Source organism: Nuphar pumila, chromosome 7 (assembly GCF_984573655.1).
Source record: "Nuphar pumila chromosome 7, dmNupPumi1.hap1.1, whole genome shotgun sequence".
Lineage (NCBI taxonomy): Eukaryota > Viridiplantae > Streptophyta > Magnoliopsida > Nymphaeales > Nymphaeaceae > Nuphar > Nuphar pumila.
In genome coordinates, this window is record NC_143255.1 from 23779200 (window position 1) to 23831068 (window position 51869).

Sequence of the window (51869 nt, forward strand, 5' to 3'; positions counted from 1 at the left end):
ATTGAGGCTCTATAGTGGGATCTGAAGTTTCATGGGTTGGTACTTCAGGAACTGAATCATGTAACAGATGTGACATGATAATGGTTCCTTGATTTTCGGTATGATCTATGGGCTTAGGCAACATGGTTACATCCTCCTTTTCTTCAATGGATTTATAAGGAAATATTTTTTCATGAAAAATCACATCTCTACTTGAAAAACTTTGATGATTTTCTAAATCGTATACCTTATATGCCTTTTATACTTCTGAACAACCAAGAAAAACAAAACGTCGAGCTCTCGAATCAAATTTGCTTTTATTTTGGTCGGTGTCAGTTACATAACACAATGAACTAAAGACACGTAAATGTTTATAACTGGGTTTTTTATTATATAGTTTTTCAAAAGGTGTTTTTCCCTCAAGTTTGAGTGTTGGTGTTCTATTAATAAGATAGACTACGGCTAGAACACACTCACCCCAAAAACGTATTGGTAAATCCGATTGAAAGTGGAGAGCCCGAGCTACTTTAAAAAGATGACAATGTTTACGTTCAACTACCCCATTCTATTGGGGAGTGTAAACACAGCTATGTTAATGTATCACACCATTATCTTTGAAGAAGTCTTGGATCTCATGAGAAAAGAATTTTGACCCATTATCAATACGGATGGTCTTGATCTGTTTAAGGAATTGAGTTTTCACAAGTTTAAAAAAATCTTTTATATGAGAAAAAGTTTCATACTTGTGTCTCATAAGAAAAACCCAGGTTGTTCTTGTAAGATCATCTACAATGCTTAAAAAATAATGTGCACCGAAAAAAGTGGACTTCAAATAGGGTCCTCATATATCATAATGAATCATATCAAAAGCATTTTTTGTTTTAATCTCACTCTAAGGAAACTTTAATCTAGTTTGTTTGGCTTTATGACAGGTATCACAATAAAGAGATTCATCAAAATCAAAGGCTAAATTCAACTGTGATTTTACTAACTTCATTCTTGAAGATGAAGGATGTCTGAATCGCCTATGTCATAATGTATGATCGGTTTTTGTAGTGAGACAGGCTTGGATATTCTCGTTTGGTCATAGGAAGTACAACCCATTTCTTTCTTCACCTTGTCCAATCATCTTCTTTGACTTCATGTCCTAAATAACACAAGAATTGGGATAAAACATTATTGAGCAATTCAGAGATTTAGTCAATTAACTTACTGATAGAAATTCATTTTGAAGGAAGGAATACAAAGAACGTGATACATACTAAACTGAGGAAGAGAAATTGAACCTTGATATGACACAGGAATATGTTTACCGTTGGGTAACGAAACAGATATATTGCATGGAACTAGATTATGAAAATCCAAAGTTTTGGTTCCCATATGTTGACTGGCACCAAAGTCAATTACTCAAACATGATTAGAGGAAAGTGTGAGTGGAGAAGTCATACCTGCAAAGTTGACTGATACAGGCTGATTTTTTATAAATGAGAGGATTTTATGATACTCGTCCATAGTGAATGCATGAGCAATATTACTTAACCCATCACCCTTAACAGTAACATCATGCATATTTGTTGAAGTGACCTGGAGATCATTGCAAAAAGATGTAGCAGCAATGCTGAGTTTAAAATTTGGGTCATATATCCAATGGCCTGGAGGATAGCCTACCATCTTGAAACACTTTTCTTTGAGGTGACCGACACCATTGCAATAACTACACACGGGTCAATTTTTCTGGCTACCTCTAAATTTATAAAATCGGGCTGTCGGTTCTCGTATGACCACATTTGATGGTTCTCAACTAAAGTTATTTCTGTAGGGTACGGCTAAGGCTCTACTAGTCTATTCATTGATCGACATCGTGAACCTAGCTTCACGTTATTTTTCTTCTTGAAGCACCAGTGCATATACCTTAATCACATTGGGCAAGGGTTCGAGTAAGAGGATCTACCCTCTTATTGTATTATATGAATCATTTAGTCTCATCAGAAAATATTTTCATTGAGCCACATTTGCACATTGGCACTTGGGAGTACGAACTCAGTTCATCTCATAAAGATTTTATTTTGGTGAAATAAGTAGCAACTGACATGGTTTCTTGTTGCAGGCGACAAATAGAGCTTTGGATCTGATAGATCAATGGTACCAAACTTTGAGTGTACCTTTCCTGTATCTCTTTCCACACCTCATGAGCCATGGTGGAGTAGATTACACTATTGGCAATCTCTTTACTTACCAAATTCAAAATCCAGAATAATATCATGTTATTACAGCGGACCCAAGATGGGTGATCAATTATTCCTTCTTTAGGTTAAATGATAGAGCCATCAATAAAACCAAGTTTATTTTTTACACTAAGAGCCATCATCATGGCTCTACTCCAAGTGCTATAGTTATCCCCAGTCAACTGTTGGGAGACAAGAACGTTGTTGGGGTTATCAGAGTGATGAATGAAGAAATGACTAGAAGCATTCTGACCTAATTCTGTCTTGGAAAATATATTTTTCAAACTTCCTTCTTCTAGCGCCATTGACATAAACCCGGTGGGCTTGGATGATGACTCAGAAGGCGGCCAACAGACTGAGCAAGTGTTCAAAGGCGTTAATGGTGATTAAGAAATTGCCTGCTGAAACAAATGAGCACTTGGAGGCTATTGAAGGAAAAGATCCAACCAGAAAGCTTTCCATGAAAGTTGTTTTCCGGCAAGTGATAGCATCAAGGGGCCTGTCCACTTGAGGAAGGCATCTAAAAATTCACCAGTGAGTGCGTTCTGGCCAAGATCGATGATCTCAAGCTACTTGTATCCAGTGAGCGGCAGCGAGATCTCGCCAGAGATCTGATTATTGCTCAGATCAAGGATCCTGAGGCTCGAGAGTGAGTCAAGCTCAGGATGGAGTGATCCAGAGAGGTTGTCGGCCTTCAGCTTCAACTCGATCAATTGGAAGCATCCGATGAGGCTCAGAGGGATTGATATGCTTAGTGAATTGAAGGAGAGGTCCATAACCTTAAAAATTGCAGCTAGAATCCCACCAGAGAATCAGTTGAAGGAGAGATCCAGAAACGCTAACCCCGATGAATTGCTAAAATCTAACACTTTCAATGGGATCCGACCAGAGAGACTGTTCGAGTGGAGGTCAAGGATCATGAACTCACGCGAGAAGCTGAGGAAAGGCAACTGAACTCGATTTGCATAAGCAAAAAAAAATCCAAGTCGATCAGGGGATTGAGCGCTATGATGCCATGAGAAAACCAACATATAGAGGAAATAAATAACTTAAGGGAAAGTTAGGTTTCCATTGATGATTATACACACGATAGATACATGTATTTATATAAGAGAAAATTTAAAATGTCTACACACATGACTCTATTCTGAGATGATGATAACGATTATCGATCCTATCTTCTAGAACTTTATCTTCTGGAACTCTATTTTAGAACTCTAATATGACTAGAGTTCTTAACATCTATTCTGAAACTCTAATATGACTAGAGTTCTTAACACATGTTTTCTCAACCTGTTATTCCAACCTAGTTTCCTTTTGATGGAACTAAATCCTAACATGTCCTAGATCTCTAGGTACAAACAACAAAAGCGAATTGAGAGAGCACTAATCCCTTTGATTAATCTTTAGCCTTAGGGACCCCAAATCCAAACACCGGCATAGAATTATAGTTTTCATGTTTAAGGACCAAACAAGAATTTCCCTCCAATATGAGAGAGGATCAGGTGCAATGTGAGTGATTGCACACTTTTAGTGTGCTACTGCACCTCGTCCCCCACAACATGTATCCCAAAGGTGGTGGGTGATAACTAAAAATGTGCAATCACATTGCACCTCTCTCTCTCTCTAACATAACTCAACTTGCACGTCTTCATGACAGAGAGCTCGGAATGGCTGATCTTTATCCTCCTCAAGCAACCAGCAACTCCCATCATGCAATCAATAGGAGAAATGGGATTCTGCACCTCAATCCCCATCGTTGTTGTCTCTCCATTCTTTTCTTCTCTCTCTACTCTTGATCCACTTAGCTCATCATTTCATCTCTGCGATTCCTCCTTCTCTTCAACTCTTTCAATTGCTGAGCTGCCACTATAAGTATTGACGAACTTATCATTCTACAAAACTAATAGAAAAAATAGCACCAATATTATCATGTAATAACTGGTTCTAACTGCATAAGCCTTGAGTAGGCATAAATATAGCTAGCGTATATAACCAAAGGCATCCCCCGAAGGGTAGGATAAGCCCTTGAAGTTTTAGGCTATCAGAACAAGCATAAGTTTAAGCAGAGCCAACACAATTAGATCTACATTCCTATAGTGGTTTCTTTGAGTATATATGACCAAAGGCAACATCAAGTCTCTATTTGGGAAGACCCCAAGGAGTTCTCCACATGGCCTCAGGGTTGTAGATAGGGAGCTTTCTTCCTACCTCAAGTTCCAATCCCCATGTGGTCACTCCCCTCAACATAACAAACTAAAAATTACAAGATTTTTTTTTTTTTAGGAAACCTTAGATCTTTGGGGGCAGCAATGAGTGCAGGATCTTGAACTTTTCTTTGAAGTTATCCCTCCTTTGCCTCTCATTGATCATGTGTCGGTAGCTCAAAATGCGCTCGAGATCACGAACATTGGTGGCAACTATTTGGATCCTACAAAGCATCTTTATGACTTGTTTCGCCATAAAAAATCATACTTTTATTGGTGCTGAATTAGCATCAATAAAAGTCTGCTAGTAAAGACCTTTACTAGTGCTAACGTAGCATCGGTAGTTTCACCAGTAAAAGTATTATCAGTTATACATTTACTGGCGCTAATGCATAACATCAACAAATGGGTTTTTACTAACCCTAAAATAGCACCCAAAAATATCTTTTCTAGCGCAAAAATAGCCTATGCAATAGTTTTTTTTCTTAATTAAACTTTTTTTTTGTGTAAAATTTATTCATACATTCATTCAATAATAAACCTAATAATGCATACATTCATTCATTGAAAAATGAATATGTCTATATGTATATTCATTTAAAGATGAATCAATTCATACATTTATTTATTTTATTCATTCTAAATGAACTAGTTCAGTTATTTCATTCATTCTAAAATGAACCAACTCTTGCATACATTGATATTTTTCATTCAATATAAACAAACTCTTACAATATTTCATTCATTCATCATCAAACACTCCATAACTCAACCATTCATAACTCTAATATTCACATATGAAATCCTACAAAAAAAACAACATATGCACATACATAAATACAAAAGTATCTTCAGTCAACACATCATAACTCAAACCTCTCATAACTCTAACATTCACATATATACATAAATAACTCCAACTTTTCATAACTTCATCATGTTCATACATATATTTATTCATTTATTCCAAACCGAACATACTCATGCATACATTCAATCATTCATTCAAAAATAAATATGCTCACATGTAGATTCATTTATTCATTCATTCATTTAAAAATGAACCAATTCATATATTTATAAATTTCATTCATTCTAAATGATCTTCCTTATTTATGTCATTCATTCTAAAATGAACCTGATACATTTATTTTTTACATTCGATATAAACCAACTCTTACCATCATTCATTCATTCATCACCAAATAAACATACTTGTACATATATTTATTCAATAATGAACTTGCTTATACATACATTCTTTCATTCATTAAAAATGAGCATGCCCATACACATATTCATTCATTCATTTATCTTGAAGTAGTTAATATATTCATTCATTTCATTCATTCTAAATCATACTTCTCATTCATTTCATTCATTTAATAATAAACTTTCATAACTCCAATATTCACATTTGAAGTCTTGCAATAAACACAACATTTAAAGCATATATACACACATAATTATATATATTTTTTCTTTCAACTCTCAATAATTTCAACTTCAACATTCACATTTGAACTTAAAAACTTAAAATATTAGAGAAAAATTATGAATTAGCATGTTAGTCAATGTCAGCTAATAACAAAAAAGTTTTGTTTCAAATATGCAAAAAATATTTTATAGTTCATGAAATAAGAAAATGATGATATCTCATAACCTAAAGTTTTATAGTTCAAAATAACACTTTAGACTTTTTTATTAATGAGACTGGATTTAAGGTGGATGTGTTGCCAGACATTCATCGAGAGAACTATGTTGCTTGAAGATCTTTCTAAGCTCATACTTGAAGTTTCTCCAAGTTTTACATATTCCTTCAACACCCATGATTTCATCATCTAACGAATGTCAAACTTTTTCTACAATAACAATGTATGCATATTACCTATAATTTAATAAAGAAATACTAAATTTTTTTAAAAAAATACTATATATATAAAAGAAATATACATACTAGCACAGAAGTCCAAGAATCCTTCTTGTAAGAATTTGGTAATGCATGACAAAAAAAAATTATAAAGGTGTGTGGTAAGGTTCTCATGTGATTTTTCATATGAAGATACTTAAATATTTTGCTTCTCACCATATGGGTTGGCCTTACGTATTAATGTCAACCTTATGCTTATGTCCTTGCATTGATGTTTCTAATAATATGCGTTTAAGAAGCATCTATTAAAAATTTAATAATAAGTTAACAAAATTTATGACAAAATAAGCATTCAAAATAAGCATGCATTCAATCAATATATTATAAAAATATGAATTATAATGTAAAACCCCTGAAATTTAAATCATACATGAGAAAATAAATCAGATTTAACATGCATTTACTAAAGAAATTGCAAACATATGGATTAATATGTAAACCCTAAAATTTAAATCATACTTAAAAAATATGATTTAGGATGCATTCAATAAATATATTACAAAAATATAAATATCACAACAAAGTACAAACATATCACCAAATACATAAAAACATATCACTATCATGTGAACATTCTTCTATAGGTGTGTTAATTGGGCTTTTAATGTTTATTCTAGAGATATCTGTCCTGACCCAATTTATATCAACATCGTCATTTATACTTTGAACAATTTCAATAGCATATGGTTCACTAACCCAATATGGTTTTGGCTTATCATCATTTATGTTATACAATTCATTTACCTGTTTTTTGCATATATCAAATATATTCTAAGGTTTTGTCCTAGTAACAACCTGCCAATCTGCAACAGTAGGATCTTGCACATAAAAGACTTGTTCTACTTGAGATACAAATACATAGGGTTTGTCCTCTATGTAATGCAAGCTCATATTGACAAGTGTGAAACCAAATTCATTTTTTTTATTCTCTTTTCACGAAGATTGAGAATATCATATCATTCACACTTGAATAGAACAAATCACATATCGCCATAATATTTAACTTTAAGGATGTCAGTAATGTATCAATAATAGATGGCATCACCAAGTATCAGGTTTCTATCTCTTGCTCTTAAATAACTTGAAGTTTGGGCACTGACAATGACACTAATATTTTGAGACTTCTTTCCTTTTTCGTGTCATTTCGTATGAAACTGAAAATCATTTATGACAAAACTCGTGTATCTCCTTGATAATATATGAAATGCATTATAAAATTAACATAATATGCATGTCATTATCTATTTTTTTAGAGTTAAAACCCATGTTTATGTTGATTCTAGTCATAAGAAGCTACGTTTCAAATTTTGTCCAATTTTGACTTAAATTGGCGAAGTTATGAGCTTTTTTGTAAAAGGGAGCGAGTTTCGGTGGGATCCAGATCCAGACCCATATTAGAAAAATGATTTTTGGATCTTGGATCAAGGTTGGATCACATTGAAGTAACCCAAGATCCATCCATGTTTTCTAAAAGGGGCACCCAGTAATTTCTGAGAAAATTTCGAGTGTTTTCAAAATTACTCATTCATAAGAGTGTTTTTGAATTTGTTAAAATTATTAGACAAAGGGGGGGGGGGGGGTCCTATTTTGATTTTTTGTCCAGAATTTGAGAGCTTTCCATCACAGCCCAACCACCTCCATCTCCTACCTTCCACCTGCATTTTATCACACCGTGGAGTTTTTCGGGTGTTGCGCCGTCGAGGAGATTTTCGGGCGTCTCCCACCTCTTGCCTTTCTATCTCTTTTTGTGCTAAATTTTTTTATTTTGTGTCTAGTTTCATCTAAAGGTCTGATTTTTGTGTGCATCCATTACAACAACCATTGGAGGAACTGATCTTCGCATCGAGGAGATTTTCGGGTGCTTTTTGGTTGAGGAGATTTCTAGGCCCTCATGCAAGCCGAGGAGTTTTATAGGCTAGCGTTTCGTTCCCACCTACCATCCTTCAAACCACCGCCACTGTTCTGCCATCAAGCTACCAAAATTTGCAGACTTAATCAAAGATTTAGAAGAAGCCATGGGAGGCCTCAGATCTGGTACCGAACGTGGATCGTCCGGTAAGATCTCGTTCATTTCTTCTTTTCAAGATATTTTAGTTGTTTTGCAAAAATCAGCTAACTTAGAGCTAGCCATTTTTTATCTTTCAACCATTTTGTATTTTGCATTTTTTTCAACATTTAAGAAATTAAAAAATCATGTTTTTCTATCATAAGATCGAGTCTGATATCATGTTGTAAATATCATTTTATTTCACTAGGTTTATCTTGCTAATTAGTGAAAACCAATCAGATTATGTCTAGCCATGTTTGAGGTTTTAGAATATTTGTGTTATGATTTTTTTTCGCTGACTACAGTAGGTTGAAAGTTTTGTTTTTAATTTTCTAGGGTCGAGTTTAGTTGTGGTTTAAAGTAAGTAAAATTAACTTTTGATTTGCTATAATATTTTTATTGAAAATCGTTTTCCTTGAGATAGTGTAAAATCGTATTGTTTTTATTTTTTATTTTTTTAGAGGTTGTTGTCTTCTCCAAGAAGACATCAGCCATTGTTAGTTCGGTCAAGGTCTGGGTGTTTTAGTAAGTTTTAATTAGGTTTAGTATTTCTTAATTTGATACTTAATGTATTTAAGGCATAGATTTTTATTGAGTAGCAATTAGTCAAGTTAGTATAGTTAGTATTTTTAATCACTATCAGCATTCATGTTTTTTCCCTTTTGCTTAATTCAATTGTTACTCTTGCATTTTATTTAGATAACATATAGAATTTAGTATATAAGCAGTAATTTAGTCATTCATGCACTATTGTGAGGGCAAAACAAATAGTTCACTAACCAATTAATTTTCTACAGTTTTTCATAGTTTTTTGCATATTTCGTAGTTAGATTTTAGAGCTTAGCATAATTTGTTTAGATTAAATAAATTACTTTTATTATAATTCATATTTTAGTTTAGTTTTATTTTAATTACAAAGTAGTAATAGTTGTTATTTTTTTAGAATTAGTTCTAGTGTAATTTTTGAATTAATTGTCATAATTTTGTTTATTGACTTAGTATTTTTATTTTTATCCTAGTTCGTCCCCGTGTCCTTGTGACATATATGATACATCCCATGTAAGAATCTCACTAAAGGCATAATTATTAGACCACACACATAAGGATGATAGTTGTATTATTGGTTTTCCATTAATTGAAGCATCGTGTAGCTTTATATCCCCACATGGAGGTCTTTGGTCCAAGACCTTGCACAATTGCACTACATGTGTAGTCAATCATATGGACCAACAACCATGCAAAAATTGACATATCAGGTCAAAATTGCTGGTCCTATGAGAAAAGCAAGAAACCCATGTTATTGTTATCATAATTTCTGAAGGGGATGGCCTAGATCCCATCCATGCCTAAATTCAAGGATCAATATGGCCCATGTAATCATTCCTTAAAGGAGAGGCCAAAAGTGACATGAAGTGATATGCTAAAATCATAAGACTATAGATAAATACGAATCACCTAGAACACTGGCTACTTTACTTAAGAGATTCCTAATTATGCTTAAATTCATCAGCTTTGAACTTAAGAGTACTGAAATCGAAGTGCTCAAATTTTATTAAAATGACAACTAGAAAAACATTGGTTTAAATATTTTTTGTAGTCCTCTAATGCTAACTCATTAGCTTAAATTCATCAGCTTTGGATCATTTATTTTAAAAAAAATTATTTAAAAACTTCCAAGATTTTAATTTTAGGATCATGGAATGCAAGTATTAAAAACTTTAGATTGCTGAACCTACAATTTGAGAAAAACAAGGATTTGCATTGCCATTTCATTTAACAAAACTAATGAGATGGTAAAGGAAAAAGAGAAAAAGGCACCAAATGGGGTTAGCCAACCTCATGATTCCTACAACTGAAAACCAAGTGATCAAGAGAGAGAGAGAGAGAGAGAGAACATTTATCATTCAACATTACCAAAATACATCCAACCGAATATTGGACGAGAGAGGAACATAAGAGTAAGACAGCCACCATCTAGATGGTGACTGTGCATAGTTCAGAGTACAAGTAGATCCAAACCCCTGTCTCTACTATGTAATTTAAGAGTCAGATACACATCAAACATAACCCGCTGACGTAGCCTTGCAAAATTGAATTTGATGCCCCTGAAAAAGATATTGTTTATTTCAGTCCATATCACCCACCATGCTGAAAACAACCATACCCGCCACAATAATCTACCTTTTTTTTTGTTTCGTAAACTCATGGGACCAAACAAGAGGTCTCGAATAACAGAACTCGAACCCGTTTGAATCAGCGGTACACCCCAAGTTTGAAAGAATAGGTCTAAAACTACCGATCAAAACCAAAATAGGTGATTCGTGTCCTCTACCACCTTTTCGCAAAGAACACACATGCTTGGAAATTGAAGCCCCTGTTTTCTGACATTCATCTGGGTTTGAACACGATCCAGAGCCACTAACCACGCCAACACTTTTGCCCTTGGAGCGGGCCCCTTACCCCATATACAATCAATGGAAAACCAATCCATCCCGGATGGCAACAAGGAATAATAAACTTGTTTAATGGAGAACCTATCTCCGCTCGCCATGGCCCAGTGAAGCCACGAGCGGCCATGGCCCGGCCTAAGATCCCTGTCACTGAAGGAGCGAAGTGTTTTCCGCCACTCCAACCAGAGGGATGAATGGCACACTGAACTGGGCGTCGAAAGAAGGGAGTTAGGTAAACTACCATATTTTTCCCTAACAAACATAGCCCAAGAAGATGGCGATGTGGAAGCGACCCAAGCCCACTTCAAGACTAAAACGATGCTCCTCTTTCTTATAGCCGGAATCTCCAAGCCGCCTCGCTGCCTCGAGAGAATGATCTGCTGCCAAGAAACAAACAGGTACTTTTTTTGAGACGCATTCCCAGACCAAAGAAAGTGCGAAAGTAAACGGTTAATCGTTTGTTCTACTGTCGTCGGTATAATGGACATGCTCATACGAAAATCTGGTAATCTAGCCAAAACATGGCGAATGAGCGTCAATCGTCTCGCAAAAGATAAATATCGGGCCTTCCAAGACTGCAATCTCCCTTGCACCCGCTCTATAGTAGACGTCCAAGACGAAGTTCTCGACGGCCGCAGTGAGTGCAATGATAGACCCAAGAAATTAACAGGAAGGTCGAATATCGGGCAGTTGAAAATCCTTGCAGCAGCCGATTGGAGGAGAGGGTCAGCATTGAGTAAGACCAGAGCGCACTTACTCTCGTTCAGGCGAAGGCCAGAAATTGCAGCAAATATTTTAATAATGAAGCACAACCTAGACATTTGATTAACATTCGCATGACCAAATATTAAAGTATCATCTGCATATTGAATTGTGTGACCAACAAAACCAGGAATGCCCAACGAATTCAAGAATCATGTTTGTTCTGCTCTTTTCATGAGAATAGGTTAAACCCTCTACCGCGATATTAAAGAGGATGGGGGCGAGGGGACAACCCTGTCGCATGCCTCTACCCAACTTGAATTTTTTCCCTCTCAGTCCGTTGATGCACACCGACGACACTGATTTTGTGATCAGCTCCTTAACTCATTCAATAAACCGGTTGCCGAACCCCCATATTTGTTAGAGATTCAAACAAAAAATCCCATGCCAGACTATCATAAGCCTTGTGAAAATCAAATTTTAACAAGAAGTATGATGCTCCAGTCGACTGTAAAGAGTGAAGAAGCTCAGTTGCACAAATAAATGACCCTTGCACACTTCGACCTGGAATAAAAGCCCCCTGATTCAGAGAGACAAGTTGATCAATGACAGCGTGCAACCGGTTAGCCAACACCTTAGATATAATGCGATACAGAGCACCCATCACCGAAATCGGCCTGAAGTTGGATATGTCTGACACCCCTTGCCTTTTGGGAATCAAAGAAATGACTGTCACATGGTATGGTTTAGGCAGCCTGGCATTACGATAGAATTCATCGAACAAGTAGAGCATGTCAGCTTTAACAATTGGCCAAAAAGCTTTAAAGAAGTCTACGTGAAAACCATCAATGCCTGGGGCCTTCCATCCTGATAGGCTGCTAATAACATCAGAAATCTCAACTTCGGTGAATCTAGCCCACAGAGGAACAAATTGGTTTGCAGTCAACCGCTTATAACCCATATCGCCGATGAGCCCCCCAATGCCTACGTCAGTCAAATACAGCCTGGAGAAATAAGAAGTAATAGCTGACAGACAATTATGCTGATCAAACTGGCATTTATCGATCTCGATCGAGAGGAACCAGTTCTTTCTATACTTATTTGATGCGTTCATATAAAAAAATTGTGTATTATCATCGCCATTTGCCAACCATGCAACTCTGACCCTCAATTTCCATCTAAGCTCATATCGCGCTCTCCATTCTGCAACGAGGGCAGAGAGGACAACGATACGCTCCTGCAATTGAAGCACTTGACCCTCTGGCACACCAACAAGATCGACCTGACGTTGGGCCAAGGAGGAGAGCTCAGCTTCCGACTGACCGATGAACCTAAACTTGTTCAGGTTGTTAACGTTGAGTCATTCCTTAATACGATGTCGAAGACGAAGAAGCTTTGCATGGATGCGGATGACTACCCAAGATCCTGAAACCGGTTGAGCCCACGATTGACCAACCAGCTGCTGAAAGTCTGGCACACGAACCCACCATTCCTCAAAGGAGAACCTGCGACACGCTTTAAAGCCTGCGCCCCAAGAAACAATTAGTTGTCCATGATCGGACATGGTCCGCGGCATCAGGCAAGCAGTGACATCCGGGACTGCGTGAAATAGATCTGGCGAGAGGAATACACGATCTAGTATCCGCAAGCAAGGGCGAGACCTCATATTTGACCACGAGAATTGCTCTCCCACATGAGGTACCGAGTACAACTAGTTCCGCTGAACAAACTCCTGAAACCCCCTAATAGAGGAGTTGAGAAGAACCAGTAGACTAGAATCATGCGTAGACAATAGGCAATTGAAATCTCCTCCTAAGCACTGAAGAGCTCCAAAGGTAACCAAAACTCGGTCCAAGTCAGCCCAGAAAGTTGGTCGCGAGGACGACACAACAGAACCGTACACAAAGGTGAAGACGACATCTTGTAGCGACGACAACAAGTTTGCAAAAAGAGAGATGGAATAGAGACCAGGATTTCCAGAGAGAGAGAGACTAGGATTTCCAACTTTTAGAAGGTCCTTCTCTCATAGGCTTAGCGTACATTACATGCCACTTTGCCCCCCTTAAAAAAAGCCTGGCCTTCTTTTTTTAACTTTTATTTTTCTACTTTGTTTTTATAACTTTTAAAGTTTTTTAACATAGCAATTTGCATAAGACGACAGTGGAACAAAAGCCGCCTTAACTTCTGGGGGTTCGAACCATGAACCTCCCACTGACAGAACACAGTATGAGGAATCTCACATTGCTTTTGCTTGTTTTCCTTGAGTGAGGGGCACCGTGCACGGTGGGGCACCACCAGCCGCGACTTTCTATTTCTCACGCCACCTTCTGCAATGTGGTTTACATGATCTCTCTCTCTCTCTCTCTCTCTCTCTCTCTCTCTCTCTCTCTCTCTCTCTCTCTCTCTCTCTCTCTCAGGGATCACAGTCTAGGGAGAATGCGACCGTAGGCTATGGTTGACTAGCGCCACTGTCTCAGTCACAGAGAGAGACATGCATGCCATCGTAGGCGCATTTATGCTGAGAGTGTAAATGCATATGTGGTGAAAAAATGAAAATGCCCTTTCAGACTTGAAGGAGTGTTTGAGCAGCGTACTTTAGATTTTTATAATTTCTTTAGTTAATTCATATTTAGTGTAACTTGTAGTTGTAGATATTTTTTTTCAATATTAATAAAGTAAAATATTTAGATTTAATTAGAATATTATCTTGTTTCCTATGTATTCGACCCGTACTCACCACAAAAGTGGAAAGTCGATTTTCCAAAGTTTTTATTGAAAAATATATTTTAAAAATACCATTGCAAAAGTACAACCACTTCTTGCAACTTTTTAAGAATACTGAAAAGCTATATTATCTCATTCTAAAGTTTATCGTTGGTACCTCCATCACGTAGTTGACGAATTTACTACATTTAAAATATGATTAAACATATTATTTCATGAATGTAATAAAATATGTGCATGAGAGGGCAAGGTAGTAGTTTATTATATGATCTTGAAACCAATATTCAAATTTGGTTTTACTAATGAGCTCAAGTTTATGTTGACCCCTTGAGTGATGACTCTAAAACGATATTAAGGGTTGCCTATAAGTCTAAAATTTGGCCCAAACGTTATAAAGTTAAAAAATTGCAAATAACAATTGAATGTAAAAGCAATTGCAATCCCCTTACCATGGCATGTACCATCAAGGCTAGAGCAAATCCCCCTACCATAAGTTGACCAAGAAGACTCGTACTTCTGATGACTTTGACTCAGCTCCACCAACTTATGGATATCCAAAGTAGGCTATAGTTGACCATGGTGTCAACTAGGTCCTACTCGCCCAAATGCGTGGACCCCAAGTCACCATTATATAAGATCCATTCCCTTTCATTCAGACCCTCCTAAGAAAAGGGATGAGTAGATGGATTTCCTTGTGCCATTTCTAGAAGCATATCCAGAGGTTCAATCACCAGACCTCCCTCTTGCCCTGCCAGGTGCTTTCATAGCTTACAAGAGGCCAACCATGGTAGGTCCAAACCCAAACCCAAACCCAAACCCAAACCTGAACATCAAGAGTTTAAACACTTATTTTTGTGGATGTCCCAAAAACATGTAAACCTTCTTTAATTAAAGACTTTTGATGTTACCATATTCCTGAATGGTCGTATACCAGGAGTGTTTAGTTAAAAGGAGATTCACACATTTTGGGGATATTCACAATAATGATATGAGAAGGTCTTATCATATTTGTGAAGGTAGTACGTTTGGGAGTGTTTAGTTAATGGAGGTTTGCACATTTTTTTGGATATTCACAAAAATTATCGTGTTTCTAACTTGATATTCATGATAAAAAACACTTTATTATTTTATATATTATGTTCATTTAAAAAATATATATTTTATGTATATTTTTAAATTTTATATAAACTGATTTTTTCAAAGATTTTCTCGAGAAAAACTTGCCTTTTCAAAATATTATGAGATTTTTCTTAGAATGAAATTTCTGACTATAATCACCACTTACTTTTCTCATCGGTTGTCAGGTAGCCTTTGTATTAGGGATGGACATCGGGCCAGTCCAATCTAAGGCCCATTAAAGCTCAACAGATATGATGCAGACCCAAGCACACAAAAGCTCGACCCGATTCTTCTTGACTACTAAACTGGACCGGTTGGGCCAAACTCAACTGAGAGATCATTTCACCATTGCTTGAACCCGACCCATTTACTAATCTGTACCCACATTTATCTGGCTTCAGACTGCAACATGACCGAATGGACCAACCCATACCCAACTACCCCGTCTGGTACCCAACCTGATTTTTTTTATGACGAGGAACCCTTACCAAAGCTGGCAAAATCCCCGGGTGGGGCCCCACGACCACCCTGCCTTACGTGGTATATGAACAATGCAAATGTGACTTTGTATCTACCATTAAGATATTTGGTGGGTGGGACCAAGTTGACATTGGAGTTAATAGTGTTTCCAACTTACAAGGTAATAGGGCCTGAATCTAGCCCGGACCGTTTACAACCCTGAGGGTCGCTTGGTAATTTCCTTGACAAGTCAAAATTCGCAAAGCATTTTAATTAAAACTGCGTGGAGGAAGGACAAGGCGTCTCTCTCTCTCTCTCTCTCTCTCTTGCAGGAATCAAGAGTTTTTTGACCGTCTGATTCAACCTCGTTGAGAAATCCATCACCATCAGCAGACCATCATCTTCAATGGGCCTCCTCATGCACTTTCTTCAACTACAAACTCAAACTCAGTATCATCGGAGGAGGAGGAGGAAAGAGAAATTGGGGAGCTTGGTGGTGAAACCATGGACGTCTCAAGCGTTTCCGGCGCGGGGAAGGGGACTTGGAAGCACGCCGCTTTCCATCTCGCCACGACGATCGCGACGCCGGCGGCGTACGCACCCCTGCCCTTCGCCCTCGCCTCCTTGGGTTGGCCTCTTGGTAAGAAGCATACCCCTTGATTATTAGCCATGAATCACAAGCACCAACTTGATGTTTTGCCTTTTTGTGGGAATTAGGAGTTTTTAGCTTGGTGAGTGCGACTCTGGTGACGTGGTACTCAAGCATCTTGATTGCCTCGTTGTGGGGATGGAATGGGGAGAAGCAAACGAGCTACCGGAAGCTCGCGTCCAGTATTTTCGGTTGGTAATTCTTGCTTTTTCTTGCAAATTGATTGTTTCTTGACACAATTTTTTCTGCTTCAAATTCAGAATCGGATCGAATGTGTTGACCTTTTGCGTGTTTTTAGAAGTAACCGTTGTTTCTCATACATTTTTATGGATGAGTTGTGTGTAACTTCTTTTGTTGGTGCACTTTGATCGTGTTTCTTTAGAGTTGTTGTGTACAGGGCCCTTTTTTTTCATGTAGTTTTAGTCGGAAATTGCTGAGCTGCCATCCCTTTCTCTTCCTTTCTCATCACAGAGGAAACAAATATCCCAGCATCATTGCCGAAAAGTGCCATGCTGGTACAAGTGGGCCCTAGTTTTTTCCACCACCTTCCTCTTTTCACGTGTAAATCTAAAGGCAAGTTTGAAAGCTAGAAGGATGTAGGAAAAGTGATGCAAACTGGAAATCATTGTTGAAAAGTGTCATGCTTGTACTAGTTTTTTCCACCACATTTCTCTTTTCAAGTGTAAATTTAGGGGCACTTTTGGAAGAAAAAAGAGATAGGAAAAGTGATGCAAAGTGGAAAATCTGAGAGTTTTTTTAAAAAGTACATGTTTTATAAGAAACATTAATCTGGGTGGAGAAATGTTTCCTACAATAGAAAATGGTGATTTACACTCTCCACCACCCTTCTCACAGCACCTCACCACATCTCAGCACTGTCACCACTGCCCACCATCTCACCTCCACCACCACCACCATCCATCTCACCACCACCACCACTTACCACCCATCAGCAATCCGGAATTTTTTTTCTCATGCTACACAAACAAGAGAAAACTTTTCATTTAAAAAAGTTATCGTATCAAAACTTTTCATAGGCAAAACTTTCTTTTCCTATCAGAGTTTTTCTCGCTTCCAAAGGTGCCCTAGGTCTGGGAAACGAGATGAGCAGCTCGTCTTTTGGCTAGGCTTGAAAATTTAGTTTGGCGAGCCGAGATACAAGTCAACTCATTTAGGTAAATGAGTAGAGCATGAGCATGGCAAGCTCAGCTGAGTCCCTTCATACCCCCCCTGTATGAAAGAACTTTTGTGGGAAAGATGAGCTGGGATGAGCTTTTAGAAATCTGTGCCCTTTCTCACGAAAGACCATTCCCTTGATAATGAAATAAATGGGCCCTTTCTCTGTGAAATTTTGATGTGCCAGAGTGCACTTTTCAAAAATATTTGGTGGTGATACTTATTTTATATAGCAGAGTTTTGTTAGCCATCTCTCTAAAGATTGACACAATTTTGTTGACTCCATTGTCTTTTTTATTAGGTTTTAGGCATGAAAGTTTTGGTTTTTATAGTGGATTGCTTCTTTTGTCAAGGGCGCTGGGGATATTGGGCTGTGGCTTTCTTTCAGCAGGTGGCTTCCTTGGGCAATAACATTGCTATACATATAGCTGCTGGCAGTAGCCTGAAGGTTAGTAATAATAAGTTTTGATGTTGAAGCAAAGGATGATTTCATCTTCATGTGATGTGAAGAAAGACATTGAATGTTTGAACTACTGCAAATAAAACAACCCCTTATGACCCAACAATTGATAACAAGTAGATAGATCCTTGTTGCTGTTATGGCGAAGTCAGGCTGGTGTTTAGGATTTTTCCCCTGTAGTTGTTCAAATAGATCCGGGAAGTTATTTTGTGTGTGTGTGTGTGATGGATTGCATCCAACTAAGAAAAATTGAATTGGAAGCAATCTGAAAGGAGTTGTGATATCACCACATCTGTTGTATTTGTGCAGGCAGTTTACAAGTATTATCACAAGAATGGCACCCTGACGTTGCAGGATTTCATCATATTTTTCGGTGCCTTTGAGCTACTTCTATCACAACTACCTGATATCCATTCATTGCGGTTGGTTAATGCAGTTTGCACGTTCAGTACCATTGGCTTTGCTGCTACAACCATTGGCGTGACTATATATAATGGTGAGCTACTGTTACTTTATCCTCATTGGTAGGTCTCTTTATGACTTCTAAGTTTAATACGTACACAGCTGCAGCCATTTGAATTGCAGATTTAGGTGGTTAAGAACCATCATGATCGTTACAGTTTGTTAATTTCATATTATACAGTTAATGAGCATGCTTAAGCTATAGCTGATAAAAACAATCTTGGCATTAGATTGAGATGAAAACACAACACCTTCATGGTTATGAATTGGATACTTATTTGTAGGAACAAAGATAGAACGTAGCTCAGTTAGCCACCAGTTACAAGGGGATACATCAAACAAGATATTTAGGGCCTTTAATGCCTTGGGGGCAATTGCTTTTTCATTTGGAGATGCAATGCTTCCAGAAATACAGGTTTGATTAACTTCTTGATTTCAACTTTATTACTTTTCTTCTCATATGTTTCTCTTAATCAACTGATAGTAATAAATATGCATGAACTATATAAAAAATTGAAACTGAAGAATTTGTTTGTATTCACAGTTCATACTGTTCATTAACTTCGTTCTCTTATCAGAGTACCTTACGGGAACCTGTGAAGATGAATATGTATAAAAGTGTATTGCTTGCTTATGGAGTTATCATCTTATCTTATTGGCAAGTAGCTTTTACTGGTTATTGGGCGTTTGGATCTGGAGTTCAGCCTTATATTTTAGCTTCACTTACAACTCCAGAATGGACAGTTGTAATGGCAAATATATTTGCTGTCATACAAATATCAGGATGCTTCCAGGTATACTAGCATGTGTTGGATCATGTCTTATTACTAAGTTGTTGTTTGTGTGACCTTTGTTTAGTTCGATTTCATTAAATAGTGATAAGTAAATATTGATCACCTTGTGCATTCGATATTGAAACTTTTTGGAAGTGTAGAATTTGTGTTTCTATGTTTTTCTTCTCATCCTTGCTGCCACATTTTAAATTCTCAGCTTCTGTTCTTGTGAATAAGCTTCACCACTTCAGTGATTCTGCATTGTAAAATCATTCCCTGTTCTACATCTATTCCTGTTACAGATATATTGCAGACCAACATATGCCTACTTTGAGGAAAAAATGCAACATGAAAACATATACAGCAAGCCCAATTGGCGAAAACATGTGGTGCGGCTTGTTTTCACCTCAATTTACATGGTTCTGATTACTACTATTTCAGCTGCAATGCCGTTCTTTGGGGACTTTGTAGCAATCTGCGGTGCTGTTGGGTTCACTCCATTAGACTTTGTATTCCCTGCTTTGCTTTTCATAAAAGCTGCAAAGGTGCCAAAGAATGTGGTGTTTGTCCATTTGCTCCGATTCTTCAATTATTCCATTGCTATCTTGTTTTCTGCTGTTGCAATACTGGGTTGCATTGGTGCAACAAGATCTATTGTCAAAGATGTCAAGACTTATAAGTTCTTCTATGACATGTAAAAGGCTTTGCAATTTATACTGAAGAGGACATTGATGATCTGTTGGACTATCAAGTTTATCTTGCTAATGCTAAATCTCATTCTTTTAAATTGGTATATGCTACAAATCAAACCTATTAGAAGTTGACAGATGATATCCTTTGTCACACAGACACGCTATTTTTGGCCATGTATTGTGACACGGCACGACACATGAAACTCCCATGATACGCACAGTAAATAATTTATTAACATATGGTAAATTTTATTAGTTATTTATAATAGCTTCAATTTATATATAAAAATATCAAAAAATAATAATCAAGTAAATAATGAAAAATTCTGTGTCCGCGTAGTTAATATCACTTCTTTAGATTGCATAATTTAGGCTCCCATTTTGGGAGCCGGTGTTGGAACTGAGATAAGATATATGGTGAGTGAAAAAAAGGGGTGATGAGAGTAGAGTCATCAACTATATCCTTTTTTTAAGATGTTTTTGAAATGGGGGTATGGGAGGCCATCTTCACTCCCATCTCCAAAACTGGTACTACAAAATAGAGGTGGCAAAATCTGACCCGACCCGCCAACCCGCTTCTTAGCCGGGTTAGGGTTTAGCTTAAATGGGTTCGTGTCGTAAACGGGTCGACCCGCCTAACCCATTTATTAAACGGGTCGTGTTCGTGTTAGGGGTATGTCAACCCGCCAACCCATTTGACCTGTTTAATAAACGGGTTAGGCGGGCGGGTCAACCCGTTTACACGAACCCATCAACCCGCAACCCATATATATATATATATATATATATATATATATATATATATATATATATATATATATATATATATAAACTTATCTATGTCTATGTTATCGGGTCGACCCGTTTAATAAACGGGGTCGACGTGTTGTGTCGGGTTACCCGTTTAATAAATGGGTCGTGTTCGTGTTTGCCACATCCGACCCGTTTAATAAACGGGTCGTGTTCATGTTGAGGTATTCTGACCCGCCGACCCAACCCGATTGCCACCCCTACTACCAAACAGCAAGGGGTAGGGGATTCAGTGAATCCTCATGTCTCTTCCCATCTCCATCTCAAATACAGGTCCCAAACAGAGCCTTAGTCATTCTCAGCATCATCCGTGGCTGTTAGGCAGGACCAGGCCTGCAGCAGTAGAACCATGTAAACCACACTTTTCTGTTGTGCACTGGGTTAGTGGCTAGGGCTGCAACTTATAGGATATAATCGGATATCTAATATGAATCCCATACATTATTTTTTTATTTTAGATCTTTACAATAAGATCTGAATGTGGATTCAAGTCAGATTTGAGTCAGTATTTTAGGTCAGATCTAAGTCAGATACAAGATCTGGTCAAGTTTCAATTTTAACATGTAAATGACCTTGTTTTTATTGCTTTTTACCTGGTCCAGCAATTAGCACATATATTACCGATCTGGAGTCAACTCTACCATATCGGATCAAAGTGAGATCCTGATCTACACCATACATTTCTTACTTGGATTTGGATCTAATAAAATCTGATCCATTTTTGGGAAAATGCCTGCAGCAAACCATGAATGTTTTTCTGATATTTACACGGAGAAACCACCCCCAGGTTCAGAGATCTAGCTGTGCTGACTCTGTCTGCCGTACTTAAGATCACTCCTGACAGCGTAAAACTTCATGAGCTTACCCTTTGCCCACAAGGAGATCACGCTTCGGCTTGCACATCTCTCTCTCTCTCGGCCTGTGGCAACGATGCTTCTTGGTAAATTTCCAAATCCAGAACCATGTAACGCGTGTGCTCAATAACTGACACAATGAAACATATGACACCGGGAATGAATAATTCCCTAGTCACGTAGCTACAAAAATCTTGGGTAATTTACACATAGGGCCCAACCACATTGCAAATTTACGTTTAGTCACCTCAATCTTCATAAGATAAATCCCTACCTTTTTAAGAAATTGCTCAGATGACTGCATGAGTTACCAGTTATGTTACCTAACTCTGATTAACTCTTTAAAATAATACTTCTAACCTTTCTCTCTTTTTTAATTATTAATGTCACTTGTTTAGCCCCCATTTTTGCAGCTACAGTTATGGTAAATAAGTAACTTCAAAGGGTGAAAGTAACACAGGAAGCCAACCGAGGAACTTTTGAAAAAGTGAATCAATTTCTTTAAATATTTGAAACGTGCAGTGTGCAAACATAAATTCACCATACATTAGGCACTTATTTAAATTATACTAAAATCTTGTAAAAATATTTGACAAAAAATAACAATTACAACAACAAACAAAAGGGTGCGTAAATATTGCAATATTGCAACTAACTGGAGAAACAAACGTTGGCCTGCATTTTACATCTTTGCAAGTTGCAGAAGACATGTATACATGGTTACATGGAGATGAGTACTACACAAAACCCAGATTCCTGCACATCCGGCAGCTGCGGGACAAATATGCCAGATACACATTATATGCTGTCTTGGTTGAACCAACACAAACGTGGTATTTCTTCCCATGAAATAACATGATTGAGGTATGATTTCTTCATGAACAAGGACCTGATCCTTCATAGCCAGCAGACGACAGGCTTAGCCCCTTAGAACTACAGTTCCTCACATAGGACTGATTCCATGGAAAAATAGTAGTTAAAACTAGGAAGATTTACCATTAGTAAAGGTGGAAATGTGAGAAGATAGAATGAAAAGTAGCATAAAGGGCAGAGGAAATAGAAGCCTGAATCATACCAAGAGACACAAATTTGGGCTTGCCCATATTGCTAAGTACGGATGCAAGACACTTGATTTTCCCATGTGAGCGCTAATGTCATGGAAGCAAGTCATTGGCAGAAAGGAACATTATTGACAAATATGCCCCAGTACCTTGTCAAAAAACATTCAACAATGAGTGTAAATTTGCACAAAACTGGGAGGAAAAGTCATTTTCATGTAGGAATCGAAAGATGGAAAAGGAATTTGTCAAAAGATTTAAGAAACATTGGAAATTAAGATAAAATGGGTTTGTTAAATGTTAAAATTTGTGTCATCGAATTCTTCGTTTGCAATATTTTGACTTAAAAAGGTAGATAACTCTATCAAACCAGAAAGGATTTGGTATAACGCCACTTCACGCCTACGAGTCCACAAGAGACGGCCATCTAAGCATTGTTCTTGTTCTTTATGCTTAAAAGTAATAAAAGCATAACAGATATGGACAAGAAACAACTCTGACCTGCAATTTCTTCTCAATCATGCAATTTTGTTTCTCCCCCTTCTGCAATCTCAGAAGATTGTTCATCATGTTCCATAAAGGAATTAATGTCGGATTCCTTAAGGTTGTCAAGTGCATCTAGATCTTCATCAATCTGATGGGTCTCAAGATATGCTTCCTCTCCTTCATCCTTTCAAAAGAGAAGGGAGATTTATGGATGGTTATATTTCCATGGAACCTGCAACTGGTCAGTTTCTGTTTCTTAAGAGACACATTACCTCTGTATCTTCATCATTTGAAGAATATGATGTATCAATCCTTGCATATAGCTCCTCATCTCCATGTTCCTTGATATTTTCCATTTGATCCTGAAATAGGATAGCACACAGGTGAATGAATCACATCAGGCTTAGTTCTTACACTTAGGGCGTCATTGTTATGTTTTCTTTCTATGATTGCATCCTTGAAAACAAAAATGGAGCACATACTAGCTCAGACTGTAATGTCTCCACCCTTTTCTGCAGATTCGAAATATGAGTTTGGATTGCCTGTCGGGAGAAAACCAACATAAACAGAATCAGCTCATGACATAATATAGCATTTATACAAAGCAATTACTTGGCTGTATATGGCTAAGACAAGACTAAATATGAGTGCTTGTTTTCATGCAATGGTGACGGCACCTGCTGTCTCTGAAGCTCTATTGAGCGAGCTAAAGCCTTGCGCTTTGTCAAAAGATTCTTAGGCCTCAAAGTAGGAGGCCTTTTATAATCCTTTCCTCGGTAAACAATTATAGCATATCCTTTGGATATCTTATCCACAGACACTAATATGCCTCCACTTTCTGCCTCAAGAGACAATGCTATGTTCTTCACTTCTCCAAAATTCTTTGCTTTGACAATTATTTTAACTAGCTCCCTATATTTCCAGTGCAGGTGCATGTTTTCAACTGTGCCATCAAAAACTCCCCGCCTGCCTGCAAATTAAACCACAATCATGTCAAAACTTCCTATTCAAGTCATAAACAACAAGGGAAGGGATGCTTTCCAAGTGAGTAGATGATTGACCCAGTAATAGGAAAGCTTTCATTCTGAGGCCAAGTTTTCGAAACATGAACCGCTCCTCATCTGTGATGCTTTCGGGATCAGCCGAAACCTCTGCCGGTTTCAAAAATTCTTCTACTTTAGCTAATGCCTTCTCTGCTTTCAGTAGTTTACGCTGGGCCTGTTTTTCAAGAGCAAGAGACATTCACAGTACAATTTTCATCAAGATGCTCATATATGTAATCAAAAGCATTAGGCAATGTCTACTAATTGGGCCTCACACAGCCACCTGGAACAGTAATGCAGTGAAAATTTGCAAAAAACAAAAGAAAAAATGAGAATAAGAAAATGCCTCGGAGGTCACATGGCTTGCCTTGGTCACCTACTTTGCATGGCAACTAGAACAGCATCATAGTTGCCAGCCAATGCCTATGTTTCTTAGGTTCACTGAGCAAGTCCTAGTTGTGCCTTCACTACATAAATGCTAATCAGTTTCATAGATAGCACTGAAGTACCACAAAACTAAATCAATAGCACACCATTTAATTAGCTTTTCCACATGAAGCTGTTTACTTCATTCCTTGTATTATTTTGCATATACCTGTGAGACCATACAGGCAATTCATTTACAGGAATAAAAGTATATGAACTTTTTCTAGATTTCTACAAGAAGTAAAAAAAAGGAAAACTGAAAGAAAACAAGGTACTTTATAATGTTTATTTGGAAGAACCAAAAGTACAGAAGACATAATATAAACACAAGGGGTGACTGCAGTTCCTTTGCCAGATCAAAAGAAGGTACAACTAAGCTTTGATCCATCAAAAGAGGATCACGGTAATGCATGCAAGGTCATGCTAGAGGAATTTACAGGCTGACAGAGGGAGTCGGACTGCTCAACAGTAATTTTTGCAGACAACCTGAAGCTGAATTTAGTTAATCATGTGCATTTAGGTTGGCATGAGCAACCAATAAGATCATGATTGTCCGTCGCAAGATGACAAAAGAAGTTCATCTTCTAGCTTCTTTCCTCAATCATCCATGAACCATTCATGATAGATCTGAAGATAATTTGTGGTTAACCAGAAAATTTTCAATAGAGTTGGTTCAAAATCTTGACTAAGCAAGAAGTTATTAGTTCAACTGAAGCCTAGAGGGAGTAAATATGGCAGTCAAAAATGTTCAAACCAGTTAAGTTGACAAAAAAGCAATCCACATGTCAAGCCCCATCAGTTTTTCAAAGTGTTGGCAAAGAAACTCAAGAGAGGTTCTGCTACTTTTACAAAAGCTACATACTTTCTCATCTCTCAGCACATTTTGGTAGTTAGCAGAAGATAATTAGCATCAGGTCTTGATTCTAAGGGTGTTTCATTAATTTTGGAAAGTGATAGTTGGACCTTCAGGCAAAATCATGAAGGTTGACTCAACCAGGTGAAGAACAGTCTGGAGAAAGCCATGGTAGTTTGATAAATGGCAGTAGGAGCACTTAGTTCACACAATCAAAGTGGATACTCTTAAACTTACCAAAGCCATTTTGATCTCAAGTTTCCTCATTAAATCAGCATGCCTTGCCTTTTCTGCATCCCTCAGCATCATATCTCTGTGTTTTTCATCCAGTTTCTTTCCCCAACGAGCATTGGCTTCAAGTGTTTCGCTCAGCGTACCAGCAGTATGAGGCTCTCCATTTGGCTGTACATCTGAGACAACTGAGAGGGAAGTTTTTGACCGTGCCTTTTCCTCTTCATCTTGTAGGGCCTTTGCCAATCTTTCCCTCTCCAATAACGCTTCTGTTACTTCAGCAGACAAAAAGTCCTTACCTCTGTAGAAGACAATGTAGTCCTTGTTTCTAGAGAGGAGTGTGCCTCCTGTCAGAATCTGCATTTGGACAAAGTACAATATATTCAACGGAGAACAATATTGAAAGCCTTTTTCATCTGAAACAATACAAAGACACTGATGCAACACACACACACACACACACACACACACACACACACACACACACTTATCAAAGAATGCATTCATCAGGACCTTGTAAAAATCATAGTTGCATGTCTTTTGCTTAACTGAACCAATAAATACAAAGACGCTGATGCAACACACACACACACACACACACACACACACACACACACACACACACACACACACATGTATCAAAGAATGCATTCATCAGGACCCTGTGAAAATCATAGTTGCATGTCTTGTGCTTAACCGAACCTATACATGTGTTTGTTATAGTTTACTTAGCAGAAAACATGCACATTTTTCATGCTCAGATGTGTTTTTCAGTGGCAAAAGATCAGTGGCTCATATTGTACTAAAACTTGAGGACAAAAGATTCAACTTTTCTCTTTAAATCAATTTGATCTAAATCATGCTTTTGAGTAATGGGTTCAAATTAAGCAAAAAATACCTGCTACTACAACTTCTGCAAGGTCCTAACAAGCACATTCCTCTCTCTCTCTCTCTCTCTCTCTCTCTCTCTCTCTCTCTCTATATATATATATATATATATATATATATATATATATATATATATATATATATATATATTTGTGTGTGTGTGTGTGTGTGTGTGCCTTCTGTGCCATTGTGTGTGCATATGCATGTGTATACGTTAAGGATGGCAGTGGACCAGGGGAAACGGGGCCCCGCCCCACCCTGTTTGGATCGGGGATGGAGGATATGAAACAGGGAATGAACTGGGGATGGAAGTTAAAATCAAAACCTGTGCAGGGATGGAGGCGGCGATGGACTTACTCTTGCCCCCACCCCGTCCTGTCCCCGATCTCCATTAAGGAAATTATTATTATAATCTTATACATATTATAAAATCATATATATATATATATATATATATATAACCTTAACATAAAACCCTTTCTTGAATCTCTCCTCTCTCCTTTCTCTCTTTTCCTTAACGAGCCACGCGAGTTCCCATTTCTCTCCTCTCCTTCCTCTAATGGCAGAAGGTTGAAGCGGTGGAAGGACCGGGGAAACGGGGCCCCGCCCCATTTATACTCGAGATGGAAGACATGAAACAGGGAATGGACCGGGGATGGAGGTTAAAATCAAAACCCGTACGGGGATGGAGGAAATTTTTTTGAGACGGGGCGGGGGTGGAGACCTTGTCTCCTGCCCCAGTCCACTGCCATCCCTAGTATACGTTGAGAGAGGGAGAGAGAGAGAGAGAGAGAGAGAGAGAGAGAGAGAGAGAGAGAGAGAGAGATGAATGTACACCATTCTTAGTTGTCAAAGATGGTGCCTAGGCACCACCTAGGTGGCCTAGGTGACCTAGGCGCAGCCCCACTGCTTGGTCGACCAAGTCTGGGCAGTAGGTCTCTATATTGCTGCCTAGGCTGTCACCGTCTAGGCTTTTTTTTTTGAAGTTTTTTTTTTGAAGATCTTTTTTTTGTTTTGAAGACATATCATTTGTTTTTTTCTTCAAGGAGGAGAAGAAGAAGAAGAGAAGACATTTATTCATCTATTGCTTGTATTATGTTTATTGTTGAGAAGAAGAAGAAATTATTTGTCTATTGCTTGCATTATGTCTATTGTTGAGAAGAAGAAAAAATACATTATTTGTCTATTGTTTGTATTATGTCTATTGTTGTTGTTAATTTTTTTGTATACATGATTTTATTTTTTGTGTATTGTTCATTCACATTGTTAGTTGCATGGTTTGTTTATTCAATTGTTAATTTATTTGTAATTTGTTTGAGTAGGTTAAGGTTATGTAATATAATTGTTTTATAATGTTCAACAACATATTATTTGTCTATTGCTTATTATTGATTGATTTTATGTTGTATACATGTTTCTTATTATGTTTTTTTTTTGTTTTGTTTTTTTTGAGTACCGACTAGGCTGCCTAGGCCCCGACTAGGCTGCCTAGGCCCCGCCTAGGCCTTTTTAGGGGCTCACCGCCTAGGCTCCGCCTAGCGCCTATGACAACTAAGACAACATTATGCATCTACGTTTTATTTGGGACATCCAAAAAACATGGACTATTTTCCATTTAGATACTGCAAGATTGAAGCAAGTGCATGACCAAGAGCTAGACTAACACAACTTGGCCGCAAAGTAGATTTGATCATATGACCCATTGATTTTTACCAAACCAACCCAGACTGTCAATAGATTGTGTTAAACACATCCAAAAGGCTAGGCCTAACATTTGATGATCAAAGATATAAAATTGGGGCGTGCATGTGTGTGTAGAGAGAGAAGTGCACAAAAAAATTACTGATGCTTCCCATACTAAAATCATGGTGACAGTAATTTCAGATTTGGCAGAAATACCCAAATCATTTATCGCAATGGCCGGTATAGCCATAGCAGTTACTATGATAAAAAAAACTCTAACCTGAGGAAAGCAGAAAGCAAGAGACAAGTATTCAAAATTAAGTAAGCCATGAATCTTATAACAATGGTACCATTAAACAGGATGTAAATATTTGTCATTCTCAATTTGCTTAAGCAAGACTTTGTAGCCTAAAAAGAAGACCAGCCATAACACATTAACATGCTTAAGTTATGTTGAACAGGTTTAAAAGCCTCAATGCTACCTCTGATAAGATGATACTCATATAGGATGATCACCTTAATATCTTCAGCCATTCTCTCACTACAAGTAACCTGAACACCACGCTTCAGAGCAATCTTTGCAATAGAGCTTTTCTCCCATAGCTTCACCATAGCCACAGCCACGCCTTGATGTTGCCTACTTCTCCCTATAGAAGGAAAATAACGGATTGCCAGGTAGGGTAAACACAGATACCTATGCAAAACTCAAATGGGTGAAAAATCATATGCAAAGCCATACCTAATGCAAAATGAGGAGGCAATGCCCTAGCAAGTCTCCGAAGAGATGTCATTTCTGTGTTTCCAAGATGAGGTTTGACCCCATATGGAAGAAGCCTAAAAGGGGGTTTGTAGCCAGGAACCACACCAGGGAGAAGATCTGCATCAACAGGTAATGGATCACAGCCAGGCCAGTCCGTAAACCGTGGACCTAGACCATCCAAAAGCTTGTCTACTTCATGTTCGTATTTGACTTCCTTAGAAGATTCTGAAAGATTTTCCTCCTCATTAGTGGTTGCAGTGTTTGCATGTGATGCCTGCCTGTTACCAACCAAATAATTTTTCATTGAACTCTTGTCTGCCTTATCAGAAGTTAGATTAAGTGAGTTGGGACCAATTCTGTGATTGTTCCATGTTTGTTGATTATCTGATTGCTTAGAAGGAATCTCATAGTTCACCCCCCTATATAATGAAACAGAGCTCCCAGACCTCCATATCACCATTCCTCCAGTCTTCCTCTGATAAGCACAAAAGAAAAGTCAGTTAGTGTGAATATGTAAAAAGCTTTATGATTTACCAAGCAGAACTAATCCTGAATTGCATAAAGCATAGTTGGCAAACCTGGCGAGTAGACCCGGATCGGACCCCAACTGGGTCACAATTCAGGACTGCTGATCCAACCCATAAAATATATATTTTTATCATGTATTTTGTTATTTTAATGCATAATTCTTATATAAAGTCACTTTTTATGAAGAATCCAATATTGTTCAAATTCAAAATGTTAATAATCATGTATAATTATATGTTTTTGTAACTTATCTATTTGACATATTAGCTTGAAGTTGAGTTATTTCCATGTCTTAGACATGTGCTTAGACTATAAAATATAGAGTCCTGACTCGTCTGAGTCACCGAGTCAACCCGCTGACTCAGTGACCCAGTAGGGGGTCCAATCCGAGCCCGAGTCATGAGTTTGCCAACTATGGCAAAAAGTAACTGATACATTGAAGTGTATAACATGCAAAAGTTACGATCAGCTAACATATGTTGACAACTTAAAAGTGATCTGATACAAGTCAATTCAGCAAGTATATGCATCTTGGATGTGATTCTGAAACAAACAGCAATTTAAAGAAAAAATGAAAGGAATAAAAATAGCAGTTAAAGAAAATACAAACAAGTGGCAGCAATTGAGGAAAAAAGGAGATATTAATCTCTTCTCTAAGAAAGGAATGTTTATCAAGCCAACAGGATTGACACTCATTAAGGACAGTTGGTGCACATGCCAGTTCTCTACAATGGCAAGTGTTCCCTTATTTAACTTGTCAAATCATTCAGCATAGCAATACTGGAAGAAGAAACAGATGATGGGCTTTTCCTTTAATTCTCCTTGTTCATTTGGATTTATTATGCTTTCTTCTATGATGGTCGGTGTATACTTGCTTGACGGCTCAGCTACAGAGGAATGTACATGCTTTTAAGGTGCACACGATATTTCTGCACACATCTAGTTCATCATTTCAGAGAAGATCTTTCAGGCCAACATCAAATGGATGTTGAAAATAAACTATCACTGAAATGGCCAAGGATGTAATACTTCTAAGTGTTGCTCTTGTTGGATCTCACCATCTCTAATCTTGAAAGAAAATTCACTAGGCTCTTGAACAAAAAGTCTGTAGAAGATTATATAAATAATCCTGTTTTATACAAGCCATAATTTCATCTAAAAAATACATATGGAAGAATTTCTTTTTCTCCAAACTCTTACCATAAGCACTTAGTTGCACAATATGCACAGGCTTCAAGATGTTCACACTAAACCCCCTCCAGAAAATGAGACCCAGAAGTCATAATCAAAGGTTTTCAGAAAATAAAACTACAGTAGAAGAACAATATACTAAAGTTTCGTAGTCCATGTCCAATATATGTTGACGCTCTAACTTTCGAGCCTAACCCACTCGCCAGGACCTGCAACTGCTGGGCCAACAAGCCTTATGTTTTATGCTATCTTTCATTTCTGGAATTTCCGAGTTAGGAAAACCTAAGTTGCTTGTCCCTGACATATGTACCAACGATCTTAGTATTACTATAATGTCAGCGTGCTAAACTTTGAAATCAGGCAGTAGTTCATTAAAACATGCCTACCACACGTATCCACAGAAAAACTAGCAATTTAACATGCAGTAAAGAGTGGAAATTTGTATTGCAGTAGAATATAGGAAAAAAATGAAACCGATTCGAGGAAATAGGAAACACTTGACCAGTGAAGCAATCTTTCTTAAGAACACTAAATTCTTTCCAATCTATAAAACCATTTTTTGGATATGCAAACTGGGCAATCTAGCATCAATAAGTAACCTATTACTTAATTGCCACCACCACCACCATCATCGTCATCAGGCCTTATCTGATCTACATGGGATAGGATCTAACAGTCTCATTTCCCCTTCCCCATTCATTCATAATTCACGCTCCCATTGAATGGGAGAACATCAATTAACTGCAGCTAGTTGAAGTATCAAACACATAAGCATTCCTAGGCATTACAAATTCTAATGGATGAAGTGGGAGAGCAAATAAATGGATACATGACAAACCACCAGGAAAACACTCACCTCCAAGATTTCATGCATCCTCTTCATGTTAAGTGCAGGTGCTCCCTCACATTTGATCCTGACCACCTCCGATTTATTCCATTTCTCATGAATTGCTTCCACAATCTCCCGGGTAACCCCCGCCCCGCCAATCTTCGTCTTCCCCTTCGTCCGAATGGCCAAATGCCTCAGCCTCCGCAACTCGGTTTCGGGAAGCGTTAACTCCGCGAATGAGGTTCTGCTCCTTCTCTTCCTAGCCAAGCTCCTTTCTTCCAATTCCTTCTGGGACCGATTCTCCCACGGAAACCGCGTTTCCCCATCGTCGTCCCCGAAGCCTCGGGCGGCCAACGGAGATTCCATAGAGAACCCGCCTCTCGAATTCGGCAGAACGCCCGGTTCAACATAGAAAATGTCTTCGACCGAGCCCTTCTCTGGGCGTCTCTCCTCGCTCGGTTCGAGCTTCGAGCGGGCCGGCTGATCAATATAGCCGAATTTCTTCAACTTCTCCACAATTCTATCCATGGTGCCGCCCCTATCTCCCTCCAAATCGTACCCCAAATCTCCACCACCCTCCTCTTCTTCACTGGAGACCTCACCATCTCCGTAGTCCAATACAGGTTGGGGTTTCTTTGGAAGATTGGTATCTCCCCATTTCTCAAACCACCCATTGTTGGTGCCCAATTTTCTCACACTAGAACGGTTTTGAAGCGTTTGGGGTCTCGAAGAATACAACCCATCGTTTTTCCTAGATGGGTTTTCCTTAGTGGCCTCTGAATCGACGGAATTGTAGGAAAACCGACACAAAGAAGAGGAGAAATGGAGTTCTCTTCGAGGTGGGTGCGTTAGTCCATACCTGAAGAGCAATGGGGTTGTTGGGTAGAGAGGCCGAGTGGATGAAAACGCCATCAGTGGACTACAAACACGAAAGCGGGCAAGAAATTCGTGGAAACAGAGATATTCATAAAAATCAACGCCAAAGAATCAGGATTTCGAATACCGGAGAGGAGGGAGAAACAATCTCAAGTGTTGCTGCAAGAGCAAAAGAGAGAGAGAGAGAGAGAGAGAGAGAGAGAGAGAGAGAGAGAAATATCATCTCTGGTCCAACTCTAACTCTTCCTGCTCGTAGGGATGTCACAGATATGATTATGGATCGGATATCCGACATGACCGGATCCGTTTTAGTTGGATACGTTGATCTAAGGAGCAGCATGACCTAGCCGTATCCGACCGGTTAATTGCATCCACAGACAGAGGATCTATCTTTTTTCTTCTTTTTTAACTTAAAACTCCGAGGCTAGGACCCCTGCCCCGGGCCTAAGCTACTCATTGGCTTGGGCAGAGGGGCGACGCCCATGAGAATCGAATCTTGACAGACGGTCTAGCAGCCAATGCCAATGCCCCACCCCAGTACGCCACCCCATTGTTTTAAGTTTTTTTATAATCACCTCTATCTTATTGACTATGTTACAGGGACACTTCATTTTGGTAGCGTGTCTTTCATGATATCAGTGAACATACTTGGACATGTAGACACTGACACTGACACCGATACATACGACCAATATTTTAATGTTTTTAATGATTTTAAGTATTATTTCAATAAAAAAATATCTTTTCACATTAAAATATCAAAAAAATAGTTATAAATTAAAAATAAAAAAAAATTGGTCCTGGTGTCTTACTATTTTTTTTACAATTTGGTGCATAGCTATGTCACAAGGATACACCATTCTGGTTTGGTGTGCTTGATGTAAACACTGATATGTACGGCCATGATTTTAATTTTTTAATCAATTTTAAAACTTTTTAGTATTAAATTTTGATTTTAAATATTAAAATATCAAAAAATAGTTTCATAATCATTAAAAAATTTATAAATTTCATGTCCTGTCCTATTTTTTCAAAAAACTTTTGAGCTTGCAAGTCCAGCATGCATCACATGTCCTCGTATCCTTGTGTATTTGTGACACGAGTGCATAGTACTAGGGCAGGAAAATAAGCCGAGCTGCTCATGGTTTGGCTCATGTTTGGCTCGCAAAGAGTTCATTCAAACTTATAAACTAAGCTCAATAAGCTGAATATCAACAATGAGTACTCGCTCAACTTGACCCGTATAAGCTCATTAGGTAATAATAAATATATTTTTCAAAAAATGATCATATTGTACAACAAAAATGATGTGTTTTTCAAAAAATCCTATAATTTTTAAAAATTCGACATTCAAAACCACAACTTTTTTATTATAAAAATATCTTTTTAGCCTTCACACATGCAAAAACTAAGACCCAGTTGTGCCAACATTGTACTTTCTCACCATGATAGATTTGATATTTATTTCATTTACGACGGGAAAGGATTACATCAAGATTGCCAAGTCAGTACTTTTCTATGAAAGTTGCATGAAACAAACGAGGCCTTAAAGGACTTCTCATGATTCTAAAACCTTCTCTATTCAGTCCTCATAATAGTCCGTAGTTCATACTTTACTGGATGTGTGAGTGCCTCTCATTGGTGAGTTTCGTAAGGGCTTGGGTGTTAATGGCTGACAGAAATCACGTGAATGAAAAAGAAAATGAAGGTTTTGGAAGGTCTCCTGGAGAGAAAAGGAAAGAGATCAGTGGGCAGCATTTTGAATAAAATGAAAGATGTTGCAGCAAAAGATATTGTTGTATACATGAAAAGGAAATACAACAGAGATGGACCCAATGGAAGGAAAGATACTGCAAAAAAGAAAGACTTTTGAAAGAAAAAAAAGATCAAAATAGAAACGGGAAAAGGAAGAGATAAAAGGATAATTTCTAAGATTGTCCTATAAAATGATCTCCCTTCTCTCTTTGTTCTTATTGCCTCTTTTGGCAAAATCCTTGATGCCATTGTTGGACCTTTTGTTGTATATTTCATGTATCAGTTAACAATGAAACATGTGTTGTGGTTTGGCCTCGTGGACATGGGCTCAATATTTTTTGTCTAGCTTTTCTTTATGGTATCAGAGCTTGCCTAGTGAAAGCTTAGTTTCACTTCTCATAGCCTCAAGTTGCTTCTATCCTCAACCTGTGTCACCGTACCCATACCCAGCCACCCTAAACGTGTGAAATTCCATTACCATTAAACAAGTATCCAATCTGATTTACCATGCTTGGCGAAAATCAGATAGATCGCTGAAAAGATGAATAATCAGTACTTTGTTCGAGAGTGTTCTCAGCATTACAGTGGGTTTAAAAATGTTCCATGAGATCTGAATGTCTCTCATAGAAACCTTTGCTCAGGACTTGCAGGAGCACGAGTTTTTAATCTAATTCAACATATGACTTCTCTTAAGAAAGGCTTAGATTCTTTGACCGAAAATATAGGGAAGTTCAAGGCCATATGTGATGACCTTGCTTCAATCAGCAAGCCCGTGGATGACAAGGCCAAAGTATTTTGGCTTTTACAAGGACTTGGTCAAGGTTACAAATCATTCATGACCTCCATGTTAAAAGCACACCTGCCATCTTATGCAAAGTTGGTTCCTCTACTATAGAGTCATAAAGCTAGAACTGATATTCATATCTGGGAGGTGTAGCCCCAAATGGCCTTTTTTAGCCATCAAGATAAGAATAGATGCAGAGGAGGAGGAGGAGGTTTCAACTCCAGAGGTCATATTTTTTCTCAAAGTGGCAGCAACAACAAGAGACAGTGAGAAAATGAAAATCAAAGAAACAACAATAATCAAACAGGGGCAAACCCAAATCGGGGTGAGAAAAACCGCACAAAGGAAGAGATCGTATGCAAGATATGCAACAAAAAGAATCACACAATCATAAATTGTTATAATCAATTCAACAAGCACTTACAGCAGTGACTATGGCAGATAGTCAAGATTCTGTATGGTTTACTGACACTGGGGCTACATCACATATGACATGTAACTCAGATAAACTCTTTAGTATGAAGTCTTATTACGATAATGACTCGGTCATGGTGGGAAATGGTGATCGTCTTTCTATCACACATACCAGTGAAGCCAAAATCGAGTTTAAGGTAAATTCTATATTTTTGAAATTTGTTTTATATGTGCCTCATATTCAAAATGATTTATTATTTGTCAGCCAGTTGACATCTGACTGTCCTTACGTATTTAAATTTTCATTAATCAGTTGCGCTATAAAGGACAGGAAAATGGATTGGGTGGTGGCAACGGGATGCAAGAAAAGTGATCTATACACTGTTAGAGTTGACAAAGAATCTGATCATGCAGCATTTTTCTCAAATTGTTTTTGAAGTGCTCCTAAAAATAAATGGCATTAGCAGCTTGGACATCCGCAGATCGGTGCTATTAAGTTTCTTTCTAAGAGTGGTTTTATTGATATTAGTAGTAGTCCTAAGACCAATAGTTTTATTTGTGAGAGTTGCCAACTCCGAAAGGCATGCAAACTTCCTTTTATTGTTTCTAAACATGAAAGCATGACACCTTTTGATAAAATTCATTTGGATTTATGGGGACAAGCCCTATTCATTCAAGGAAAAAATATTACTTTTTACGTCATATTTGTGTATGATAAAACTTGACTCTCTTGGTTTTATCCCTTAAGAAAAAAGCTAATTTCTTTGATTCTTTTGTGCACTTTAATAAATATGTTGAATGTCAATTTAAAGCCAAGATTAAAGTATTCCAATCAGATGGAGGAGGTGAGTTTGAAAATCTTAGGTTTAATCAATAACTTGACAGCTTCAGAATAAAACATCAAGTTTCATGTCCAATGACTCCCGAACAGAATGGTGTTTTTGTACACAAACATAGAAATGTCACTAACTTGGGTTTAACAATGTTTTTCATGTTGGGGTTCAAAAAATTTCCTGGCCGAAGGCTTTTTCTACAGTAGTTTTCTAAATAAACAGGTTGCCCTCTAGCACACTAAAATGTCTTCTTCTTTGAGCTTTTTGAAAAATATCTATTTTAGAGTTTTTTGTTATAGATATTTTTCCTATTTGAGAGAGTATGCTAAGAATAAATTTGATCCCAAGTCTTTACCATGCATTTTCTTAGGATATAGCACCAAGCACACAGGTGTTATCATCCTCCAATGTGTAAAGTGTATACTTTCTATCATGTTTTTTATGAGAATATACTGGCTTACAAGAAACCTGGTTTTCTTTATGAACATGAGAATGCTAATAATGATTTTTTCACTTACGAAGACTGAAAAAAATATATGTAAAAAGTCTTAAGACCCTAGCAAAATCCATACAGAAGAGAGAAGTGACAGAAATGTTCACCAACAGCTTGACATGAGACATCATCAACAATATGAAAATGCATGTACAGATCAAGAGAATGGCCATTATTTCTTTGAAAGTCTTGGCATAGACGACTTTGATTCTTGGATGATCAATGAAAGTTGTGGTCAAGGAAACCGTCCATATCAAGATGAAAGTCGACAGCAAGGCAATCATAAAGAAGGTTTGGATCAAGCAAAAAGTTTTGAACAAGGTGAGGTTTCATACCCTAATAACAACCAAAGACCTGTATTGAACCAAATTGTGAGAACCATAAAAACGTGCAGCATGCATGGTATTTTTAAACCCAATCCAAAATCTGCTCTCATTCATGAAAATGGGATTCCCAAAGAGCCAAGAAATATTCGTGTTGCTCTTTTTCGTCCTGATTGGAAGGCCACGATGGATGAGCAAATTGAAGCTCTTAAGATAAATAACACTTGGGATCTTGTTTTAAAAATGCCAAACAAGAATATTGTGGGGTCAAAATAGGTTTTCAAAGTCAAGCTAAAATCTGATGGGAGTGTTGAAAGGCTTAAGGCACATTTAGTTGCACGGGGTTTCACTCAAGTTGAGGGTATAGACTATTATGATACTTTTTCTCCAGTTATTAAACCAATTAATAACTGAGAAATTGTTCTCACAATTGCTACAATCAAGAAATGAGAAATTAGACAACTTGATGTCAAAAATGCTTTCCTACATGAGTTTTTAAATGAAAGTGTTTATGAAATAACCTTTTGGATGCGAAGACCCAAAGCATCCTGAACATGTCTGTCAACTCAATAGAGCTTTGTACGAGCTTGAAAAAGCCTTTCGTCTCGTGCCTAGTTTGACTGTTTGAGTATTTTTTTTATAGAATATGAGTTTTTCTATAGCGTTGTTGATCCATCTATGTTTGTTTATCATAACAAAAGAGGTAGTCTTGTGCTCTTCATCTATGTGGATGACAAGATACTCGAAAGTGATAATGGTGAATTCATAAAAGAGTTTATTTTGAAATTAGGAAGTGAATTCACTATTAAAGATCTTGGCAAGCTTCATTTCATTTTAGGAATAGAAGTTCAGTACTACAAACATGGAATGTTTTGTCCCAAGCAAAATATGCATGAGACATACTTGAGAAAGCCAAAAATATTCAAGATTGTAAACCCATTTCTATCCCCATGGCCACTAAAACCAACAAAAAAGGAGATGATCCTTTTAATGATGCTACTTTTTACATAAGCTTGGTTGGGTCATTATAATACCTCACTATTGCACGTCCAAAATTATCCTTCAATATCAATTATGTCAGTTAGTTTATGCAAAACCCCATACAATCTCATTTTCAAGCAGTTAAAAGAATCTTAAGGTATGTCAAAGGTTCCTTGGAAGATGGTTTATGTAACACTTGCAATTTTAATGTAGTACAAGTTTTAAATTCATGCAAAATTTGAGAGTGTAGTTGATCGAACTGTATTTTGAACTCAAACCAGGTTCCAAAAGAGACACAGTGGGGTCATGCCCAGCCTAGTGGGGTGCCAAGTGCTACTAATGTGCCTCACAGAGGTTCAGGGGTGACTCAGGGTTTTATGGATCCTGAATGAGTTATGTTTAGATTCAAACCTAAGTTTTGGATTCAATATTGATTTGGATCTTATGTTTGGATATGAATCTTTAAATTGAGTTTTGGTTTTGAATTCTTGTTTGGTTCCTAGATCCAACTCAATTGGGTTTGGACTCAGATCTGGAGTTGTGGATCCAGATCACTTGGATCTTAACCCAAGGGGGTGCCACCTCGGTGGGACCCACTTTGCTTTTTATAAAAAATATTTAATTAATTAATCTAAATAAAAGTAGAGGATTCTAGAGAGGTGGGATATCTTCCTCTAGTGGACCCCATATTAGTTATTTAAGATAGGTTTTTATTCAAGTAGGACTCAAAAGAGTCCTTAGTTGGTTGGAACTCTTCAAGAAGAAGAGTTTTGTTTTTGTTAAAAGTCCTATAGAAGGGGGCTTCCAGGTGGGTTGACCTACCTAGTGGGGCACACCTAGTAGTTACTAGAGATAGGTCTTATCTCTAGTAAGAGAAAGAGAGACCCATAGGTGGGGGGGTGGGGGGTGGGGGGCAGGGATGGCCCCCTATGGTGGGCTTTTTAAGCCCCTTTTTCTTCTAGTCTCCTATTTTTCTTCTATCTTCTTCTTCTTCCTTATTTTTTCTTTTTTAGAGATTTTTCAGTAACCATTGAAGCTCTTCTAAGGTTTAAAAATGGAAGACAAATGCTATTCTACGTTTGAGAACCCGATTAAGTAGATACATTAATCTCATAGACATAGATCTATCCAAATGCATGTAATATACGTAGGGACAATTTTCAGATCTGAACCAATGAGGATCAGACCTTGAAACACCTCTCTAATATTGGGTTTCAATTTAAAGAACATGTTTTTGGTGGATCCATTTCTCCGTGGAATCAAAATAAAAAATGGTTTCGAAACAAGACTATTTTTGGGCTTTCAATATGAAAAATGATTTAGGAAAACTTATTATCTTGTTATTTGTTAGATCTTATTTATTCCAGCATGATTAAGAAGTTAATATTAAATTATATTGATAAAATATAATTTCTAAAAGTTTTGAAAATTTGATATATACTTGAATCCATGTTCTTGTATGCAAAAGTCATTTTTGAAGAAGGTTTTGGCAAAAACTTTTTAAGATTTTGATGTTTTATGATAAAAAAGGTTAAATTGAGCATATATGGTAGATTAGTTCATTTGTAACATGATTAAACAGTATGGTATTGCATAAATAAACCATGATTTCATGTTGTTTAAGGTTTCTTGTGATTCTTGCATACATGAAATTATATTTGGGATATTCCATGAAGGTTTGGTCATTCTTGGATGATGAATGTTAATGTTTTAGAAAGATTAGTATGAATATGATCAAAGATGTGTTGTATGATGTTGTAAACATGTTTAGAGTATCAAAAGTCGCAATTGTATGGATTATACAATGAATCTTGTTCTTGCTTAACAGATCTTGCATGAGTTTGAATCTTGGATATTTTGTTTTCATTTTTTGTTCTGACCAGTTGCTTAAAAAATTGATATGGCTGTAAAAAAAAAGTCAATAAATTAAAATTAAAATATTAGAGTGTTTTACACCTCAAGGGCTTGAATTTAGAATCTTGTTTTGTTACATTTGGATCAATTTTGTAGACAAAATGTCTATTGCAATAGCGCACAAGTTTTCTGCCCTGTCAGTAGGACTATTCCGATGAGAGATTATGATAGTTTTAAAATCTAAATTAAAACTGATCAAAATAAATTATAAAAAATTTGGGTGAAAGTTAACATGTATAAAAATATCATGTAAAAAGGTTTTTGTCAAAAGATGAACCTATAAGTCTTAGAAAATTCAACAATCCAAGATGAATTTCTACAATTGACAAGATATGTCTCATATTTTTTCTCAATAGAGTTCAGTCTCAGAATTTTCCTGATTTTATTATGATTTATTTTTCAGTTCTGTTTCTTGGACTGCGTTCCTGAGATGTTAGGGTAGTCTCAATAAAATTTGGTTCTTATGATTTTTGGTGGGTTTTCCAAAATCAGGTTAACAAGGATCCGAAGTGGACAGTATGACATGTATTGATGCCTAGTTGTGTTTTACCTTGTCCAACATGGTTATGAATGCTTATATTAGAATTTGATTTGATATGAATGCAAGCTGAATGTATTTTATGTTATTCTTGATTTATAATCATTCATATGAGAAGCATGTTAATGAACATTATGCATCATAAGACTTTAATCAATATAAATTAATTGGTTACATAAGTTGTTTGCTTATTAAAGCATGATCATGATTGTCTGTGTGTGTAGCCTTTATGTATGCATGTGGGCATATGGTATGGTGATAATGATATGTGATATAAGCATGTGTGTGGCTCGGATGTGAGTCTGAGTTCGGTGGAACCTATGGGTGTCTGTAATACACCAAGAAAAGAAAAGATATTCATGCATATAATCACATAATTGCCTCATAGAGGCCATGCTCATGGTGTAAACTTTGAGTTGTTTGAATGGGTCAAAACAAACTTGCGTTATGGAATCCCTGGTATGGAGATTAGGCTTGTGAGCCTGGGTGTATGTTGTGAGCACATGAAATTTAATTGATGAGCCTAATAATTAAATAACACTCATGACTCATTCAAATCAGGTTCATTGGACCGGGGACCACTTTAGAGAGACTGATGGTACACACAACTGGTTGACCATTGTTGGTTTTTGGAGGGCAATGACATCTCCTTTGGTTCCTAGTATCCGATCGTAGGGAGGCAAACTACCAGGTATCTTAGATGGTATGTCTAGAATCTCTCTAGAGTAGGAATCAATTTTATGTTGGACCACTGGGAGTTTCTCTCGGTCACTGACCGCTCCAGTGGAACTTTCGTAAGAGGTCACAGATTCTTTAATTCAATGATGTCAATAAAATGCATTGCATAATAAACCCCTCATTTGGATTGGTTGAATCAGAGTTAGGAACCCGAGAGTGTACCTTCGAAAGGTAGGAAAAGCGAAACAAAAGAATTAAGAATAAAATAATTGCATTGTTCAGTTTATGCATGAATTGTTATTTCATTGGCATGATGTATTGTAGCATGTTTATTCTGAAATTATGAATACAAACATGATTAATTGTGTAAATGTAAATTATGCTTAATTCTAATATGTTATGTTGCATGATTTATATGTTTATCTGAAAATGTGCTAATGCTTATTTCTATGATTAGAATATATTTGTATTCACGTGTTTTGGTCTTACCTATTGAAGATGTAGTCTAATGTCTTTCCTTATAATATTTCAGGTAATGAGTAAGGTGGAGGGTGATGATAGTAGGCTTGAGGTGGCTCCAAAAGAGTCACAATTCTGTAAGGTTGTTGAGAGAACTTGATATTTTTATTATTTTATTAAGTCCTGTAAACTTTGATAATTCATGAGAATAATATTTGATTTGTTTAATGCTAGTGATGGTTTGATTCAATTATTTTGATCTTATATGTGTGCATTATATCTGTAACCCGCCCACACTACAAGAAACCTGTGGATTGGCGACGACCTAAATCCATCGCTAATTCGACGCTAATCCATCGCTAAACAGTTTAGCGACGGATTAGCATCGGATTAGAGACAGATAACTTTCATCGTGAATTTTTCGACGCTAAGTAGTGACAGAACTTATCCGTCGCTACTTTCGTCACTAATTTGCGACGGATTAGCGACGGGCATGATCCATCACGAGTCCTTCGCTATTTTAAATTAGCGATGGATAATATCCGGCGTTAATCCATCGTTAAATTAAAAAAATATATAAAAAAATTGCTCTTTGCCGACGCGTTCTCCCGCAGGGAGCAAAATTTTTTGCACAGAACCGATGTGTTCTCCGGCGCATTCTCCAACGTGTTCTTTTGCACAGAACCGGTGCGTTCTCTGATGTGGTCTTTTGCACAGAATCGGTGCATTCCGGTGTCGGGACGCTCTTCTGCAGTGAGCCAGTCACGCGGGAGAAGGGACGCGGGCAGCCTCTCACGGCGGCCGATCGGGAGGGAGAACGACTCCCCCTGGAAGGAGACCGACAAGCTCTGTGTCGACGGCCAGAGGACCTCCGGCGCCCGCTTCACGAAATAAATTATCGGCGAAGGAGTGGACGTGCGGGAGGGAGTAGAGGAGTGGCATTGATCGGCCGACTGCGACCTTTTCAGGGTTATAGTGGAGACGGGATCCGGTGAGGGAGAGGTGGGACGGGCGGTGGAGACTGGCAAGGGGCACCGCTGGGAGGAGGAGGACGGCGCGGGGGAGAGGTAGCGGGAGTTGATCTTGCGAGCCTTTGGCCTCCAGAGGCCGACACCATTGTCGCGCTCGGAGGGTGCAAGAGGTGGCCGTTGCGCGTCGTCAGAGGAAGGGCGGGGCTTCTGGCGTCCTGAGAAGTGCGTGGTGGTGGTGGTGGGGACCGCAACTACCATTATCAGCAAATCATGGTCGTAGGGATCTCCATGACCAATAAAACTTGCAATTCCACCAATAAAAACAGAGGGAGGGAAAATTTCGAACGAGGGGAGGAAAAATTTTGTGCCTCAGTTTAAATCAAAAATTAGCGACGGAATTAGCGAGGGAATTTTTATGTCGTTATTCTGCCTCTAATTAGCGATGGATTAGCGACAGAAATATCTCCCTCGCTAATTCCATCACTAATTAGCATTTTTTGTAGTGTTTTGGCGACAGAAAAATGTTTTCGCTAATCCATCGCTAATTAGCGATGAATTTAGCGAGGGAGATATTTATGTCGCTAATTTTACGAATATTTTGAATGTTAGTGACAAATAGTTTTCTCTCGCTAATCCGTCGCAAATTTGTGATGAAAAAAATCTGTCACAAATTTCTGTCGCTAATTAGCATTTTTCTTGTAGTGCCAATGCTTGAACTGTATTTAAAAGTATTTTTGTTGTGTTCTTGAAAATCATGTAAAGGGGTTTAAAAAAAATCCCTAAAATTTTGGTTTCAAAAATTGGGGTGTTACAGCCTTGATATCAGAGCCTAGGGATAAGATTGTTTGAGATACCAAACTATCTTTGGGAAAGACAGTCTTGATATCGGAGCTAAGATAAAAAAATTTGTGACTCTTAGCATGTCTAGCATTCGGTCATTACTGTAAGTATGGTCCAGCTTAAAATTTTAATTATTTGATTTCTATTACTTGAAAATATGTAGTATAGTGTGAGAACCTAGACACATGCTAGGGACATTACTTGGGAATTTGGTTAGAACTTCACCTGGTTTTTCTTGTTTTGGTTTAGATGACGTGGGCTAGTCATTACAATGACATCATGGACCCTCTAAACAACCTCGCAAGGGTTGTGGGCCAGCAGACCGAGGCCATGAGAGCCAACCTACAACAGGTGGCTAAGGATAGGCAGGTCACTGGGGGGTGGCTTGTCTTATAAGCGATTTATAGACATGGCCCCACCTTCGTTCACGGGAAAGTTAGATCTTGAAGCAGCTGAGAACTGGATCAGGAAGATTGAGTGAATCTTTCGGGTCCTTGAGGTTTCAGAAGACTGAAAGGTCGACTTTGGGACCTATATGCTGACAGACGGTGCAGGGTGGTGATGGGAGACCACCCATGCGATTCGTTTTAAGAACGAACCCATGGCTTGGGCATAATTTTATAAAGTCTTTAATGCGACATACTTTCTGAAGCATGTGAGGGACAAGAAGATGCAGATGTTCCTCAACCTGAGGCAGACTAGTACTCTGGCAGAGTATATTTCAAGATTTCACAGTTTGGAGTATTTTTTTTTTCAATCTGTACATTGAGGATAGGGACCAGTCCATGAAGTTCGCCCGAGGTCTGAAGTCAGCTCTGAGGACTAAGGTCTTTATACGAGGACCGAGGTTACTAGATGAGGCCATTAAGGTGGCCACTCTATTGGATGACGAGTGTGAAGAGGTATTAAAATCTTAGGAAAAGCAAACTGGGCAGCACTTTGGCGATCAAAGAAAGCATTTTGGTAGGAAAAGACGTGCACCACCAACCAAGAAGGGCAAAAAGCAGTATCAGCCTGAGGATCAAGGCGTAGTATGCCCTAGGTGTCGCCATCATCATTCGGGAAAGTTGTGTCCTTTTGACACAAGTGTGTGCCTACAGTGTGGGCAAATGAGTCACTTTGTAAAAGAGTGTCCTCAGCAAAGGAACAATGGCAGAAGATAGGCAGTGAGAGGCCAATCTCAGGCTCAACAGCAACATAGGCAACAGAAGAAGTATATTGGTCGAGTGTATGATACTACTGGAGCTAAGTTTGAGCATGATGCCAATGTCATTGAATATACTATTCCTATTACCGATTTTAGTGCTTGAGTGTTGTTCGATACTAGATCAACACACTCTTTTATTGCCACACATTTTGCTTCTTTGTTGAATCTATCGTTTGTTACTCTAGGTTGCACCTTAGAGATAGTTACACCTTCGAGCGGTAGGACTATCGCTCGTGAGTACCTATCAGAGGTAGAGATTTTGATTGCGGGGAAAAATTTATCTGCCAACCTAATCATTCTGGATTTGATCGGTTACAATGTAATTTTGGGGATTGATTGGTTGCACAAGCACTACCCTTGTATGGAGTGTCGCAGAAGGCAGATATATTTTGTTCGCTCAGACCAACCCATCTTCGACTATAAAGCGGGTAAACCGATGGAGAAGGTGAAGTTGCTTTCAGTGATATAGGCCCAACATCTGGTTGGATGTAGTTGTGAGGCTATTCTTGCTAGCATGTCTTTGGTTGAGCCCACACTGACCTCAATAGAGGAGATGGAGGTCGTGAGAGAGTTTGCAGATGTTTTTTTCGAGGAGCTACTTGGGTTACCCCATAGGCAAAAAATAGACTTTGCTATTGAGTTGGTGCCTAGAATGGCTCCAATCTCTAAAGCTCCATTCAGGATGGCACCAGTTGAACTCGAGAAACTCAAGAAGCAATTGCAGAAATTATCAGATAAGAGCTTCATTCAACCGAGTGTGTCACCATAGGGAGCACCGATATTGTTTGTTAAAAAATGACGGTTCCATGCGGTTATGCATCGACTATAGGACGTTGAACCAAGTGATGATCAAGAATAAATACCCTTTGTCACGGATTAAGGACTTGTTTCATCAGCTTCAGAAAGAAAAGGTAAATCTTGACTTGTAATCTAGGGATTTGAAGGATCGCAAGGATAAAGTTTTGATATTAATTGCTAATGGATTGCAGGTATTTTCTAAGATCAGGTTATCACCGGCTCAGAATTAGGGATGAGGACATCCCTAAGATAGCATTCAGGACCTGTTATGGGTATTATGAGTTCATGTTTATGCCCTTTGAACTCACAAATGCCCCGACAACATTCATGGTCCTCATGAATAGACTATTTCGTTTGTACTTGAATGCGTTCGTTTTATTGATAATATTCTGATCTATTATGAGAGTAACGAAGAACATGAGGAGCACCTGAGGATTGTTTTGAGTACCCTTAGAGAACATCAGTTATACGTAAAATTCTTTAGGTGTGAGTTTTGGCTCGATCAGGTGATATTTTTGGGCCATGTCATATCTAAGGATGGAGTTTCGATGGATCTTGCTAAGGTGAGTGGTTTTTCCTATGAGCATTAGTATAGAATTTCTGAATTTCTTGAACCTTAATAGATAAACTTTTGGTATTAGAATAGTTAGAGGCAGTATTGAAGTGGGAGCAGCCCAAGAATGTCGATGACATTAAGAGTTTTCTTGGACTAGCTAGATATTACTTATGTTTTATATAGGATTTCTCATAAAAATTTTTTGCCGATGATGAAGCCTCTCTGTAAGGGAGTGAAGTTTGTATAGGACGCCGAGTGTGAGGAGAGGTTTAGGCCTTAAAAGAGAAACTTATGACTATACTAGTGTTGATGTTGCCATCAAGGCAAAGTGGTTTTATCGTGTACACAGATGCCTTAGGCACTGGTTTGAGGTGTGTTCTGATGCAACACGATAAAATTATTACTTATGCATCTTGCCAGTTGAAGGTTCATAAGAGAAACTACCCTACTTATGACCTAGAATTAGAGATAGTGGTTTTTGCTTTGAAGATTTAGAGGCTTTATCGGTATTGTGAGAAGTTTGAGGTTTTCACAGACCATAAGAGCCTCAAGTACCTATTTGTGCAAAAGACTTGAACATAAGACAAAGGAGATAGCTTAAGTTCATAAAGGATTATGAGTTCATGATAGCTTACCATCCAGGAAAGGCGAATGTCATAGCAAATGCTTTTAGCCGCAAGGCAAAAGGAGTTTTAACAGGTTTATGGATTTTTACTCAGGATCTTATTGAGTGGAGACCTTTTATAGCTGAGGACGGCAAGGTCAGCATCGCCAGTATGGTTGCGATGACAGATATTATAGAGCGTATCATAGAGAAGCAGAAGGATTCTCAGATGGTAGTTGCATGTCAGGATGATGAGACAGCTCTACACCTTTAGGAAAATGAAAGCATTTGGTATGGGAAGAGGTTATGGGTACCTAGCAACCCTCAGATTAGGGAAGAAGTGCTTGGTGATGCGTATAAGAGTAAGTTTACCATATACCTTGGTAGTACAAAAATGTTTAAAGACTTGCAAAACAATTACTGGTAGAGTAGTATGAAGTGGGACATAGCAGAATATGTTTTAAAATGTTTGTCTTGACAACAGGTAAAGATAGAGCATTAGAGGCCCGAAGGTTTACTGCAGCAGATAGGGATCCCTTAGTAAAAATGGGAAGGAATCGCGATGGATTTTATGGTTGGTCTACCCAGAACCCGCAAGGGTAAGGATGCGATTTGAGTGATTATGGATCGACTCACCAAGTCGGTCCATTTTCTTTCGATCAGGACCAACCAGTCTCTGAAGAGTCTGGCAGATTTATATGTGCAGAAGATCGTGCAACTATACGAAGTACCTCTATCGATCATCTTGGATCGAAACCTATATTTTATATCAAAGTTCTAGGGATAGTTGTAGAAGGCTTTGGAGACTTAGTTGAAGTTCAGTACGACCTTTCATCCAAAGACAAATGGTCAGTCGAAGAGGACGATTCAAACTTTAGAGGAGATGTTGAGAGCATGTACCTTGAATTGGATGGGTGATTGGGATAAGCATGTTGTGTTAGCAGAGTTTGCCTACAACAATAGCTACCATGCGAGTATTGGCATGGCACCCTATGAGGCCCTGTACGAACGACTGTGTATATCATCAGTATATTGGGATGAGGTTAGTGTGCTCTAGACACACCAGTAGTGATAGAACATTACACTGAGCAGGTGTGTAGGATTCATGATAAACTATGGACGGCTCAGAGTAGATAGAAGAGTTATGCAGATCATCGACATCGAGATCTCACATTCGAGGTTGGAGATTTTATTTTTCTGTGGGTTTCTTCTACTAAGAATGTGTTCAGGTTTGAAAAGAAAGGGAAGCTCAGTCTCATATTTGTAGGATCGTTCAAAGTTTTAAATAAGGTAGGCGCAACGACATATAGAGTCGCGTTATCACCACAGTATGTGAAGATCCATGATGTCTTCCATGTGTCAATGTTAAGAAAGTATGTACCTAACCCATCACATGTGATTCAGTACAAGGATATTAAGGTATGAGAAGATTTGATCATAGAGGAACACCCAGTTGAGATCATAAACCGTAAGAAAAGAGTATTGAGATCAAAGACCATTTCCTTAGTGAAAGTGCGCTGGCAACACCAGAAAATTGAGGAGTGTACGTGGGAGCCTGATGTCAGCATGAAGGAGAAATACCCTTACCTATTCGAGTAAGTACTAAATTTCGTGGACGAAATTTCTTTAAGGGGGTTAGAATGTTAACACCTGCGATTTTGATTTAGTTTAAGTTTTAAATTCAGATGAAATTTGAGAGTCTAGTTGATCGAGTTGCTAATTGATTGACCTGCATTTTTAAATTAAACCAGGTTCCAGGAGAGGCACAGGGGGAACACACCCAACCCAATGGAGTGCCAAGTGCTGCTAGGGTGGCCCACAAGGGTTCAGGGATGACTCGGGGTTTTATGGATCCTCGATGAGTTATGTTTAGATGCAAACCTAAGTTGTGGATTCAATATTGATTTGGATCTTATGTTTGGATATGGATCTTTAAATTGAGTTTTGGTTTTGAATTCTTGTTTGGTTCTTGGATCCAACCCAACTAAGTTTGGACTCAGATCTGGAGTTGAGGATCCAGATCACTTGGATCTTAACCCAAGTGAGGCACCACCTAGGTGGGACCCACTTTATTTTTTCTAGAAGACATTTAATTAATTAATCTAAATAAAATTAGAGGGTTCTAGAGAGGGTGGGATGCCCCCCTCTAGTGGACCCCACATTAGTTATTTAAGATAGGTTTTTATTCAAGTAGGACTTTAAAGAGTCATTTGTTGGTTGGAACTCTTTTAGAAGAAGAGTTTTATTTTTGTTAGAAGGAGTCTTCTAGGTGGGTCGGCCCACCTAATGGGACCCACCTAGTAGTTACTAGAGATAGGTCTTATCTCTAGTAAGAGAGAGAGAGAGGCCCATAGAGGGGGACGACCCCCCTATGGTGGGCTTTTTAAGCCCCTTTTTCCTCTAGTCTCCTATCCTTCGTCTATCTTCTTCATCTTTCTTCTTTCTTCTTTCTTCTTTCTTCTTTCTTCTTTCTTCTTTCTTAAAGTTTTTTCAGCAGTCATGAAAGTTCCTCCAAGGTTTGAAGATGAGAGACAAAGGCTATTCTACGTTTAAGAACCTGATTAAGGTAGGTACATCAATTGCGTAGATATAGATTTATCTAAACGCATGAAATGTGCATAGAGACAATTTTCAGATCTAAACCAATGAGGCTCAGACCTTAAAAAGCCTGTCTAATATTGGTTTTCAATTTAAAGAACATGTTTTTTGTGGATCTATGTCACCATGAAATCAAAATGAAAAACAGTTTCGAAACAGGACTATTTTTTGGCTTTCAATGTGAAAAACAATTTAAAAAAACTTATTTTTTTGTTATTTGTTAGATCTTATTTATTCTAGTATGATTAAGATGTTAATATTATATTATATTGATGAAATATAAGTTTTAAATATTCTAAAATTTTGATATATGCTTGAATCCATGTTATTTTATGCAAAAATTATTTTTAAAGAAGGTTTTGGCAAAAATGTTTTAGGGTTTTGATGTTTTATGATAAAGAAAGTTAATCTGAGCATATATGGTAGATTAGTTCATTTGTAACATGATTAAACAGTATGGTATTGCATAAATAAACCATGATTTCATGTTGTTTAAGGTTTCTTGTGATTCTTGCATACATGAAATTATATTTGGGATATTTCATGAAGGTTTTGTCATTCTTGGATGATGAATATTAATATTTTAGAAAGATTAGCATGAATATGATCAACGATATGTTGTATGATGTTGTAAATATGTTTAGAGCATCAAAAGTCGCAATTGTATGGATTATATAATGAATCTTGTTCTTACTTAACGGATCTTGCATGAGTTTGAATCTTGGATATTTTGTCTTTATTTTTTGTTTCTACCGGTTGCCTAAAAAAATTGATATGGCTATAAAAACAAAGTCAATAAATTAAAATTAAAATATTAGAGTGTTCTAAATGGCTTAAATTTAGAATCTTGTTTTGTTCTATTTGGATCAATTTTCTAGACAAAATATTCATTGCAATAGAGTACAGGTTTTCTACCATGTCAGTAGGACTATTTCGACTAGAGATTTTGATAATTCTAAAAACCCAATTAAAACTAATCAAAATAAATTATAAAAAATCTGGGTGAAAGTTAACATGCATAAAAAAATCTTGTAAAAAGGTTTTTATCAAAAGATGTTTCTGTAAGTCTTAAAAAATTCTACAATCCAGAATGAATTTCTGCAATTGACATAATGTCTTATATTTTTCCTCAACAAGGTTTAGTCCCAGAATTTTTTTTATTTTATTATGACTTATTTTTTAGTTTTGTTTCTTGAACTGCGTTTCTGAGATATTGGGGAAATCTCAATAAAATTGTGAGAGTGAAATTCAATTTTTGTGATTTTTAGTGGGTTTTTTAAAATCAGGTTAACAGGGATCTGAACTGCACAATTGACATGTATTGATGCCTAGTTGTATTTTACCTTATGCAACATGGTTATGGATGCTTATATTAAAATTTAATCTGATATGCATGCAAATTGAATATATTTCATGTTATTCTTGATTTATAATCATTCATATGACAATCATGTTAATGAACATTATGTATCATAACGCATGATTAATGTAAATTAATTAGTTACACATGTTGTTTACTTATTGAAGCATGATCATGATTGCACGTGTGTGCAGCCTTTATGTATGTATGCGGGCATATGATATAGTGATAATGATGTGTGTGGCTCGGGTGTGAGCCTGGGTTCGGTGGAACCTATGGGTATCTATAGTGAACAAAGGAAAGAAAAGATATTCATACACATAATCACATAATTGCCTCGTAGAGGTCGTGCTCATGGTGTGAACTGTGAGTTATTTGAATGGGTCAAAACATACCTGCATTATAGAATCTCTGGTGTAGAGATTGGGCTTGTGAGTTCGGGTGTGTGTTGTGAGCACATGAAATTTAATTAATGAGCCTAATAACTAAATAACACTCATGACTCATTCAGATCAGGTTCATTGGACCAAGCACCACTTTAGAGAGAGTGGTGGTACACACGATCAGTTGACCATTGTTAGTTTTTTTAGAGTAATGGTGTCTCTCTTGGTTCCTAGTCTTCGATTGTAGGGAGGCCCGAATTACCAGGTATCCTAGATGGTATGTCCAGAATCTCTATAGAATAGGAATCAATTTCATGCTAGACCACTTGGAGTTTCTCTCGGTCACTGACCGCTTTAATAGAACCTCCGTAGGAAGTCATAAATTCTTCAATTTTATGATGTTAATAAAATACATGGCATAATAAACCTCTCATTTAGATTGATTGAATTGGAGTTAGGAACCCAAGAATGTACCTTCAAAAGGGAGGAAAAAAGAAACAAAAGAATTAAGAATGAAATGATTACATTGTTCAGTTTGTGCATGAATTGTTATTTTATTGGAATGATGCATTGTAGCATATTTATTTTAAAATTATGAATGCAAGCATGATTAATTGTGTAAATGTAAATTATGCTTAATTTTGTTATGTTATGTTGCATGATTTAGATGTTTATCTGAAAATGTGTCAATGTTTATTTCTGTGATTGGAATATATTTGTGTTCACGTATTTTAGTATTACCTACTAAAGATATTATCTAATGTCTCTACTTATAATATTTTAAGTAATGAGTAGGGCAGGGGTGATAAC

The 51869-nt window shown here is 37.6% G+C and overlaps 2 protein-coding genes across 3 annotated transcripts; one reads left to right on the forward strand and one right to left on the reverse strand.

The window, feature by feature from the left end:
• The first annotated feature begins 14946 nt into the window (after positions 1 to 14946).
• Positions 14947 to 20136, forward strand: LOC149831538 (GABA transporter 1-like). The gene is made up of 9 exons (XM_090013038.1): positions 14947 to 15051; positions 15966 to 16023; positions 16294 to 16482; positions 16560 to 16681; positions 18071 to 18115; positions 18437 to 18623; positions 18874 to 19004; positions 19192 to 19383; positions 19665 to 20136. The coding sequence occupies exons 1-9, from the start codon at positions 14947 to 14949 to the stop codon at positions 20058 to 20060; spliced, it is 1425 nt and encodes a 474-aa protein (XP_089869164.1). The 3' UTR covers positions 20061 to 20136.
• Positions 20137 to 22258: 2122 nt separating this feature from the next.
• LOC149831539 (CRM-domain containing factor CFM3, chloroplastic/mitochondrial-like) lies at positions 22259 to 32802 on the reverse strand. Of its 2 annotated transcripts, none has more exons than XM_090013948.1 (11): positions 31722 to 32802; positions 29126 to 29621; positions 28903 to 29033; positions 25822 to 26172; positions 24324 to 24480; positions 23940 to 24232; positions 23745 to 23804; positions 23535 to 23624; positions 23278 to 23446; positions 22794 to 22928; positions 22259 to 22671 (listed from the first exon to the last, which is right to left on the reverse strand). In XM_090013948.1, the coding sequence occupies exons 1-9, from the start codon at positions 32604 to 32606 to the stop codon at positions 23291 to 23293; spliced, it is 2619 nt and encodes an 872-aa protein (XP_089870074.1). In that variant the 5' UTR covers positions 32607 to 32802; the 3' UTR covers positions 22259 to 22671; positions 22794 to 22928; positions 23278 to 23290. The 2 variants fall into 2 exon arrangements, with proteins under 2 accessions (XP_089870074.1, XP_089870075.1); XM_090013949.1 differs by having other exon boundaries at positions 22538 to 22671; positions 22794 to 22866.
• Positions 32803 to 51869: the final 19067 nt, after the last annotated feature.

Coding starts and splice junctions, on each gene's coding strand:
- LOC149831538 (XM_090013038.1), top strand. CDS start 14,947: ATGGATTTCCTTGTGCCATTTCTAGAAGCATATCCAGAGGTTCAATCA. Junction 16,024..16,293: donor TAGTGTTTCCAACTTACAAG/GTAATAGGGCCT, acceptor ACTCAAACTCAG/TATCATCGGAGGAGGAGGAG. Junction 19,384..19,664: donor AAATATCAGGATGCTTCCAG/GTATACTAGCAT, acceptor TTCCTGTTACAG/ATATATTGCAGACCAACATA.
- LOC149831539 (XM_090013948.1), bottom strand. CDS start 32,606: ATGGCGTTTTCATCCACTCGGCCTCTCTACCCAACAACCCCATTGCTC. Junction 26,173..28,902: donor GAATGGCTGAAGATATTAAG/GTGATCATCCTA, acceptor GTCCAAATGCAG/ATTCTGACAGGAGGCACACT. Junction 23,805..23,939: donor TAGAGCTTCAGAGACAGCAG/GTGCCGTCACCA, acceptor TTCTCCCGACAG/GCAATCCAAACTCATATTTC.